A 72,089-nucleotide genomic window follows, 5' to 3' on the forward strand; every position below is an offset into this window, starting at 1 on the left:
CTCGCTAGGGTTGGTTTTTTGTTTTTTGTTTTTTTTTTTTGCAGAAGTCCATACATCAAATGCAGTACTAATAATTAATTAATGCTGCAGCTACAAATAAATTATATAAAAGTAATTTTATAAATTGACGTAATTTATTAAATTTATTTTAAAATAAAAATAACTTTACAAACTGAGAAATATATCAAGTTACGTCAATTATCAGATTATTTTTATATAATCCCTTTGTATCCGCTAGAGTATTTCTTGATAAGGAATTTAAACTAATCAACTGTAAAACAAGCAAGTTGATGCTCTTTTTCCTAATTAGTCACACACACACACACACATATATATATATATATAATAAATATCTTACGTGCATGTGGATTTCGATGTGTACGCACAGCATGTAATGCCAATGCAAGTCCAGCTACAACAATTCCAAACATTGGTGCAGCAAGGTCAGATCGATACAACTTTGATCCAAAACTCTCTCTTCCTATTTGAGTCCGGTTCCAACGACATATTCGGCTACTTCTTCGCCGCCGGCTCTGGTGCCGTCCAAGAACTACCACGGCCACATGACTTCGTAAAAGCCATGCTTGACCAAGTGGAAAGTTTTGTGGATGAGATTTACAATCTGGGTGCCCGTCGTATAGCTTTGTTTTCACTTGGCCCCGTTGGCTGTGTTCCGGCTAGGGCTCTGCTGAAGGATGCACCTCTTGATAGATGCTATGGAAAGCTTAACTTCATGGTCGAGAGATACAACCATGGCTTACTTAAGATGGTTAGACATGCGCGCTGGAAGTATCCCGATGCAGTCATTGCTTATGGGGATGTCTACGGCATGGTTCGGCATTTTCGTTCACATCCATATCGCAATGGTAATAATTAAGTCTCTCTCATGATTACCTCTGGTTTGTTTTCCTCATGATTAGTAATATTAGAAGAAAACAAATTGTTCTTAATAAAACTTGAAAATAGAATATTTAGCAACTAGCTTGACCCGTAATTATGTATTAATGTTGATCAGATGCTAGTATATATGCATGGTTACCGATTCTTAGAAATTGATTATGTTGCATTATAATTAATATCACCTATTTCGTTGGTATATATTATATGATGTCTAGGTTTCTTGGACGTAACAAATGCATGCTGTGGCGCTGGGCAACTTGGAGGAGAGATGCAATGTGGGATAGGGCCCTACAAGGTTTGTCAAAATCCAGATGAGTTCATGTTCTGGGATCTTTTCCATCCAACAGAGCACACTTACCAGCTCATTGCAGAGTCCTTATGGGACGGAGACAGGCTTCAGATTAAGCCAGTGAATCTGAGGACTTTAGCCGATAAAGACCTTTTTAATCATTAGGCTAGCTATAAGCTGAAGATCATGATATATATATATATATATATATATATATATATCTATCTATCTAGGTTAATGTTTTGATTTTGTATATGTTAGGATCGAAACTCATGTACGTGATATTCGATCTAACTCATGTACGTGAGCCGAACTTGTATTTTCTTTGAAGGGCCTGATCTTGTCTTGGAAATAAATCATTGGGAGTACCAGTCGATATTGACCCATCGCATGCAAATTATATATATCTAAAATATCTTATGCTTTTTTCATTGAAAATTAACTAAAGCGATCATGTTTTCAATTTAATTATATTGATACTTGCATTCTAAGTGATCATATGGACGATGCAACGTCAACAGTCAAATGATTCAAATTTATAGAAATTTAATTGTCGATCGTAGTAGTTTATACTTAATAATAATTTTGAATTCTAGTACTATGAATGATTAATTTGAATAATTACTGTACGTCGATCGATACATACATCTAACCACCCACATAGGTCATAATTTGGCTAATAATTAAGTTTACAATTGACTTGAATCAGAAGACTTGCCTATAGCTAGTTATATCCAACAAATTATGTTTTATTTGAATTACATCGAAGTTGCAGTTGAAATAATCATTGGTTTATTATTTGAAGTAATATATTTATTGATTGTATTAGAAAACACGAGATGTCACTTTCAAGGTATAATCATTTTTTTCTCTTTAATTTTAATTAATTGATAGCAGATGTTGTTGTGTCGACATTAGATAACTTAATTTTTTTTTAACTCATTAATACAATTATAAAGAAAAAAGTTGAAATATAAAGGCCTAATTAAAAAAGTTGAAAATTCATTTTTTTAAAAATATTAATTAATTTTTTATTTTATTGAAAAAGGTCTTATAGATAATGCTATCTTTTTTTTTTTTGAATAATTAAAAATGTTTGAATTAAAAATATTATACCAAACCTAAAACCTTATCCCACGCTGATGATGAAAAGTAAGACGGCAAGTCACACCCCTTACACTGTCCATCCCGAAAGTTACCAAGAAAATACCATGAAAACAAGGATGGTTGAAAATTCAAACCCCATCTATAAAAACCAACCAATAATTAAAAGCTATATATAATATGGGTACTTCGTTTACTTCAGCAGGACCCACACACGCATTCACACGGCGAGAAATGAGCATTCTAGAGACAAAAGCGATACCAAACCTGCAACTTCGATACCTTTTCCTCTCCGCCTTTTCATGCTCCAAACGCGTCTTCATCAGCATTTGCTAGTTTCTACCAACAAAGCCAACCACAACTATGCTTTTACCAGTTTCTTAAATCTTACGCACTGTATTATAATATTTCACTGATTAAGTTTTTCTTCATTTTTCAGGCTGCCATTGACTTACTTTTATCTCATTCTCTATATATTTAAACCCCCTTCAACATTCTCTCCAACCAAACAGAATACCAGTTTCCCACGAGAACTGGCGGCCTCTTATGATCTCTTGGTTTCTCTGTAAAACTTTTTCCTGTTTTCAGATTATGGGGAACTATATTTCATGCACTCTAGCTGCCCCTTTGATCAAGAACAATAAGGCTGCAGCGAGGGTGATCTTTCCGGGTGGTGAAGTCCGACAGTGCCGTGAACCCGTCAATGCCGCCGAGCTGATGTTTGAGTGCCCCAACTTTTTCCTCGTCAACTCCAGGTCCCTTCACATTGGCAGGAGATTCTCCGCCCTCAGCGCCGACGAGGAGTTAGAGTTTGGCCACGTGTACATCATGTTTCCTATGAAGAGAGTGAATTCTATGGTCACGGCAGCGGATATGACTGTTTTTTTCATGGCAGCCAACTCGGCGGCTAAACGGATATCCGGTGGAAAGATCGGGATATTGCCCGATTCGCGTTTCGCACAAGATGGCGCAGCTTTGGCGGCGGCGGCCACTGCAGAGGACGGTGAGATTGGAGGTTCAAGATTGAGTTTGGATGCAGGAATTGACGAGCTTTCAATGCCAGAGTTCAAGTATAGGATATCTGTGTGCAGGTCAAGGAAGCCCTTGTTAGAGACCATCAAGGAAGAGCCATGCAATTTGTTTGAGATAAGATAATCATATTATCAATGTATAGAATATATGATCTAATAGTTAAATGTGGTCTCTAAATTTTTGCATATATAGGGCAGAATTTTCCCTTTTTCTTTTAAGAAAATACGCAAATTTTATTAATGCCTTCACATATGGTGAAAGAATACTTAGATTAATTTGGATTACGAGTTGGTTAGTTATAAATCACTAATTAATTATTATATTGATACTTGTCAAAATCTGAAGTAAGGTTACGGGAACAATAATGATATGTTTGTTTGGTGGGAAACTATTTGGAGGTTTAGTAATTTAAGGGAAAGAGACGTTGATCATATTTATATAGTTATTACAAATTAGTATATATCAAGCATGACTCTAGAATGAATAAAATCTAGACATTGATGTCACTATCGAATAATATCATTCACAAAGCGAGCGTATCTTGTAAGTAAATAAGCTATTTCATTTCTTCGTCTACCAACATTATCAATTACATCATATATTGCAAACTGCGAAAGGAGACTTTGAATTTCATAAGTCAAATTTCCTTGCATTGAAAAATTAGGTTCTTTAGAACCAATACCTTCAATAACTGACAATGAATCTTCTTCCGAAAGCAAACTTGCGAAACCTAAATTCAAAATCATTTGAAGGTCCCTCAAAACAGAACTTTCAAGTTTCAATTAAAGTAATAAACAGCCCGTAGGCTTTTTATTTTATCTATCATCATTTGGAAAATATCCGATTTTCTTCTATTGATGAATCATGACTTCTGATCAGAATTATTACACGTAAAAATATTTCCGTGGCACTATTAATATATGTTTGAGTTATTTTATTTTTAAACTGGTATGTAAAGCACGTCATACATATGCATCACTTAAATAATAAGATTTAATTTTTTTAAAATTTATTTTTTAAATCAAATTAAGTCGTATAATTAAACACTTTACTAAATATGCTTTACACCATAACTTGAGAATATAATTTTTTTATATATAATATTCATTCATAGCGTATAACTCTCACATGACATGACCTCACCAACTAGCATGATTAATGACAAAAACATATTATTATTATTAAGAAAAATATTTTAATCACAAATAGATTATATAAAAGTAATCCCACAAACTGATGTGGCTTCATGTGGTTTATCAGATTGTAAAGTTATTTTTATTATTAAGTAGATCTAACGGATCACATGAAATCATATCAATTTGTGATATTACTTTTATATAATTTCTTTATGGTTATAGTAGTTTATTATTATTATTATTATTATTATTATTTTGAGAAAGACAAAATTAGTTACATGCCCACACTTATATACCCAAAGTCAATCAATTAAAGTCCTCTACCCTAAAAATTGGAGTTCTAATCAACCAAACTATCCAGATCGGTTGGTGGGCTGATTAATTAGCCCTTTTCAACACTTACGTAAGATCCAAAACTAGGTGTTAATCCGCCAACCTGTCCACGTCATTGCTGCCCCGAAGCACATAAAGAATAATAAAAATAAATAAATAAAAACAGCCTAAACAGGTTAAGATGGTTTGGATAATAAAAATATTTTATCTTATTTAATTTTATTATTATAAATTTTTTAAATTTTTATACAAAATATAATAAATAATTAAAATTTTTAAATAATAATAATATTAAAAAATATTATTTTAATACTATTTTATTGTAATAATATTCTCACTATCCAAACCGTGGCACATAATACTTATATGTACCTATAATAATATTGCTCGATGGATTAATTCCTTCTTTAAATAATATGAGAATTTCCTTAATTTCTTGGATATAATGTGATCTTTTAGATTAAGTTAGAAGAAAATTTTAACAGAAATATATTAAAAAGTTGCCTTTTTTGAACTTGCATACAAGTATCACGCCTTGTTAAATAGAAAATTTCTATATATTTACCATCTATACGCATTATATGCTATATTTTTTTTTCCTAACCCAATATGTGGTATGTGAATGATGAGTAGAAGAAATTAATTAATTTAAGAAGAATAAAATCAAAAAAAGGATTAAAAAAATTTAAAATAATTAATAAAATAAAATTGTGGTATGTGGTGGGCCGGATGAGGATGATGAGTATATAGCAAAGATTTTAAATACAACATTTAATAGTATTTTTCATTCTTAAATTTTTTTTTTCCTTTATTAAAAAAAAAATCTGTTTCTCTCAATTAATCTAATTAATATAACACTGTTAATACTATTAAGAATATTTATCTATTAATTTAAAAAGAATTGCCTTCAAAATATTCTATATTCTTTATTTTCACGCCATGTAATTCGAAAGAGTAGTTTTATATTGCCGTAAAAATTGTATTTTTTTATCTTAATTTTATTATTTAAAATTAAAAATAGGTGTTACTTAATAATTATTATTTTAAAATAATTGAGTTATATTTAAAATCACGTACGTACTTGCCATTTCGGTGCAAGTTTAAATATAATAAAATAGAGGACGAACTATGAAGGTGTGGCTAGCTGTGTGCCTCATGTAGAAATTAAAGTCCCATTAATAGACGACGTTCGCCCTGACGGCCAGAAAGTCATTTTCAGATCAGGTCGAGTCGTCGTCGTAGATCTTATAATTCGCTGATCGGCTTTATGACACGATAAATAGAATGCGACTCTTGAATGAGCCCTAGCTAGCATAACTTTTTGATTGCTGCGTCCACGAACAAAAGCTATTAATTAATTGATAAGATAGATTGGAACACCAAATTATTTTAGTTTTTTCACATAATCTACCAATAATCTCGAGATAAAAATACATATATCCAGTAATATATGAGTCGCGCTCGACCTCTGCGCGCGTTTTTCCATGCAGGCCAGCATTCATGCATTGCCATGTTCACGATGACGTTTAGAATCCAGTATAAATTGCACACGAGTTTACGTATAAAGTGCACATCATTCTTCAACTCGACATATTCATCACATTGTACTAATTATGGGTGGCAAAGGCGGTGGCGGAGGTGGTGGCAGAAATGGTGGTGGCCGAGGTGGTGGCGGGCAGGCAGCAAAGGTGGTGGAGGCTGTGGCGCCAAATTAAAGGTTGTGGTGGAGGTGGTTCCTCAAAGGGCGGTGGCAAGCTGGTAGCAAGACGGTTATTATTATTATATATATATATATACGATGATCATCTATTAATAAATTAAACTATGAATCCTGCTTAATTAGCTTCTGCTCGATCTTTTTACTTTTCCGTCTCCCATGCACGCCACCTTGCTAAATTTTCTGCCGTTAAAATTTATGAATTTTCTTGTTTAATATTATGGCATACAAACTATATAGCAATGTCGAAACTGATCATTTATTTGCACGTACTGAGGGGTGGCAAATCGTGTTAACAGATCGTTTTCGTGTCGTATATGTTATATGATATCGGTCAATCCGAACGCGACCGATTTAATTTAACGTGTCAGATTTTTAAACCCTAATACAATTCATTAAAATAACAAATTGACACGACAAGACACGGCTGTTTTTGACCCGTTATAAATTAATAAAAAATATATTGACACGGCATGTCCCATTTTGACTTGTGTTAACCCGTTTATATAAATGGGTTGAATTAATCCAAATAATCCATTTGATCTGATCAATATAGTTTCACATCAAAATTTAAAATCACAATATTTCTTAAAAATATAAAACTAACTACTAAGGCCCGGATTGGTTACACAAAATCAAAAAACTCATCTCATCTCATCTCAACTCATTTTTACAACTTTTTCAAATTCACATATAAAATATAATAAACAATTTTACTTTTTCAAATCTCAATATAAAATTAATATTATAAAATTATATTATAACAATATTTTATTCATTAGTATTTAAAACATCTCATCTCATCTCATCTCATCTGTGTAACCAAACGGAGCCTAAGTCTAAAATTATAATTTAAACATTAAAAACACTAAAATTAGAATTTATAGGAAGTGTGAGAAGTGGTCGTGACTCGTGAGAACTGGATCAACTGATAACTAAGAGAGAGACTCAATATATCTGAAGATGAACGTGAGATTATGAAGGAGTTTGAGTTAAAGTGCGGGGGGACAATACAAGAAAATATGCTTTTTCCAGCGTTTTTTTAATTGCTGCAAAAAAATTCGCTGCACATGGGTATTATATCCAACGACTGGTCCATTTCCATGAGCACCTCCTGACCTGCTGGCCTTTTAATTGGTGTTTATTGAGAGCACGATATGGAGATAATTTTGATTGTATTTTGTGTTAGAGACATGCTGCTCTGATTTTATAGTACATTAAATTCCCTTCCATTAATGCACCAAACCAATGTATTGATTACTAACAGATCAATCAAACAGTGTTGTATTGGATGATTGATTTTATATTATATTGAAAATGGTATGGTTGTTAAATGGGCAGTATAGTGGATAAATGGAATGTTTGTTTAGAATTTCGGTTATATCTGTTGTGGTCTGAGTTGGAATTGTATTAGGTACTCAAACAGATCTGTTTGAGTAGCTAATACATCTCTAGAGATATAACATTTACGTGCTAGATAAGAACCAAAAAAGGCTATTATCGGCGTTGGTTTAATCACTGGGACTAAAAATCAAATAGTTGAAAACTTATTCCCAGTGATAAATACAACGCTGGAAATAATTTCAGGGTTACGTATCAGATCTAAATGCAGCGCTTAGTACCACTGCTTAAAGGAAAAACAATTGTTCTGAATTATTTCCAGCGCCCAAAAATGCTGGAAATAAAGGTTCCAACCGCTGCAACTGGTGACATATTTGCAGCGCCATATTAATAAGCTGCCTATTAATATTTGTTGCAGCGGTATGCAACGCTGTAAATAAAATTATTTGCAACCTATTAGTAAAACGCTGCAAATAATGTTGTTATATATCCAACGCCTTATAATGCGCTGAAAATTGTAGCTTTTTGGCAGCGATTTTTTATAATTTTGCGACAAATAATTACGCTGCAAATGTTTTTCGCAACGACTTCTTGAAAACATTGGAACGTTAATGGTAGCGATTTTTTAATTATCTACAGTGTTAACTTTCGCTGGAAATATTTCAATATTTTCAGTGATTTTCACCTTTCGCTATATGAAGTTAAAAATAAGTAGACAATTGTGACTAACACCCAGCGCAAAAAAGTTTGCTGAGAAAATTTATTTCCAACGATTATGTGGGGTTTTTGCGACTATTTTTGGCGCTGTAAAAGGTGTATTTTCTTGTAGTGGGAGTAGAGTGTTATAGTTTTTAGGTATAAGAATACAAATGTAAATTTAACTTTCGTCACGAATCATAACGGGTTGACCCGTTAGACGGGTTGAACCGTTAGTGACCCGTTTAGTAATCGTGTTTTAACAGGTTAGTTCATTTTTTATCTTAACCTGTTAAAACTAAACTCAAACCAGCTTTTATTGTATCTTGTTCATATTGAATTAACAGATCGTGTCACATATTACCACCCCTGTTAAGAGTGACGTATGTACGATATAATTTGACATCACGTGATTCGTGAATCTAAGAGGCTGACCATCTCAACCATATCATTATGGATCAGTACAAGAACTACTGCAAATCTAAGATGCTAACTCTTTGAGATCGGATCTGCAAGAAGCATGCAGAATAATGTATGTAGTTGTTTTTGAAATTCTTGTACCTATCTATAGCTACGTACATGGTTAATTTATTCGGTGGTTGCAGCAAAAATTATCTAGCTAGCTAGTCGTGTACCTATCCTCAACATTTTCTCCCGAAATATAAAGTTACAAATTTAAGTGTAGTTCATACATTCCATGCATTTTTTTGTTCTTTCTACAATTGAATTTGTTCTTTAAAATGAAGTTATAAAATGAAGGAAAATTATTTGTACATTCGTAAAGTGGGCAAGCTCCCGTACACACTCTCTTTGAAAAGGTAAAAAATTTGAGATCGATTCATATGGGGAAAAAAAAAAAAAAAATCTATTTTTTAATAGTGAGATGTCCCACTTATTTAAAAAAAAAAAAAAATGCGTGCGGCTTGTACACTGCAATTTTAATTATCTAGCATTTCTCAAATATAGTATGTTTTAGATAATTTTTACTATAGGTAGCTACTTGATAAGGGAACAGATTAAAATATCTCATTTTTATACTAAATCGACACTATTTAATTCCTTTAAATCGATAAAATTGTTGTTGGAAAAACCGCACTCAGTTTGCCGGACAATGGAGCTGCCATATTCGATCGGGGTTAGAAATTAAAAGCTTGGACTAACATTAATTGGGTTGGCAGACTACCCACTTCTCCTGCGGCCATAAAGGTTATATATATGGAGATGGACTGTTAGTACGCATATGGACTCGATCATGAGACTGAATAGATGTATGATTAATTAAAAAGATGAGATATACATGATGATATACTTCGTGACCGTATTTAATGCACAGTATTTAAACATTATTATTAATAGCTTGAGGAGATTAAAATAATCAACATTTACCCATCATGACCATTAGAACTTTAAACCTTCAAGCTAGAGGAGATTGATTATATATAGTTGATTATTTGATATTCTTGATCTCTTCAGCGTTATATCCACGAAGCACCTTATAATTGCTTTCAATGGATGCATATACAAGATTTAATTATAAATATTTAATTTGAGACCAAAAAACTTAATTCCTGCATGCATAATATGGTTGGCTTGATAGATCATCAATAAGCATATGTAATAGATCGATCACGTCATGTATGTGTCAGTGATGATCATGATCTGCATGTGTGTGTGTGTGTGTGTGAGAGAGAGAGAGAGAGAGAGAGAGAGCACTAGCTAGTTAGCTAGTGCTGAAATAAATGAAGAAGAAGAGAAACAAGGCAGATGGAAAAAGAACCGGTGAGAAACACAAGGCCACAAGCACCAGAAGCTAAAGCCATAAGCTCTATAGACTGTGAGAACATGGCATCACGCTTATGTCTATGATCATAACCAGCCCCATAGCACCACTCTCTTTTCAAGAGCTGCTGAGTAGCAGTAGTACTAGTACTACTGCATGTGAGCTGTCTCGTCTCCTTTCTCTTCAATTCTTCTATTCTGTCTCTGAGAATATTCAGGTTGCCATCCACAATGTTTGCTGCATGCATATATATAATCAAATTATAACAATTATATATTGATCAAAGATCGATGATCTATAATCGATCGATTAGCTAGTACTAGTACTATTTGTAGTACTTTAGATAGAACTTAATTAATTCTCTTAATTCCATTTGGGAAAGAGTACTAATATTATTGCTTTGATCATCTTCTTTCTTTGCGAAAGACATGCAATTAATCTTGTATAATATGGCCGGATCGATCAAGTTCACATGCGTGCATGGCATGCTATGTAAAAATCAAATACCTCTGTCCTTGAAGCTTTGAGATCTCACTTGGGGGTAGTACTGGAATAACTTATGATTGCAAACAGCTTGGCTTGAGCTGCAAAACGATAATTGGAAGGTGGAAGGCATCATCTGAGTGAGTTGATGGCCGAGAAGCTTGCACGCTACCTGCATGCTCCGGTTTTAATATCTTTCGTGTATTTATACCGAACAATAATTCTGATCTGAAGCATATCATCACGCAACCTCTAGCTAGCTCCTGAGTGAGATGGCATTTGGATCCTTGGATGGATCACTAAAGCTAGCTTTTTAATTAGTTTAATTAATTTATTTATTACATTAATTTGTAAAATATATATAATTAATATGCATAATATATTTTTTTTTCTTCTAAATAATATAATATAAAAAAATAGATAAATAGAAGTTCCTAACCGCTAATTTAATTAGGATCTATTTAATTCATATACATACATGAGTTTGAACGTACAAGAAGTTGTAAATAAATTGTCTCTTTTCCAATTCGCGACCACTATAAAAACGAAGTAAATTTTATTTTTTTGCGTCGATTCTTAAAAAGATTGAAAATATTTTAGATTCAAAAATCCATTTTTCTTTGTGGTGTATTGATGTTTTATTTCAGATCGATTTCACATCATACCATAGCCTACCTAACCGCGCGGCCAATTAGATTTGTAGAAAACAATTAACTAATTACCAGAGCCTTCCTATATATGTATATGTATGTATGTATGCATATATGTATGTATATATAAAAAGTAATATTAATGTTGGTATACCATCATTTTGGTAAAGAAAGAACCGCCAATTAAATTAGGATGCATGCCATTCACAACTTAATTGGGGCCTTTGAAGCCACGCCCGCTGGCGCTCTGATCACGAGGACTTAAAACAAATTAATGAAAATAAATTTAAGTATATGAGTCTTGGGTATAAGTCCATGCATGGAAGAATTATGATGACATGCATGGATCAGAATAATAAGGTGGGATACCATGAAGATTTGATTACGATAATATAAAAGAGAAAAGTCATGACAACTGGCCTTGGCAGAAACATTTAATTTGATACAGATCATACAATAGGACATGATCATTGAACAGATGGCACATAATGTAGGGTTTTTGTCCTTAAAATACTCATCCAAATTATACAGTCCCACCACGTAGCCCTTTACAAGGAATCCCTGTGATCTTATTGGGATGTGTGTCTCGCATATGTTCGGTAGCGTCAGATTTGTGATTGCAATAAATAGGTTCTGATAATCCTAAAATAATCAAACTTTGTTACGTGTCATAAATATTTTTATCAATCATATTGAATAAAAACATATATTAATACGCAAAATTATTTACAACTAAATTTTTCTATATCTTATAGCCAGGAAGTTTGATAAAACGGGAGAAAATGATTGAAAAGCAATGGGAGTACAGGTGTTGAATGATTAAAAAAAGGCGAAAAAGTGCAATCCAACAAGTTACAACCCTAAGCTAACTTTAGTTGCATTTTGATGTAGTTAGGTAAGGCAGATAATATCCGTAGGATTCCGATGATCATCAAGATATCTGAAAAAGCCCGAAACCTAAACCCCAGTATGGCTGGATGCTGATTGATTGAAGGAATCAAAATTCTAAAAAATCCAGATGGTTTGTGCAAAGAAATGTGGAATTTGAACAGATATCTAAGCTTTTACAAGTGTAATGATCATACCGGATGAAGAAATCCAAGTGCTCTAGCATTCAAGATCTATTAAAGATAGTGGTAATAATTCCATAACTTTAAAATCATTAGTTTAAAAAAAGTGCATATAATTCAACGATAGAGCACTAAAAGCAAAAGATGCTACAAAAAATAATTGACCGATCCTCGTCACTAAAAACTCTGAACCCACTTCCCCCTTCCATGTCATGTCTATTCTACTCTCTCAATATCAAGCTCGAAGTCTGGATTCCATAACAGTGGTTTTTGCATGTTCATTTCCCAATACTCAGCCCACTGTTACTCCTTCGTCGTTATGGTATCGAGGCATTTATATACACATGGATGTAAAAGTACATAGGCGTGCATCAGTTTCCAAAAAGGACAGGAATGACTCGGAGAAACTTGACTTGTTCATATAAGTTCCCGACTAACATATAACATCATCGTTCCTAACTACATGTCACCCGCTAAAATACGCATATAGGAAAGAGGAATGTCAAGAGAATTTGAGACGTCCCATGTGCTTGCAAGCCTCGATTATATTCAACATGCATTCATACAGACAGCGTTGTTCCTAACTACATGACACTAGCTACAATTTACATACAGGAAATAAGAAAATCTAGTTCTCTTACCACACAAGCCTCAAGAGTTCAGCCCTTGTGATTACACAACAACAGATATGTCAAGACCCATTGACATATAGACATCATATTGACAGCACATCATATTCACATGTCCATGTCATCAAAAATCTCCCTATCTTCATCATAAGGTAAATCAACCATAAGAAATTCATCTGCCACCAAGTTACTGCCAAAAATGACAACACTTAAGCCAAAAACTACGCACAACAATTAATGGAAAAAGTTGCAATGTTAAGAAACATTTTAACCTACCTTAAACAGCAAAGACGAAAACTGACAATGCGTTTTAGTTTTCTGTTATAGAAGAAGAAACTGAAAGACCATCTGAAGAGAAAATAAGTAACCAAGTCATAATTGCAGCTATGCAGACTAACACCAATCATCGAACAATCAAAACTTACACGGCTCCTCTCTCTAGAAACGGATCAGCATCAGAGTCTGGATTGTAACTGTAAATTTCACATTCTGCTAGTTTTACAACCTGTATCACAAGTTATCATAAGTTTGACTCCAAGTATGTGTTGCATGTACAATTATCTAAATTAAACTCACCTCGTCTAAAGCCTTGTACAAGGCCTCCAGCAGAGAAGTGCCTCCATTAGTCTCAATCCATTCCTGTGATTAAATGGTCAAACAAACCAACGCATAAGGCTCAAAGAGGTATTGTTCATCATAAAGCTCATCATGAGCACTATCTCATTTTCTCATTATGCATCCTCAGAACTAGAAACATAAAAGCAAAAGAAATAAGCAAGCATTTGGTTCCCATTCATGCAATAAGGAATCAGAATACTACACCAACTTATTTGAGAAAAGGACAACAGTATCTAGAAGTATATCAGCAGTTCTACACTGTTTCTAATTCAGACATTGACCTATCAGACAACCATACTTCATAAATAATAAACCGTCCATATGACAGAATGGAAAAATCCCGTAGTATGATAACCGGTGTTCAATAACAGGTAAAGTGATGCTTCAACAGAGGAAGAACATTATTAACAGTGTGAAAAAGATTAGTTGTAGAGGCTTGAGGTCTACCCCAAACTGACATTAATTTTGGACCACGGCCTGGCAGGTTCATGGGTCATGAAAGAAAATGTAATCTTTTCTGCTTTGTGAAAATCAAATGCCATCAATTATTTCCCCCACCTAATGTAACTCTTTGCAGAACAAGGAGGGGCATATGCAGGTGACTTTTAAAAGGTTCAATAAGCTTAGAACGTAATATTGCACTAACTGGACAAAAATAAATTTCAGATAAACAAAACAAACATTATTATGGCAAATACCTTTGAGGCTTCAAACATGTAGGTATCAACGATTTGCTTAAAACTGTCCCAGCTTTCCTCTGTGAAGAACTGGTGAGCTTTCACCACACTAGAAAACCGCAAGGATGTAGGCAACATCGTAACATGAGGAAACCACATAAATCCCCACAGAAAAAACATCTATAGCAGGCACTTGATAGGACCAACATGAGTAAATAAACCAACTGTATGAACAACCGCATTAGACTTGGGAAATGGAGAGATTTGAACTCTCAGCTCCTTCTAGAGCAACAGTCCTCTGAACTGTCTGTCAAACCCTTTGACAACACTCCCGTAACAAGCAAAGAAGGATTATTTAGTGGGTTGCCAGGTCGCCCAATAAGCTGACAATGACATTACCCATAATCCTCCTTTAGCCATATGTGAAATGAATATGCCTTGTACAACATAACAACAGAGATACCTGAAGTCATAATCCGGATACATGTGACTGAGGGTAAGCACCAGGTAGATCACTGTCTTCCGGCTGAAATGAACATAAAGGAAAACCATCTAAGATAACATAAGAAATAACCGACACTTTCCAAGACCAATCTAGCTAACATCCACCACCTGTTTCTGCTCAACAATAAATCAGCAGGTGAGGAAGAGTCCATGTCCGAAGATTTCCCCAGATAGTCAAGGATCTGAAGTAAAAGTAAGAATCATACACATACAGACTACTAAAAACATAAACAAAGATACCAATCTGTTGTTAATTATAAAGTATGTGTGAGACAAAATAGTTAAGAAATTTATTAACTCTTTACTTAAACATAGAGAGAGAGAGAGAGAGAGAAAGAGAGAGAGAGAGAGAGAACTCTTTTTTTTTGGCTTTTCTGGCCATCCGCTTAGTAGAAATTAATATTAAGAGAAAAAATACTTAGCTTAGATGATGAATCAAATAAAACAAAAAATACCAACAAGTGAGAAAAGGGTGGGAAAAACTAAAGGGAAATGAAAAGTAGCCAATATTTGTTTAAGAAAACTTTGCATCATAACTATATTGCAAGGAAAAAAACTAAATAACTATCTTGCAATGAATTAAAATCATAAAAATTGAACATATTTTATGCCCCCAATTCACCTCATTCTCCAAGCTAAGAGACAGTTTCTTATCCGTTCCAGTGTGTTTGCCTAGAAGAAACAAGAGAGAACTAAGTTGACCATGAACAAAAACCAAATAGTTCTAAAAGTTGTAAACTTTTTCTTACAGGAGTAAGCTTCAAGGCATCCTTCAATGGTTCGGTCTCCAAGATTTAAATGAGTTAAAAAATCATTTAATCTGGAAAAATGGAACAGAGAAATTAATAGTAATGCTCAAATTTATCAAGAATAGTCTACAAATATGAAATATGAAAATAAAAAGTTGACCTCATTAGTGAATGAATCATAATTTAATTACTTTTCTTAATTGTTTAAAAATTACCGATCCAGAGGAGTGTATTCTAAGAACTTCATAATGATTAACGTTCAAATGACTTTGATGTGGCAGGTACCGTACTAGCACTAGAAATCTCCCAGGGATCCTGTTTGACAAACAAGATTATTAAAATTTAAGGCTTGCGGAAAGCTTTTAGATTGAGAAATGTTGTCCTCAGTATCATGCGTATCAAACAACAAGGTTATGACAGCCAAATTTCTAGTTTTGCCACTAATGTTAGATACAATCAGGGGTAATGCATCGTTGCGCACTCCTTTTGAAGAAGAGTGAAATTCACCATTGTAAAATTAATTTTTTTATATGAGTCTCATTTTTACTTACTTTTTTCAAAAATAGTGGCACTATATGACTACAAATATCATTTATCTAAACAAAAATACAAAGATAATAATCCAGATAATAACAAATGATGTAATAAACGAAAAGAACTTAAAAGAATAAGCATACCTTAATAAGTATTACTAGACATACTACACGTTTTACAACATGACCTTTACAAATCGCCGTGTCACAAATCAAATCAAAAGTTATAATCAAAAGTCAAACCAAAGTTATTTAGCATTGCTCAAGCGGTGGTCGCAAGAATTTCGTCGTGAAACCTGTAGTTTATTTAGCATTTTCCAATCTTAACATGTTTCTCTTCTGCTTGAACAGAAACTTTATCCATCATCAACAAAACCCTTATTATACAGGGAAGCCCTACATCTAACCCAATCTAATATAAGACCCGTAACCTGGAAATACAAATGTTACAGTAAAGCAGTAAACCAATGATTTTTCCACAAAATTGATGAAAAATACGACACAAAACAAACAGGAATGGAAATACGAAAGCGAAGACGTGATACAGACCGGAAAAATCGAAGCGAAAAGCAGACGGACCGATCGAAGTACCTGTTGGAGAAGATTTGCCCAAATTACGGGAAAAATTTGAGCGGGAGTGCAGTAATTCGGTGGATTTGGGTTGTTGTGGGGTTCGGTGGGTGAGCCAAGAGGTTTGAAAGAGCCCCTCAAATTCGAATATTCTATTTTGATTTGGAATGATAAAAGAAAAATGATAAAACATGGTTCGTTGAAATAGTCACCACTGGTGAGGACGGGAAGTGGACAGGGAAAGCCTGGCCCAGATCAGCCTAGAAGCCCAAATGGGCCCAAGTAAAGCTATATTTTTGTCATTACATACAATAGGATTGAAGGAGAGGCGCTTTGCAAGGGTTCTGTTTCTCTTGGGTAAAAAACAGTCTACTAAGCTTGCTCCGCGTAAGATAAAGATGTCTAAAGAGAGTAGAATGGAAAGCAGTTATTAATACTTCTAATAGCACAATTCATCACTGCACCCTTCCCCTTCGAATCTGGAAAAAATCCACTACTGAAAAATCTATTATTTTCTTTTGAATTTGCTTTTTCGTCTCAAATCTTGTTGAGATCTTGCTGTCGCCGCCACAAATGGTTTGATTGTTGAACTTTATTTATCTCTTTTGCTTGGTCAATAGGTCTTCTTATTACTTGTCAAGATCTTCCTATTACTTATCGGAGATTGAAACAATGGATTAGTTGTGGAGTTTGTAAAAATTGATGTCTATTTACGTTTTTAATATCAGAGTATTGATGTCCAGCTCCATAAGACTAAGCATTTTGATCACTAGGTTTTCTCTTTAAGTGAAAAACATCCCACTGGGAAATTTACTTGCCTTGACCATGTGAAATTCACTTCGAAAAGTATTGATGTCACACGCGCAATGTCCAGGATGTGCTCCGTCGTCGGTCTGTGTGAACTCCATCGTAATACTCTTGTTATATTGTCGTAGCCCTCGGGAATGAGTTTGTGGGGGGGGGGGGGGGGGGGGGGGGGGGGGGGTGCGTTTGGGTAGCAGAATGAAAACTTGATGCACATATGAATGAGCCTATGAGGAGAGTTTGTGTAAGGGATAAAATCTGGTATAGGGAGTGCATAAACAACCCACTAATATATTAACATGGTGGAATGGGATTAGATGGCTGGTTATGACTTGAGACCACACCAACTGGTCATCAGGTTTTCTCATTGAGAAAAGTTATATTTCCAAATATATAGCCTGAATTGAGTTTTAAAATAAATTTAAAAAGTTGAATGTTTGAAATGCATTTTTTATTATACGATTGCTATATCTTTCCTACTTTCATAAATAGAATAACATTAATATATAAGTAAAAAGAGAAAATCTATTTGAAAATTTTATTTTTTACATGCTTAACGCATCATTGATATAAAAACTTTCCATATCAACATTGCTAAAAAATAACAACTCGACTCCATATGGTTGAATTTGCGAATGAAATCGCACACTTTGCTGAACATACTGAGAGAGAGAGAGAGAGAGAGAGAGAGAGAGAGAGAGAGAACAAGAAGAAGACAAAGGAAGGAAAGCTGTACTCAGATCCCATTTTTCCCATTCATCCCCCCAAATCCCATTTTCGCACTCTCCAAATAATTACATACTTTTCATTGAAAATAAAACATATACAGAAAATCTTTCATCCACAAACTGAACTTGAGGTACTGAGCTGACACTCATATGATTGGATTCTTATAGCAAGTGACTTCTCCAATCGCTTCGGGAATCAAAATTTTGATTACCGTTCCATTTTGTTTCAACAAGAATGGATGGAATTTTCCGTGCCGATTAATACCAGGTGCTCTGTTACAGGTCAAATACCAGTCATTTCAGTGTATTTTGGTTAATTCAAACCGATTTTCGGTATACTGGGAAGAAATTCATATGTTGGTCCGTAAAGTAAAAGGCAAAGATATGGCTGTGGTATTTTTGTAATTAATATGAAACTCTTGGATTTTTCGTAATTTTCGTGTGAAAACCAGGGGCATGGTTATAGCATTTTTGTAATTAATGAGAAAACTCTTGGTTTTTTTTGTAATTTTTGCTCCAATTCTCCGTTTGAAATCTGAAGACTATTTTTCATAATTTTTTTAATCCCCTTTTCTTGAAAACTCGAACAGAAAATAAAATCTCTTCTACCAAGTGCCGACACTACATGTTGTATAGTATGGGATTGCAACAGCTAGTAAATTGATTTTGTTAACAATTTTGTAATGCTTCCTAAAGTTTCTCAACCAAAAATATATTAAAAAAAATTAATAATAATAAAAAATAAAAAAATTCACGGTTGAATATTTGGTAGGGGTCAATGAATAAGTACTGTCTAATTTAAGAAAATGAGTGATTATTTTTTTAATAGTTGGATTGAAAACTTAAAAGTATTATGGAGTTTTACAAATATATGTGATTTTAAGACTTGTATTGAGAAGTATTATTGAGTTTCTCATGTATGTATATTTTTAAAACTTGCATTGATATTATTTTAGAATATAGTTTATATATAATTAATTTATCTATATATAAACCATCCAAAACGATATCGGTATTGAAATATTTCATTCTAGTATTTTAACTGAAACGATCACTAAAACGAAATTCAAAACTTTGCTTTCGATTCTCGTTAAGCACAACTCATGGCCAAGAGGCAATACGGAATTCAAAACTTTCCTCTTCTATCTAGCACGCCAAAACGCTCCTTTTCTTTTCACCAAAACGCCCTATTTCATTTTCTCCTTGGCATGCCAGGTAGATTTGTGTGCAAGGAGTAATAGAGTTTTCTAAAAAATGATTGGTTTTTAGCTTTTTTAAAAGGTATAATGGGTCTACCATAAGTTGTGTGTTGCCGCACCAACTCATGTCTAGCAAAACTAAAATAAAAATAAACAAATCATTTAGCTTTACAGTGGAGATTGAATAAATGCCAAATAGCTATAAATAATCTTATTTGTAAAATTTTGTTGATAAAATTGTAAAATTAAGATAAATAATTTGTTGTTTTCAAAATGAAGCAAATAATGAACAAACTCGAATACAAAATGGAAAGTATAAATTAGGGATAAGATGGAACTCGATTTATGTTGGAATAAAAAATAAATCCATAGAGTTTGACCACCAACTGCGGGCTAAAATTCAATATATTTATAAACAATCATGACTCATTCTAAATTGTTTTACTGTTCCATTTTATTGAGAGGATTCAATTGTCTTTTTTCTAGAATTTTGTGGAAATAATCTAGATGGCATTTAAATATAACAAAATTTGCAAGATAGTCTATCTCAAGCTGGATTTCAATCATTCTTAATTAATCCTTTAATTTAAAAGTACTTGAAGAAGATATCCATTCATTTCAACTCTTTGTTGTATTAACTATGGATAATCTCTGGCTCCTAAGAAATCAGGTAATTCACAATGCTCCCTATACCCCTCCAAACTAGTTTGTGTCAAAAGTTTCTCAAATTTTCAATGAACGCAGCAAAGCATAAAGCATAAAATTTAGTCAATAAGAAGTTAGATGGCAACCCCCACCAGAAGGTTTATGTGAGGGGGGCTATCCGTGAAGCAGGATGTGGCAAAATGGGCTAGAGCTCAGGAAGACTCAGGGCCTAAAAGCAAGGAACAGGCCAGACCAGGTTGGCCCTGGAAGCCCAGCAGTTAAGGTAGCTGGACAGCACGTGCTGAATATGAATCACTTGACACCACTACTGGCCAATAGATCTCTATAAGTAAGGACAAGAACAATCCCTAGCCCAAAGCCCCGGCGGCTGAGCACGTCTAGGAGTAGGTGCGCCTAACTGAGACGGGCGCACCAGATTCAGGGAACCACGCCGCATTCAATACTCCCTGGGGGCAAGCACTCCAAGACATTCTTTCTAAGGTGTCAGTGGTCACAACAACCATGCCCTGCCAAACTGTTGCTTGACCGGGGGCTAACAGTGGGACCTGGCTCGAGTATAAATTGACACCCCACAATCTCCCTAGCAAGAGGGAGCCTAAACCAAATATAAATATCTCATCCCTCACTGAGGGGAGCTTCTTCTTTATACTTACACTTATTCTCCATAGCTCACACAAAAAAATCAAACATTGACTTTAACATCAGAGGTATCCCTTACTACCTCAGAGCTCTCATTTATTCTTAGTTGCAAGTCATCGAGTTAGGCTTCCATAGAGTTACTCGGGCTGCAAAACACAATATCAACAATTTCTATTCACTCTCATTTGATGTGGTAGTAAAAAACATTGAAAGCATACTAGCTACCATATGCAGAATTGATAGGGGAACCTTAATCTTTGTTCAAATAGACTTCATTTATAATACTAATCTAGATGTTGGAGAAGCATTAGTTGCATTACTAGCAGTTCAAGAGGCAGCAAGTAGAAGTCTAAAAAAGATCATCATTGATGGAGATTCCAAATAGGCAGTACAAGCTATTACCAAATCAAAGTCAACAACAGACTGGACAATGCACTCAATTACAGGAGACATATGCAATACTTGCTATGCTACTTTGAAGAATGAAGAGTGAAAAAAATTCATCAATCTCAAAATCGACATGTGCATAACTTAACACAATGGGCATTTTCCAATCAGGCATAAGGAAGCATTCCCCTAATATGAATCCCCCAATGTATTTTAGATTTTTATAGTGGCAAGGACTCTCTTTCTAGTGCTGTATAATTAAGGATACTTTTGAACTTTATGTAGGGTTTTAATATTACGAATGAAACTTGCTTAAAATAAAAAAACACAAGAGTTGAAAGTAGTGGAAGAAAATTGGAGTTGATGTCAAATTATAAACGAGGAAAGTGGAGTAGTGGCTCCATCGACAAAGTGAGGGACATGGTTGGATATTTTACATATTCAAAATGAATGATGAATAACTTTTTTTCATTTTTATTTCGTGAACATAGATGTTGTGTTCCTAGCATTCCTCTTTTTTTCTTTTTTTTTTTTTTTTAAATTTATTTTGTAGTCAAATCCCAGAGCTTCTAACATCCATGTCAACTTACAAATATAATTTTCTCCGTCACAAAATATATATACTTTTAAGCTTACTCTAAAGGTACATTATAATCATCCCAAACAAAAATGATAACATTAGGTTTTTGGTTAGATGATGGATTTGGTGGATCTGCTGTTAAAATCATTGAAAAGAAAAATAAATAAATTAGGGAAGCTATTTAATTTAATCATGATAACGTAATACCCACCCAATGTACTCATAAAGCAATTGAATTCTAGTAGAGGAAAAATGTATTTTAAAGAAGTTGTTTGGACGGTAAAGATTTGCTTAACAAATATTTGAGAAAATCTTGAGAAACTATGAGATCTTGTGATGTGATCCATTAAAAATATGTTTGTATGGATTTTCTTTTTGTATTTATTAGAGTTTGAAAAAAATGATGGAGCCCATTGAAAATAATCTATTTACTATTTAGGATGATTAAATATTATAATCTTTTAGGATCGTGCTGTTTGGATAATGAGATGAGATGAGATGATTTTATATATAAAAGTAAAATAAAATATTATTATAATATTATTTTTTAATATAATTATTATTTATAGATTTAAAAATATTGAATTGTTTATTATATTTGATGTAAGAATTAATAAAAATTGTAATAATGAGATGAAATAAAATGAAATGCTTTTATTATCTAAACGGAGCCTAAACTTAATGATTTATTTAATTAGATACGATCTTCTAAGATTTTTGCCATTATATTTACTCATTTGTAAATAATCAAAATTATTGATTCATTCTCCACTAATCATTCTTTAATTTTCTTTTATGAGTTATCTCAAAACATATGAATTTATTTAAAAAAAAATTGAAAATTGCATATTTTAATGAAATAAAATTATAATGAAAAAAATATGTTTTTATTTATTTTGTATTATATGAACATTTTTTTTTTTTACTTGTATTAATAAGTAAATAACCACAGCGTCGCAGACTCGAATGAAGCAAAACGGCAACTTTTTGAAACCCAGTTTCATTTCCCTGGCCCCTGGTATTCTTATCGGCGATTCAAAGCCCATAACAGTAGCGCAAAAACAGTAATAGATCTCTCATTCCGAAGTTTCCGTTAAAGAGAAACCTCCGAAGTTCGACAAGCACGCGTCTCGACCTCTTGCAGCAAACCCTGCTGGTGGAAGGAAAAAGATTTGGCGCATCGAACGGATTGGCTCTCTTTCCAGCTCGGTCAGGGTCAGATTCCATGTCTCAGACGCTTTTGGTTCTGAATCTTCTCAGCCTGCTTTCGTTGAGCTCCGGAGCTACGTCGTTCTCTCAAGGATCGCGCTCGATCCTTCGGGCCATCGACAACGAGAAAGGTGGTCCTCATGATTACGCCGTCGATTTGAACGCCACGAATTTCGATGCGGTCCTCAGGGACACCCCTGCTACCTATGCAGTCGTCGAGTTCTTCGCCCACTGGTCAGTACCAAAAGAAAAAAAAAGGGTGATCGAATTTCATGTAGTAAAAAACAACGTTTGAGATCTACAACCCGAATATAGTTTGGGTCTGTTGGCGTTAAGATACGAAGCTTGTGGAAATTTTGCTTGTGCTAAGTAATTTTTTACGTATTGCGCATACTTCTGTGTACTTGATCTTTGCCTATTTTTATGAATAAAACTTCTTGATTACCGGTCAATTCTTTTTTTTTTTTTTAACGTATTGCTACATACATGTTTGAATATTTGAAACCTACATGTTTAAATATTTGAAACCTCCGAAATGAAACAGGCAATAAAAATACGAAGTTGAATAATTTGAAATGCGTTTTTTTCAAGATATGGTTTACAAACTTTGCAACTCAACTGGATTGATTGGCATCTTAGTGATTACCTTTTTTCTTATCAAATATGACCTTGCCTTTTTTTTTTCCCGTCTTTCTGTGTGTTTATCGAGGATATTGAAATTGTGAGATTTTACATTTTTATGTCATGTTGAGCTTGATTTTAAAATTTGACATAATTTAATCGGTCTGTCAGGTGCCCTGCTTGCAGAAATTATAAGGTATGCTGTGCTAAAATCTGCGAAGATTAGTTCCTAAGGAGTATTATATTTATCAGTTGAAATTTATTTGAAAGTAAATTTTGCAGCCCCAATATGAAAAAGTTGCTAGGCTATTTAATGGACCTGACGCAGTGCATCCAGGAATCATATTGATGACAAGGGTAGATTGTGCATCGAAGGTATTTATTCCGTGCTCTCTTTATTAATTTCTTCACAGTGTTGATACTTTTAATGCCTGGATTTTGTTTCTTCCATTGTATTTCTGTGAAAAATATTATTTCTCTTGTTCTAAGAAATGACCTTGGGTGTTAGCTTTACTTGTGAATTTTGGCTCGTAATACCACAAGGAACGAGAAAACGGGTAAAGGTAGGGGCTAAGGTTGTAAATTAGTCCCTTTTTAAAGCCCAGAGGATACTATTGATGAAGATTGGCAAGGAAATACTTATAAATTAAGCCTGATATTCTTTACATTCAAACTCCTGCAGAAATAGTGCAACAAAATGATAGAAAGCATCCGTTGCTAACTAAGCCCCTGATATTTTCTTTTGTTCATATCCATGCATGATTAACAAATTTAGAGCACCCCTGATATTTTCTTTTGTTTTTGGATCCTTGCACGACTAACAAATTTAGAGCACCCCAGATATTTTCTTTTGTTATTGTATCCATGGATGATTAACAAATTTAGAGCCAATGTAGTGACATTTTCTACATTAGCTCTCCATCTCTGCACGTGTGGGCGTGTTTTTAAGGGAGAAATTAATTAATTCATTCAATGGAGACCCAATGTAGTGACCACACAACTAAAGATTTCTTCTGATAATTATTCCACGATTAACCTCAGTGATAGATTATGTCATGTGCTTGATTTTGGCATCCTTGTTCTTTATTTTAACCATGGCTTGGTGATTAGTCCTCCTCTTTTCACTTGTTTGGCAGCACAGATAAACACTAAACTTTGTGATAAGTTCTCTATTGGTCAATATCCTATGCTATTTTGGGGCGCTCCTTCTAAATTTGTATCGGGTGGTTGGGAACCTAAGCAAGAGAAAAGTGAAATACGTGTCATTGATGATGGTCGGACAGCCGACCGATTGCTTAATTGGATAAACAAGCAAACAGGCAGGTATGAATTATAATTACTTCTATTTATTGTTGAAGGCAATATATTTTACCATATGTTTTACTCAAAGCAGGTATCATGTTGGAATATGCTTGTTCAATGTTGGGACATGTGATTTATATATGTAAATTTGAATGGTTTTCATATCCTGTGTTTTTGGGAGATCTCATATATAGATATAAATGTATATATTCATAAATCCAATTCATGGTGAATTGGTCCTCAAATGAAGAGTTCAAAGTTCAAAAATATACTTATAAAAGAAAAGTTCAAAAATAAATAAAACTTAAAAGAGATGGAGATGTACAGATATTTTCAACGCACTTGATTATCCTTTCCTTTGCTTCTTGATATAATTTTAGATGCTTTACAAGAAGAGTAAAAAGCATCAATTCTGTACTTGTAAATAAATAAATATAATGTCCATGTATCAATTAGTTAGGGTACATTTGGTACATAGAATGGGCATACCTGTTCTTTTGTTTGGTGGCAACACATGATATATTGATTGGAATTAGGTTAAAATTTCTAAAATACCCCAGACTTATATTTTTTTTAGAAAAACACCAAATATAGATTTGTTAAAACCTAAAAAGAAAAAAAAATGGTGGCTGGCCACCATAAAAAGTCACGGTGGACTGCCCCATTTGGCCATGGGGGTGGCAAAGCAATCCCCAAAAATTACGTTTTGGGATGGTTCTAGGATGGTGCAACCACCCCCATGGCCAGTCGCTACATTAGTTCTCCATTGAATGGGTTAAAGCATCTGGGATTTGGTGATGAAGATGATTGCTCCATCACCACCCCCATGGCCTTTGGCACAACCACCCCGCCGTGGCCTTTGGTGATGGAGAGGATTGCTTGGTGCAATCAAAAGGGTTACTCCAATTTATTTGAAGAATATGCTTTTTTATTGTTTGAACCTACATGTTGCCAGTCAACCATTCAAGTGGGATTGGCTGAAGTTATTTATACCGCTTTTTGGAACTTCCCTTTCATAGTATGGGTATGATACCTTGTATTTTTGTGTTCAGTTGATGCTTTGCTCTCATCATGAGGATGGTGGTCTTGGCCAGTAAATGTGTTTTTTTAGCCAGAATAACCTTTCCACTTTTGGATATTCATCTTGGGAAAAATATTCATTGTAAATAAAGTGGGTCATGATTGCAAATTATGACATTATTTTCTAGAATTAACAGAATCAGTTGTTGCCTATTCCATCATTGTTGGTTTTGCAACCATGAAAAGCTCAATAAGTATTTATCTTAGGCCTTATTTGGTTACACAGATGAGATGAGAAACATGTGAATAGTATTGAAATAGTTTGAGTTAATATATTTTATGAGGTTTTGGGAAATGAGAGAAAAAGTTGAATAAAAATATTATAAAGTTAAAATATCGTTAAAATATAATTTTTTAATAATATTTTTGTTTTGGGATTTGAAAAAGTTGTATTATTTTTTATATTTTGTTTGGAAGTTTGGAAAAATTGTAATGATTAGGTAATGATTAGATGAAAAAGTTGAAAAGTTTGAAAATTTGAAATTGAAAAGTGTTTTTATTAGAGGAGAGATTCGGCTGGTCCGGATCGGCCATTTTTGGACCGGACCGGACTATACCGAATGAAAAATAAAAATAAAATATAATTTATGTATATTATTTATATAAATAATTTTATACTTATAAAAAAAATTTATATAAATAATTTTATAAATTAATTATAAAATTATTAACTAATACTAATATATATATACTAATACTAATAGTCTAATATTATAATATAGACTATAGTTATACTTATACTAATATAGTTATATTAAATCACTATAAGTAATACTAATATATAGCTATACTAATAGTCTACTATTAACACTAATAACTATAATTAATACTAATATATATCTATACAATATACTTATACAGTTGTACTAATACTATTAGTCTATTTTATAGTCTAAATTCTAATATAGGCTATATAACTATAACTAATACTTAATAAGAGTATTACTATTATTTAATATAGTATTATCAATTTATCACTAACATATAGTATTTTAGTAATACTACCAGTAGTCTAGTATAGTTATTAGTTAATATAGTTATAGTATTAGTACTAGTGTAAAAGTGTATTATTAGTTATGGTAAATAAGTTAATATATATTAAATTATTTAATATATCACAATATAATTATATAAGTATTAAAAAAAAATCCTCATTATGCATTAACTAATAACTATCATGATACATTGATATACTCTATATACTAATTTAGATTAGATGCTAACAACCAACAATTATATTAGATATAAAGTATATATATTACTATCATAGTACATTTTTTTGATACCATATACTAATTTACTATATACTAATAGACTAATAGCATTAGTGTATTACTAATATATATAATAGTATACTATATGTGTGTATATATATATAATATCACAATATAATTACATAAGTATTAAACAAAATGCCATTGGATGAAAAAAAAAAAAAAAGGAGTTGAGAAGGTGGACTGAATGGACTGACTGGACCGGACCAGTCCTTAGGGAGTTCGGTCCGGTCCAGGGTGGGAAAACCCTGGACCAAATAGGTCCGGTCCGGTCCGGTCCACAAAACCTCCTGGGACCAGACCGAAATCCCTCCTAGTTTGTATTTGAATTGTGTTTGGATGTTGAAATAAGATGGGTTGAGATCATCTGTGAAACCTAATGGGGCCTTAGGGTGGAGATCTAGTACATGCGAGTTTATACCAATTACCAGAGAAGCCATTTAAAAAAAAAAAGAAAGTAAAACAGTGAAGTAGGAATAATAATGTGAAAGGAACCAGATCATAAATCTAGATCTAAAACTATTGAAGGAGCCAATAAAACTCGAGAAGTAGCTTGCGTTGGCATATAGCGTGGTGATCTAGCCTTTAAAACAAAGCCCAGAGAAATACTGTCTTGAGCTTTCCAGTGGACATCTCTTGGCCTTTAAAATCCCATGTCATGCATTTACAATTTCTCAGTTTATTATGCTACAATGATTGGTTTCTTCTTTCTGAGCTTTTATGCTAAAATACTTACTACTGCAAAATGAAGCAATATATAAAAATCGATTCACCTTCTATGTATAACAGGACTGTACATGTAATTTGGAGGAGCACACTAATACGTGTCAGGATTAAGTTAAACATACTCTGTACATATACTTGTGATAACTATGATAGTTCTGCCTTGCTATTATCTCAAGCAATTAAATATTAATTCTTGTGACCAAGTTTGTCTACGTGCTAGTATATATGAGAAGTTGCTTGATTATTGTATCAAACCCAGGGAGATGATAATAGGCACATAAAATTTTGTTTCATAACTTACAATGTGTTTAACTTCAATTTTGTGCTTGTTACTACATTCTAATGTGCTTTTAAGGTTGCAGCTCTTTTGGCTTGGATGATGAGAAATTTGAAAATGAGCATCTTTCATCAAATGTGTCAGACCCTGCACAGGTCCTTGATAGAACATTAGATATCAGTTCTCTAGATCTATTACAAATTAAAGCTTTTCTTTAAACACAAGATATTGACTCTTACAACACTGACTTTTGTAAGATTGCACGAGCTGTGTATGATGTTGAGGAGGCAATGTCAACAGCCTTTGACATCATCTTAGAACACAAGGTATAATTTTATGTTTTTTTTTTCTGATGAGTTTTCAAATACAAAAAGGAGTGCAATAATAGGACTTCTTAGGAAGTCACCCATCGTTGTACTCCTCTCACCTAAGCATACTTAACTGTAGAGTTCAAATTTAAATTTTTGTTTTCTGGTCTGGCTTTATTAATTTGGGCCGGCCAATTATTGCTAATGAACTCTACCCATATATCTTATTCATGTGTTGCAGATGATCAAATCAGAAACCCGGGCTTCACTAATACAATTTCTTCAACTTTTGGTGGCTCATCATCCTTCTATGAGGCATGGTCTAAACTTTCTAATATTCTACTTTTCTATGCCAAAAATGATACTTCCCCAGTTATCTCAAACTAGATATATATATATATATATAAATTTATGGCAGGTGCCGGAAGGGAAGTGCAGAGGTACTTGTAAACTTTGATGAAATGTTCCCATCAGACTTGTTGTCAAATAGCGAGCAGGAAGATAATGGCGGGAAGGGCACGCGGGGGAATTTTCAGATATGTGGAAAAGATGTTCCTCGGGGATATTGGGTAGATACTCGGGCTCTGTTTTACCTTTTTAACTTTGCTATCATGCTATTCTCTGCATAGATATAAAAGCACAAGCATAAGGCACCCTAAATTAGCTTTTTATACCTAAGTTTAAGCTAAAGCTCATGAAAGCACCCTACATCAAGCTCCATAAAGAAGTAGGGAGAACTTTTAGGTTTTACAATTTCTCGCTAAATGTGAAGAGTAACTGTAGCAGAGTTAAATCTTCATTTTATATTCAATATACTTCCTGAATTTTATATTCAGCCCCCCCTCTCTCTCTCTCTCTCTCTCTCTCTCTCTCTCTCTCTCTCTCTCACTGATTTTCTCCTTCATTGCTGCCAATGCACCCAACTCCTCTGCTGCCAGTTGCTAACACCCATAAATGTTTGCAATATGACTGTTGGAAGAATACGATTGTTGAAAAAATATGGTCGTTGGAAAAATATGACCGTTGGAATAAAGAAAGATCCAACCAAGCATAAAGAACAGAGAATAATATTTAAACGTAGTACTAATCATAAAAAAAATATTTAAATGTAGTAGAAAAAGTTTTGGAGACTGAGATGTTTGTTGTTTTTGAAAAGTGGGTAGCTAAAGTAGAAATAATGCGTGTTTGGCTATAATCTAGGAAGCAGGATGGTAGTGCCATAATGCATAAGCATCATCTTTTGTACACGTGGCAGTTAAGAAATAAGTGTTACCTAGATTTGGTGGTGGCTCATAAATCTTGCTTTTAAGGCTATTTTGAAGTTAATTAGGTTTAGGCCCAAGGGATATGCTTAGGGACCATAAAATTCATGATGGAAGTATAAGCATCATCTTTTCTCCTGTTGTTATATTGTATTAGTGGAAGCAATTTCCTAACTTTGTTGATGATCTTTATGCACCCCTTTGCAGATGTTCTGCCGTGGCAGCAAGAATGATACAAGGGGCTTCAGGTGGTGGTTTGTCTTTTTAATACTCCATATTTTGAATAATAGTTCAGTTTGTTGGTCATCATATCATAAAGCTAGTGTTAAACTTTTGGATGTTTGTACCCGACTGCCTTCAAATAAGTTATATGTTTTAAAGTACGTTCTTGTTTACCGATAAAAAAATAAATGTTTTAAAGTACATCCTTAAAATTACAAGAAGCAGTTATACTTGCTACATGCACAATGATGATGTTCCAAGAGGAGTACTTAATTGCAATTATAATTGCCTCTTGGTGTTCATTTGTCTTCTTTTGACAAGTAGCTTTCTTCTCGTTCTACAGTTGTGGGTTGTGGGTTCTGCTGCATTCACTATCTGTGAGAATTGAGGATGGAGAAAGCCAGTTTGCGTTCACAGCTATATGTGAATTTGTACACAACTTCTTCATCTGTGAGGAATGTCGCCAACATTTTTATGAAATGTGTTCAAGGTTTGTGCTGCTGAAAATAGTGCATATTTCAAATTCTTTTCTGCTTCTTTCAGTGAAGTTGAGCTAAAACTGAGTAATTTTGATTTTCAGCGTTGCTAGTCCTTTCAAAAAAACGCATGAATTTGCCCTTTGGTTGTGGAGTGCACACAATAAAGTCAACGAAAGATTAGTAAAAGATGAAGCACTTCTAGGAACTGGGGATCCTAAATTCCCGAAGATGATATGGCCTCCAAAGCAGCTTTGCCCTTCGTGTCATCTCTCTAATAACCATGGAAATAATGGATTTGATTGGGACCGGGAAGAGGTGTTCAGATTTTTGGCTAAATATTATGGGAAAATGCTTGTATCTCTGCACGAGGAAAAGAATAATCATGGGAATGATAGGCCTGATGGGGCTCTTGAAGATTTGGTGGTCTCAACGAATGCGGTTGTGGTGCCTCTGGGGGCTGCATTGGCGATTGCTGTTGCTAGCTGTGCATTTGGGGCACTTGCTTGCTACTGGCGTTCGCAGCAAAAGAGTCGGAAGTATTTTCACCAACTACACTCTTTAAAGAACATATGATAAGTAGGAGAATAATGGGTTCTTTAAAAAAGGTGTAAAGGAGAACAATTAGAACAAAGAGAGAAAAAAAGAAGAGAGAGAAAGAGTTGGTTGTTGGGAGGTTTTCAATTTTCTTATTTTTGTTTATTTGTCACAACATTTCAGGCCAAGGAGAAACTGGAACTAAAAATGTTTTGGGGACAACCCGAAAGACAATAAAGTGCGCAGTTGGTGGGTGAAATCAGGGTCTGAGTGTGGGAATCCAGATCAAAGCCTTGTACCAAATGCCCTGCTTGAGGTCCTCTTTCGTGTCCTCTTTGAAGTTTTATTTTTTGACATTTAGAACAGACTGTACAGATTTTTACCCTGATCTTAATTTTGGGAGAGAATCATCCTAGGTCTGTGCATTTTCCCCCCCCACCCAAAGAGGAATATTTATTTTTGTTAATTGTACTGATCTGGAAAAGAAAGTTGAAAAAAGTAATGTTTTGAGAGAATGTATCATTGTTATCCAATGCCTTTTTCATGTACTTGAGCATTATTCCCACGGAAATGGGGAAGTTGTTCAGGATCTTGGATGCTCTATTACTTATCTTTCTAAATTCCTTTGCAATTAATAAGTTTTAAGCATCTTGAAGAAACAATGATTGCCTCAAATTTTCTTGGCTCACTACTTTTCCTATCAAACACGGATAATAGATTATGATCCTTATGCACAGCTACAACTTTTAACCGAGGGTATAAATTGTTAAAATATTTAGTTTAGGATGTCAATTGATAGTCATGACGGAGTGGGATGTATGTCGGGATAAGTTTGGATAGTAAGATGAATTTTTTTGTTGTAGAAGAAAGTTTAAAATATTAATTTTTAATAATATTATTATTTGGGGATTTGAAAAAGGTGAATAGAGATTTGAAAAAATTAAATTTTTTATTATATTTTATCTAAAATTTTGAAAAAAATTATAATAATTAGATGATGTGAAAATTTTCTATTTCATCTCACTTGTCAAACCTGTTATCGTCTTTGTATACAAAGAGTCGTTGCTACTTACAATCCAATGCCTACTTGTTATAAGACCTAATATAGCTACAAAAATGTCAAATATTAATACATTGGGTAAGTTAATAAGTGAGCTTACAAATAGACTTTTTCTATTGTTAACACAATAAGGAAAACAATTTTGCTATAGGTACTCGGCGTTGGGGACCATTGGAGGAATCGGCTGACGTGTTGATTAAAAAAAAAAAAAATACAATACAAATCAAACCTAGCCGAAAAAGAAAAAGTTTCTTTACAGAAAGTGCCGTCACTCGAGGGTGGGTTATCAAATTCCCAACAAGACTTGCATTGAGAGGAGGAGGCTAAGGATAGAGAAGGCTTATGGGTTCAGTTTTGCAGAGGAAGAACCATTGGGGCTTTTATTTGAGCTTTGAAAAAGAACGCTTGGAGGAATTTTTTATTTTAAATCGAAGTAAAAGCTTTAATTTCTCTTGTCACCATAAGAACTGGGTAATGCTCATCGGGATACCACATTCAAACTCAAAGTTATCTTGTAAACTTTTTCAATTGCCCTCTTGAGTGCATTCACATGGTTTGCGAGAATACGATTTTGGATCAATCGATTTAGTTAGTGGGTGCTCTGGCCATGGTATTGAAATATTCTACAGTATTGAAAGAGCAACAATTATTACTCAATTGAAAGACCCTCTGAATGCTCCTCAATCAAGCTGATCAACGTGTACATTTCTCTAACCAAGAAAACTTGCCGGAGCTCCACAACAGGGGTTTGAATCCCAATATCGTGCTGGGTAATAAGAAGCAGAAAAAGAAGAAGAAGAACGAGAAGGTTAGGATCCAGGACAAGCTGAAGGACCTGTTTGTTTCCTTGCCTCTGCTTGAAGATAGAGTTTCGGACAAGAGATTCCAAAACGAAGAACAAGAAGAAGAACAAGAGATTTCAACTTAACCAAATTTGAAACGCACCGTTTCATTATTGTACACGTGGAAGGGATGGTACGCAGGGGTTCCCCAACCGCGGGTGCAAGTAGACTTTTTGTAAAGAAAATGCTGAGTATAAAGATGGTGGTTAGTTTCCTATTTTTATTTTTTATGTTTTATTAATCCCCCCCCCCACAAAGCAAGCTTAATATCATTATATTACAAAGATGATACATGAGGAAGGGACGAGGTTCCCCAATAAACACCACAAAGCAATAAATAACAGTGTATAGTGGTGAAAAAAGTGGGTTTATTTAGGACCAATTTCTTGGTCCCTACCTATGTCCTACAAGAGGATGTCGTCTTATAAAAAGACGGATAAAAAGTGTTCGCATAAAAGCAAACAATGGAACCACTGCCTGAGGAGGTGGGACCTTAGCTAGAAGCAGTGGAGATGGCTGGTGCACTGTCATTTGTTGTCTTGAGATAATTTTTAGAGAGGTTCTCGATCCCTCTTACAAGATTACGATTTAAGGAAAGCGGTAACATAGAGTAGCAGTCGGAATCTAAGCCAAGTCACTAGCGAGGGGACAACACCTTCGGTGGTGGCGCGTGCAATACACGCACCACCGTAAGAGAAGAGTAGATGAGCTGATCCAAAGGATCAAGGGCCGATAAAGCTGAAGAGGCCGCACATGGTCACAGAAGCCACTCCTGGATGTAGTTGCAAGTTGAAAATGCACACGGTAGTGGCCGCGCGTGCATCTAATGAGCCAAGTGGAAACTCAGTTTTCTACTGCGAGCATGAAGATTGGCGACGGTAGAGGCGGCGCGTGCAGGAAGGAGGATGCCGAGAAGCAGCAGATCAGCGAGAGTCGGTGCTACGGAGAGAAAACAAAATGATAAACAATGGAAATGAAACAAACGGAAGAACATATGAACAGAAGAGCCACTAGGGCTGGCTAGGGGAGGAGGTGGTAGGAGCTAAAGCTCTAAACCCCCTCCGCCCAGTGATGGATGGAATATCCTAGAAATGGTTGAGGTTCGGCAACTGTACAGAGAGAAAAGGAAAACGAAAGAGAGATGTCTTAGGTGTGGCTATTAACCATAATGGAATTGCTAGTGACAAATAATTGTTTTTTTTATTAATTTTACTTAATAGTTAAGTAAATATTTTGTAATAAATTTCTAATTTTTATTTATTTTTTTAAATATTTTATTAAATTAAAAAAACATATTTGAAAAAAAAAAGGTAAAAAAGCATTTGCTTTCTCGGTAGACGTTTCGGTGGACACCCTTTGTGGGAGTAGCACTGTGCATTATTGCTATTTTTTCGAGCTTTGTACAAGTACTCTATGGAAGGACACTAGGGCATTTGGACAATTGAAGTAGAGGTGATAAAATGTGATATGAATCATGAATTTAACACGAACACAATATGAAATTAGTGGGTTTGGATTTGATGTTAATGAGTTTAGGTCAAAACAGGTTAACTAATTAAGACACGATTTATAAAGGGGGTCAACTTGCTTAATCCAAAATCACCCTGTTTTGACCAGTTTAAAATTTATTTCAAAATAAAATTATTATTATTATTAAGTTGTAATATTGATATTTTTTAGCATGCTTGTATTTTTATTATTTTTATTATTGGAATTATAATTTTAGACCTATGTTTATAATTGTTATTGTATGGTTTGTAATATTGATTTTATTATATGTTAAAATTTGAAAAATATTTATATATTTTTTAAGATATTGTTGTTATTAATAAATATAGTTTTTTAACTTTTATGTGAAATTATGTTAATTAGGTCAAATGAGTTATATGTTTTAGTTCAACCCATTTACATGAAACAAATAGATTTAATTAAGTTGTGTCAAGTTAATATATTTTTAATTAATTATTAAACAAGTCAAAACGGGTAATGTGACACGACCCGTTATCTAAATTGGTTGGATTAGAGCTTAAAAGTTTGACACGTTTAATTTAACAGATTGGGTTTGAGTTAACCTATGTAGACGAATGTTCATAACTTGACATGACACGAACATGACTCTAAAACACGAGTTGCCACCCCTAATTTGAAGTACTTCAAAATTTTATGAATAGTAGTGAAATGATTTTACTTAAAGGTGTAACCGGTCCGGTTCGGTCTGGTTTTGAACAAAATTTAGGACCAAACTGGCATGCACCGATTTTGCATTTTTCAAAACCGATTACGCACCGATTACACTCTTAAACTGGTACTCTGGTTATACAGGTTTCCGGTCTGGTTCGGTTCGATTTTTCGGTTTTAATGTACTATATTATATATTATATAATATAATATATTATAGTATATAATACTATAGTAATAATATATTGTAGTATATTATAATATATTATAATATATATTATAATATATTATAATATATATTATAATATATTATAATATATAATGATATAATATTAGTATAACTATTAATACAATAAACAAAATGATATAAGATTTTAAAATTTAATATTATAATAATTAGTAATTTATCATATAATACAAAACTATTTTATATATAGTTATATATTATATATAAATATTATATACAATAGAAAAAATTAAAAAATATATATATAAACCTGTTTGGTCCGGTCCTATTTTAGAAAAAGAAAAATTGGAACCGGACAGATTTTGACCGGTTTTAAGAAAAATAAAACCGGTACCGGACCAATCCCACCGGTTTGGTTTACCGGTTTTTTTTTTACACCCCTAATTATACTGAAAATGTTTTATTTGATTTTGAAAAATTAGAGAAAAAGTTGAATAAAAATATTATAAAATGAAAAAACCGTTTAAATATTATTTTTTAATATTATTTCCGCTTTATGTTTGTAAAAATTGTACTAATTTTTGTATTTAAATAATGATTAGGTAATAATTAGATTAAAAAGTTGAACATTTGAAATTGAAAAATATTTTATATTTGAGTGATTGTTTGAGAATGAAATTATGAAAAATTTTGAGAATTATCATTGTCTAAGCATGCGTAAGATCAAGTTGCTGATTCAAATTTCTTTAGGAATGTAGTGTCCATGAGCAAAGAAAATTCCTAAATGTAGTGTCCATGAGCAAAGAAAATTCCTAAAGAAATAATGCAACTGAAATAATTTCTTTCAAGGAAAAACGATAGTGAAGCATCTCTAATCTAGGCTCGTATTTTCTTGCAATGGTGTCTTTGATCCACGTTTTTTATGTGGATTGTGGGATTACATCAACAATCATCTCACTTAACCCGATGAAAGGATTGAATTCAAATTGCCATTTTTTTTTTTCCGAGATCAAACTTGAAACAAGAACAATAAAAAAGATTGGCAGATACTGCTACTCGCAAGCCTACTCCAAGTTTTTTTGTTGTTGTGAAGCTTTTTCTTCAATTTGCGGGCTATACATGAATACGAATGATATGAGGCTGAGGCTGAGGCTGCAGTGTTGAAAGCTCGATTACTTCATCCGATGAAGTGGAAGGCTATGGTAAACCAAGCAAAACAAGGAAATACATATGGTGAACTTCAATGAGCATTGTGTCGATATATGTGGTTCATGGTGGCAATAAAAAACTTCTAACAAAGGAAAAAACATCAATCTGTGTACGCTTAAGGGGTGGCTGACTGGGGGTGGTCCAGCCACAAAGTTTGGGGCGCAAGACCAACCAATTTGGCATCTTGCGGGATGATTGAAAACTCGGCCAGTCTCTCCCTCCTACATGGTGGCCAAAGAACCATCATGCACGGGGTGGACCTCCAGCCACCCCGTGCAGGATGGCAAAGAACCATCCTAGCCACTCTTCTTTAGATTTTCTTTCTTTTTTCTCAATTCTTTTATTTTTGAGTGATTTTCTATTTGAATAGATTTGATGGGAAATGATTCTGTCTCATTAAAAATATAAAAGAATCAACAGATGGTATAGGAACTAACTTGATGAAGTCGGCGGCGCTGAAGAGAAGTACTTACTGCTCTCACCATAATGTAGATGGGAAGAACAAGCCCAGCAGTTCGAAAAAGTAACAACTGTAAAGAAGGAACATAATTATATCATTTTTCTGCACGAAAACGATTAAATTATATCATATGCCAAACACCTACCATAGACAGTGAGAAAGAGTACTCATTGTTTCCACTTATAATGATGGGAAGAGTATGCCGTAAAATCAGAAGAACCATAAACTGCACCACAGTAAGCTAATTAATGAGCTTGGAAAAGGCCTCTCTCAAGATTACAGCAATAATTAGTGCTTCTGCCGTTCTGCGGATGATTTATTACATACTTATTTTCGGTTTTAGAGGCTTTTTTGAAAGTGAAAATCGAGAGAGAGAGAGAGAGAGAGAGAGAGAGAGAGAGAGAGAGAGAGAGAGAGTTGTTTACAGTCAAAGCAACAAAACGGCAACATATCAAACTTCTTGCAGTAGGAGATGAATGCTCATCGTAGTCTGGATTGATGAAGTTACGGTTTGACGAAACCATTGCTATAATGTGGGGATTATGCAAGTCTCTTCTCGGTATCTCCCAATTTCCCCTGGTAAAGCCACCATGGGAGCACATTGGTGAAGTTTTGAAAGATAAAAACATGATGCATTCCAGATCAGAGGCATTTTAAAAATAGGGTGGTTTATTCAAGTATTACCTGAAGTTCATTGGAACACGTCCAAATTGAAATAGTGGGGGAGGAGCAGTGTAGTCAGGCTTAAATTGCTGAAATTCAAAAATTCAATCTTAATAAATAGCTAAATACTTAATGGATGGCACAAAGCATGCACGCATGGGTGATATCAAGATTTGAGAGAACAATTCAACAAGCCAAACTAAAAGTGATGTAAAAGATCATAAATCACCTGGTGGCATATCTCACAGATAGTATCCCCCTTCTCATTACACCACCTCTGTATACATCTGCGGTGGGCATACTGCAAAAATCAGGAAACAAATATGACCAAGGTTCTCTTTAAACATGGGGATTTAGAAGAATGTCAGAAGGATATTTTGCGCTAAACCAATTATACCAGTTGCAGATGATATTATCTGTAAAACATCTGTAGCACCAATTTCAGAAGAAAAGTTACCAAAAAGACCAGATTGAAAATCAGAGCATCATGGCCGAGTCACCAATATAAGGTCTTTCAGTGCCGTGCCAAATTATGCACCATGAGTGAAAGATTTATGCACAAATTTACAGCAAACAAGTTATCTCAAGGCAGAACACCCAGTTTATACCTTTCAGTAATCCCCAATCAAAACACCCAAATTAGACCTTTCTGTTTGATGATCTACATCCAGGTAATGCATGTGTATAGAATAAACATCAACATCTTGCTCAGGCAAATCCAAGAATAGTGTTCCTTGAATACTTAAATGAATCCAGAAATTCAGATTAAGCCATCAACTCAAGATGGGAGTTTCAAAATGTAAATGGTGAATAATATCTTGACATATGTCAAACACTTCTAATGAACCTGACAGACATTGTAAAACTCGCTCTACTCTTTCTTTCGGTCATGGGAGGTTCAGGGGTGGGGGTTTGACTTTGACAAGCATCAAGATCATGATGGTCCTCATCTTTCTTCACAAACCAGTAAGCTGGAACTCAGACACAATAATCAATAAAGAAACTGAACGCCAAGTTTTTCCAATGACACTCAGATTACAAATCATCCAAAAATGAAACATGATTAGGATTATAGGATTGTACAAACAAATAAAAGGTCGGAATTAGAGTAGAGCCCAACTGACCTTCAAGCTGCCACAGCAAGAGCAGGGCGTCTCCATATTTGAATCTTCATCCTCATCCTGACATATCCTGCACTCCACCAATTTGCTTGAAGATGACATATTTCTATTATCCACCTTCTGGGCAGCGTTATCATCGGTTTTCTTGTCGTCAATTGCGGAAGATGTGGCTTGCATGGACCGTTTACTGCTCTGAATTGTAGCCTCTAAAGTGGACTCGGTAAGCAATCGATCCACCAGCAATACAAAGTGATCTCCCATCCTCAAATTCTAATCAAGCACCAAACAACTTCAAAAAATTCCAAGAAATTAAACTTAAATCCAAGCCTTCAAAGACTCCTTGAACAAGCTCTTCTCTTTTAGCATAACTTCTGAAAATCAGGACGGGTCATAGTTAGAAACAAAGCGAGCTATCAGCCCAAAAAATCCTTTTTCTTTTCATTGAGAACCTCTCATCATCCTGCAAACAGAACAGGAAATAGTAGACCCCGAACCTTTGGTCACCCTGCAATCAGAACAGGGACAGCTAGACCCCGCAAACAGTTTGTAGCGAAGGAGATGGCAGTAAACACAAACTGAGATAATAAAAAAGGAGAAAGAGAATAAGAATTAACCAAACCAGAAACCAACAGAAAAACAAGTTTCAATGAAACAGCATAAAGAACATATAAAGCTCAACAGAATTGGCGAAGAGAAAAAAAAAAATAATCCAATAAACGTGCGAAGTTATTAAAGAAAGGAGTTTAAAATTTAAGGAGGGAATAAAGGGGAAAGCCTAATAAAGTGAGGTGTTAAAGTATTATTTATGAACGCCAAACAATCTCTGAAGAACAAGCCCAATAAAGAAAGCACCTCCAAAAACATTCCAAGGCATAAAAGGAGAGGAGAAAGTACCCAGGAATTAGGGGAAAGAAAAAGAAAGAAAAAATGAGAAAGACACTGCAGGATAATGGACATAAAAGCGACCAACCTTTATCAACAAAGAGCTTAAAGGCAGAGATATCGGCGCAAGGCAAGGAATTTATAAAACAAAAAAAGATGCAGAGGAAACGAGCAAGAAGAGAGTTATGTGATGGGCAGGAATCGTATTTTCCTGAAGCAAAGAAAACTCTCTCTCTCTCTCTCTCTCTCTCTCTCTCTCTCTCTCTCTCTCTCTCTCTCCGTGTTGTTTGTAGGAGGAAATCTCTGTTTTGGAATGAAGCAACAAATTTAGCGTTATCCTTGTCGATCGGAACCCGATTTATAAGCCGAAATACTACATTCGCGGATAAGTATAGTTAGCGATAGAGATTCGAAGCTCCAACGGCAAGTCCGCGAGTGACACGATCATCTTTTCACTTCACCGTTATTGCCGTTTAGACCGCTAGGTTCCACGTTGTTTCTGTCTCTCAGAAACTTACTTAGGAGTTGGGCCGGATAACTGCATCTCTCTCTCTCTCTCTCTCTCTCTCTCTCTCTCTCTCTCTATATATATACATATATTTGTTTTCTATTTTCCTTTTTCTTTTCATAAGCTATTTATTTTATCTAATTATCTTTGAATTTTATTTCATATTTGCACAATTTTTTCCAATTTAATTAAAACTTATATATAAACATTTTACTTATTGGAAGGTTCATTATAGTTATATTTACACGCAAAAAGTTAAAATATATATTATCTTTATTTATAAGTATGTATAAATATAATTATAGCTATACATGGAAAAAGTGAAAATATAGATTTTTTTTTTTATTTACTTATCACGTGATAATTAAGCTTCCACATTGTTAACAACTTAACACGTTTAATTATGAATTAATATATGGGTTTGCAAACTTGTTTTTTCAAACTCTTTTATAAGCGTTGCAAACTGGTTTTCCTTGCTATACAAATCTATGAAATATTGAGTATGCCCTTTTTCAATCCGAACTTATTCATTATCATTAGAAGTGTAATGGGTCCAGTTTAGTTTGGTTTTAAACCTTTTTTAGAACCGAATCAGTATATACCGATTTTAAAAATTTAAAAACCAATACCACACTGATTCATCATCGAAACCAAAACTTTCAATTTTTCTAGTTTCGATCTAGTTTGGTTTTCTTGGTATTTTTACTAATAAATAAAATCATACTTCAACAAAATTTTAGCAAGTGATTGACTCATATCCCCCATTTTACATTATATTAATGTTATATTAAAAAGCATAAGATTAATTTATGTTGTATTATAATCAAATGTTACACTAAGATTTATAAGATTAATTTGATGTTATAAGATTAATTGACATGAATAATAAGATTTTAAAATTTCATGTAATATTAATTAATAATTTAGCATATAATATATAATATAGAAAAGTATATAAAAAGTATTGTATATATAATATAAAAATATTAAAAATAATACATATGTACCAGTCGGATTCAATTCAAACCAATGGTTTAAAAACCAAAACTAGAACTGGCCCAATTTTCAACTGGTTTTACTAAATAAGAACGGGTATTAGACCGAACCAATTCACAACTTTCCCTTTTTCTTGTTTTTGTTAAACGACCCTAATCATCATGTAAGATGACTAGTTTTGCTAACTGATGAAGAGCTACTGTATTTGCCTCTATATATGTATGTAAGTAAACTCATGAACCCTCCAATTTGGCATCCCTTTTAATCTCACTTTGGTATCATCTATATATCATTTAATTTGCCCATACCATGACGATCAGTTCTCTTCTTCATTAATTGTAAATGGTCTTTATAACTGCTTGAGAATCTTCTTCAAAGACCATCTTAATTTGTAATTAAAATCGAGCGCTGTACAAAATTCCATTGCCTTCCATATTAATGCACTTGCTTCAGCTAGGTTAGTATATAAATTTATGCTTCAACTTGTTGATATATATGTGTGTGTGTGTGTGTGTGTGTGTGTGTGTGTGTGATTATAAATAAGAGAGAATATAGATTAATTGCATCATGAAATTAATACGAGTGTATATATGATCATGTATATATGTGGATTCGATCGTCAGATACATAATAATTGCTGTTTTTCATAAACAATCGGTATATATGCACTTTTAAATTGATCATGCGGTGCATGTGTAGCCCTATCACTACAACAAATTTCGGTTTTTGCCACAAGGCAATTTGGTGGCCATATCTGGGGGTTATGTGAGAAAAACAGCTTTTCCCACCAATTCCGTTCGTGACTCGTTGGTGGCATATAATTCATGAGCACTAACCTTTTCGCATGAATTCATTAGGTGGTGGCAAAAAATCACTTTTTGTCACGACATCACGGGGTGGAGAAACCTGTTTCCCTTCGTGGCAAATTGGCTTGCTACCTAGTCCTTGGTGGTGAGAGGAACATTACTTGTCACCACAGCCGCAGTCCGAAAAACCTCTAAAGCCATGAATTTCACCGTCACTCGTCTACTCGTATAAAAGTTTTAGCCACCCACTTCATCGTGAGTATAAGTTGTTTCGGATTAGGCGATATAGTGATAAATAATATTTACTTACCAGCGTCCTTGCCAAAAGAAGGAATTCTTCTTAAAACCTTCCATTGCAAATAAGTAGTTGTCATGCAATCTATCATTGCTAATAAGTGTTCCCCTCCATTCAAGATGCTGGGTAAAGTTCTATAATCCATGAACTTGTGCCGTGACAAAAGTATAGTGCATCAGTGCATTTGTGGTGGCTTATCTTGTTATTTCCATGAGTAACATTAGTGGGAAAAACATGGTAGTTACGTGGGAATTAAGAAATTTCCACCAATTGATGCCGTGAGAGTGTGGTGGCATATAATTCATGAACAATAACAGTTTATCACGTACACTGCATTTGGTGGGTAAAAGTTATGTTTTTACCACGAAGAATATGATCGGAAATACAAATTGGAATCCATTTGTTACTCCATTTAGCACCAATCATTTATGGTGACAATAGGCTATATGGTCATAATTTTCCATGGTGGCTATTAGTGAATTCGGAAGGTTTCACTCGTGGATACAATTTTAATAGCCATCAGTCCAATAATTACGGTTGTTGCAGAAAATGGAATTTTGCCATGACATCCTTCGTGCTGTCTATCTTAATTGGGAGTCCATATAGCTCCTCTAATTTTTTCCCCACCATTCCATTTCCTGGGCAGTAGATTTTGTACCACGAATCTAACCATGCAAATTAAATATATATTGGCACAACAAGTGTTTCCTTTATACACTGCCACCTTACCTCACATTTTTGTTTCTTCACAATGATCATTGCAAAATAGAATAGAATTCACAGTCATTCTTACAAAGAATTATCATTTGACACTGGGTAAATCAGTGTAAAATCCATTCCAACAGCTACCCTACAAATATCTGCTCAATCTCAAACCCAATCACTATAAACCCCACCAATGTGGACAACCCTAATTATAATTAATAACCTGTTAAGCAAAAATCATATCCATACCATAAACAAGCAATAGTCTGCCAACATCCGTAGAAATAGCATTTAATAACCAAATCTGCCAACATATATATTAAACTGCTAATTACATTCCATGTAACGTACAACAAGAGGAAAGACAGAATTCATGTTACATATAGCAGGTGATAACACAACTCTCTCCAGCAGCATCTATTGTGAACATGAAGAATGTCCATCTAGACAGCTTGTGTAGTGTGGGTATGATGATGTTGCTGACATCTTTCTCCACAACAATCTGAAATCCTGATGAACACAAAAACAGGTTGCTAAATGTTACCTTAACATTTAGCAAAAAGTTAAGTGTAAAACTAAGAGAATACTTCTTAATGAAATTCATGGCATGGGGCTTATCATTGTACTATACTAATCGTTGAGAATACCCTTGGGTTTATTCTTAAATAATTATACTCAAGCCCTTATAGCATATCCAGATTTATTAAGATGATTAGCTGTATGAATGCAATTCGTGCGTGTATGGAAAATTAAATATTGGAGACTCAATTGGCACATACAAAAGACCATCATTCAATGAGCATGTACACCTACCATTAGAACTAAGCTATTGTGTTCCTGCATGCATATTCTACAAGTTGTCATAGCTATAGCAGGTCTGCCATTCACATGCTTGCAATACATTAATTCATGCTTAAATATATCCGTTATTTAAGAACAGCCCAATTGCTATTCGGAATTGTTGTAGTGTTGCAAGAAAACAACCGACCCATATTTATACTGGAAACATCATCTTCCATAGCAATGGTAGGTTACAGATCATACATATGAGAGTATGGTTAGATACACATCATCACATGACCCACAATCTGTTGTAACAATTTACCCCTTCAACCAATATACATATGTCAAATATCCCCTCCTCTAATTTATGAGAGAGACCCATTTAAATGCACAATCCAATATTTAACTTAAAAAATTCATATGCTCAAAACTACGAAAACAAAATCATTTAAAGCTACATTATGTTCGCACTATCCATCAAGTGTTGGTCAATCAGCAATACCAGATATACATGCCACTTTATTATGGACGTACATAGATGATTACGGTAGTCCATTTTAAGTGGGTTTCCTTATATATCCGACATAGTTAGATAAGAGAGGGTTTCCTTATCTTATCTAACTACTTAGGTGTGAATATTTAACTATAGCATCTAAACTAACCACATAAGCTGAATTCAAACCTCAAACAGATTACTACATGCTTTCGATGGATATTAGTGAGAAAGTTTCCACTAAGTGTGGAAATATAGAGTCCTGATATGATACCCAAATTTAATCCCAGCTAATTACCTCCCGTTCTGAAAATGTATATCATCAGATGAGCAAACCCTGCATCTACTTTCCACGATGGTGCCCTTATGACTGAAAGCTGGACAGTACTCTTCTAACCTGCAATTTTGAAAACACTTAAATCAGCCTTCTGATTTGGAGTTTTCCTGTCAATTTAATCAAATCTGACCCAAGCATAAGATCATATCTTTACTATATGAGAGAGAGAGAGAGAACTTACCCTCTCATAACAACAACATAGCTACAACTCAAAAAGTAATACCCTCCAGCTTTACATTTCCTGCACTATTAATAGATATGCACCCTAACTATAATACTAAAGTACCAAAATACATATAATTAACTATAGTCTTTGGCCATTGGATTGTTACAAATGTTATAAACAACCCACAAAAAATCCACCAGTCCCACAAAATATTTCCAATGGCCAAAAATCCTGGAATATCAAGTGAGATGCCTAAGCATCTCGCTGAGTCTCTCCATGAGACTCACTACCATAAAGTTGCTGATCAGTGCTCCTATAGCTCATTAAGACCTTCTCATGCTCAGAAAAATTCCTCCTCAACTCCGCAATATCGCCCATCATTGCATCGAGTTTGCTCTTATACATTTCCGCTTCACTTTTGTTCCGTTTATTCTCCTCCGATAGCCGGATAAATGCCCTACTGTTCTTCATTGAAGGAGAGGGGTCTGGAATCACCATGTGCCCTAAGCCTACTGCATAGCCAGGTCTGTTTCCCAAAACTTCTTTGAAGACCGTGTCAGCAGCTTCTTCTACATCGTCTTCAGTATCCTTTTCAGCTAACCTTTCAATCATCAGATTCTGAAAATGTTATCAAAGGAAAATCAGGGGGTTGTTAAAGTTACTTTGATTCCAGTTAAAAGATATAAAATTAACCAATCAGCCTTACGTAATTGTGTTCGGTCGCTGCATTGATCCATTTACCCTTCCGTGTTGACCAATGTGTTTCCTTGTAGAATTCTACCATATTAGAAGCTTTCTCCCGCTGAAACACACAAATAAGAGTAACTTTATTGTCTGATATACCCATAATCTGGAAGGTTTTATATGCATATGACAAACCTTTTCCTCAAGTATCCGTATGAAGGATTTTCGGCCACCGGTGTGTTTGACCTTTAGTTTCTGCCTGTTTGAACTATTCCTTCTGGATTTCTCCTGCATCCGTTTCCAATTTATTAATGCCCCTTTATAAACGACATTATGTCTATATTATTTAACATGTGCGAGAAAAACAGGAATACGAAACCTAATTAAATGGGAGGTGCCTTCAGCTATGTTGCTACAATACTGAACAGAATTTTGCAGAATGAAGGAATAAAGGTCTGCAAAATAGAGCAGAAACTTAATGTCCATAAGAAATACCTTGAAAGCTGCACTTGCCCACCGTTCACAGAGCTTTTCCCATACAGCTTTCTCCACCTTGTCCGTCCCACCACGTAGGGCCTCTTCATGTGAAGCATATTTTAAATACACTTTGTGTAATGCATAATGATATGTATTATACTTGTCGGCCAAATGTGTCTCAACCATCTCACGATGGTTGTCTCTATTCCAATCTAGAACAAAATCTGCCTGCAATATCAAAGAAGCAAAGCTGTTACATAAAGTAATGCCAAACAAATGATCCAGCTTGTGGGTTGGATATGTACGAATGCAGCTTATGATGTTTATCATTAAAAACCAGAGTCCTACCCTAACACGGTCAATCAATTCTTGCTTTTCATCATCAGGTACACAACTCCAACTGGCATGCCTCATGTCGGCATGTACTTTAATGATATCCGTTAGTCGCCCAGTGAATATTGCTGCATTCTCGCAAGATGGCCCTCTATGTCCATCTTGTATAACAAGTGGTATTTTCCCCACTTTTCTCATCCTTTCAAATAGAGTGCCCTTCGCTGGCCCTCTTCCCCTTTTCTTAGGGTTTGGATCTACATCAATACAGAAAATCATTATAACTATTGTCTCATTTATATATATAGCTACCATTAGTATAGATTGCATTAGGCTACTAATTGATTGTGTATCAATTGAGAAATACTTAGTATTGCAATAGCTTGGACTATTGCACCGAATGACATACCTGTATTAGTGATTGAATCTCCAACCTGGTGTCCACCCAAAACCTCTATTGCACCCGCTGCTCCTACATCCTGAGTTGAATCATTTGAGTCCGGCTCATCCCGCAACACGGTGCTCGGAGGCAACGTCTCCCGTACTTGACTACTACATAGCTGAACTCTACCATGTCGGACTCGACCCCCCCGAAACTTTATACTTCTCACCATCCTTGGCTTTGCTATTGGGTGGATATCAATTCTGTTTTTGCTGCATCCAACCAGGAACATATTTACAACATTAAGTACATATTCCACGGTCAAAACAGTATCGACATTGTGAAATAATGATAAATATGTTCATTATTGTTATGTTTGCCACATTATAGTATTGATTTCCTATCATACTAATTTGCTATAGCCAGGGGTTAAATATTTGGTTAGTTTTTGCATCCAACTTTGACCCCATACGACAAAGTTTGCCCTCTGATTTTTATGTAAAACAGACTAAGTAGCAGGCCAGCTGGTTTCACAAAACAAGGCATGTAAGGCTCTTCTAAGTTAATAACAAAACCTATTTCACCTGTTCTGTAAATTGTTCCCAGGTGATACTCAATTGAGGGAACTAAACATGTCCATGTCTATAAAAATATATAACTCAATAGCGCTTACTTCAAGAAGAGAGTTCAATGCATGCTATGTAATGCATGATGTATTATGGATGATCACTTTGGGTATCTGGTTTACCACAGCTACTACCTCCATTGCACAAAACACCCATTGTGTAGCACTGTTCGAAGTATGAAGCTGGTGTAAAAAACAGCATGGTTTTTAGACAAATATAACATGCTTGTGCTGTATAGTGCATGAACTTTTTTGATGCAAACCCATATGTAATCAGCAAGTACAACTAAATTTAACCTACCACAATTTCTATGTTGCCTAAGTCAGAAGAAAAATCCATGCTTTACATGAACAGGTTTTTGTAAAGTGATATTACACGCGAAAAAACAGAGAACTTAGTAGAATGTATAACCTTTTCATCATTCAGAAGGAGTTGCACAAATAGAATTGTGTAGAGTAGCAATGTGTACCTGATTTTTCCTTCCACTTTGGCTTGCCTGGCAGATGTGAAGAGGATAGAGAAGCTGTGGGGTTGTGAATGGATATAGAGGAAGTGGCCAGTAGCTCAGAAGGGAGTCTAGGTGAACCCGTGCAGTGATGGAAGAGGTTGAGAAAAACTCTCAATTTTTTCTCAACTGGAAGTGTTGCAATTCGTGAACTGAGGAACCCAATATGTTATGTATGACTCTACTTCAAACCTCTCAGCTTGCTGTACGATGCCACCAACTCCCCTGCTGTCAATTCCTCATCAATCCACCCTGCAGTTCAGCTTTGCTGTGGACCCCATCACTGGCGCCATTTCCCAGCCAAAAGGCATCATCACAATTAAAATATCCCGCCCTGAATTATACAATTTTCCCGCTCTGTATTTTGACTTAATATCATCTATGTCCACCACTTTTCTAATTTTCACCCATTGGGTTATTAATCTGTGTTGTATGCCTTGTAGAATGCTATTTACGTGCAGTTGCAAATATCCCTTACTTAAATTGCTATACAGATATTTCAATCTGTATTTTCTACATTTTGCACTTGTATATGCGCTGGACGCGAGATATGCATGTTAGTGGAAACTATAAATTATTCCCTATAGGTAGGTTGGTGATCAATAAGCAACATTCACCGTTTATTCACCAATTCTAGGTAGGTTTGTTATAATTTATTCTGCAACTTTTTAATTAATTTTGCTTGCATTCTGATTTTATACTCACTGGAATTTGGTGGTTATTAATTAGGCATAAAAGCCTCTTCTAGAAATAAATTGGATCTGGAAATACACCCTCGTTCCCCTCCACAATATATATGCTGACATTGCTATACATATAAATCAATTTCTATATCCTTACATACCATTAAATGAACTACTATTGATTGGGCCGCTAAATATTGCTTGTTAAAGGATATTTAGTGTTATAAAAAATATCTATGGGATCAATAACTACTTAGCTCTTTACACCACTGCCCTGTTATAGTTATATATTGCGGATGTACTTTGGGTTTAAATTGACATACATATTCCAATCGGAACCATGCCTGCTAGTCATGAATCTTTCTTGTGCCAGCATAATTGGTAGACATTTCTTTTCTTTCTTGGCCACATTAATGATGCATACTTTGGGCAGAGTATCATAGTTAATAATCATCCACAAGCTAAGCTAGCTTGTGGATGATTATCTGAACCATGCTAATGCATTATTATACTTAATTAATTCATTAATTGTCAATTTGCACCTAGTCAGGAACATAAGCTAGCTGGACTCTGTTTTAGACAATTCAATCATATAGAAACACTTTGCTTCTTCACTTAATGCAAATGTACTTTACTCCTTCATCTACATATAACTTGCACAACCACAGAAGAAATATTCTCGAAGGGAGACCCCTCATAAAAAGCAGACACACAATTGTTATCAATTTTGTATTCTATTTTCTGCATTGTGATAACTTAATGATCATGGCATCTCCATCACAAATTGAGGGCATGCCTGCGAAAGGAATATAAAATAGCTTTGCTCTTCGTGAATTTGTGTCAGTCATGCAATGGGGGCATGCCATCTTGCCCTTTGTACTCCACCCAGAAAGATTGGCATATGCGGGGAAGTCATTGATTGTCCAGAGTAGCGCTGCATGCAACATAAAGTGTTGTTTGCTGTATGCATCATACGTACGAATACCCTCTTCCCATAACTCCTTCAACTCATCGAGTAGAGGACGCAGAAAGACATCAATATCATTACCTGGTGACTTAGGGCCAGGTATTAGCAACGAGAGCATAGTGTATGGTTCTTTCATGCATAGCCAGGGGGGCAAGTTGTACGGCACAAGCAGTACTGGCCAAATGCTATACGGTCTACTCATGTTGTTGAATGGGTTAAACCCATCACTGGCCAAACCAAGTCTAACATTGCGAGGATCTGTGGAAAATGGCATATGTTTCTTATCAAAGTCCTTCCAAGCCTTCGAATCTGATGGGTGTCGCATGCACGTCGGATCATCAACATGTCCATCTACATGCCATCTCATGTCTTGGGCTGTCTTCTTTGACATATATAGCCTCTGCAAGCGCGGCTTAAGGGGAAAATGTCGGAGTACTTTTTGTGGTATCCTTCGGCCCTGAATTGTGCTCTGCTCCCACCTAGATGCTCCACATTTAGGGCAATCATTGTACGATGCATTTTCCTTCCAAAACAAGGTACAATCATTTGGGCAGACATGAATCTTTTCGTAACTAAAGCCCAATCCCCGCTCCAAGCGACGGGCATCATTATATGAATCAGGGAATAGAGCATCAGGAAATGCCTCTTGCAAGAGCTTTAGGACCATATCAAAAGACTTCACGGTCCACCCACCTATGCTCTTGATGTGAAGCAGCTTAACGATGAATGATAGCTTTGAGAACTTAGTACATGAAGGATAAAGTGGACGTCGGGCATCAGCTACCAAGTCCTCGAAATTAGAGTTCACAGGAGGATTAGAGGTGGAGGGTTGATCGCCACCATAAGATTCACCGTCAGCTCTGATATGATGATCCATATACGACCCATGATGGATGTCATCTAAAAGCTCATCGAGATCATCAATATAATCACTATGAGCACATGGATCATCTTCTTCTTCGTCCGAAAAAGTTGAATTCCGGAATGGATCATCTTCTCCATGGAATATCCATGGAGTATAAGTTGGATCAATCCCTCTAAAGAACAAATGATCTTCAACTGTACGAATGGAGTGGAAAGCTCTATTCCGACATCTTCTACATGGACACCTAATCTGATCTGCATTTGCAGTGTGGGAAATCGCCATAGCGACGAATTGTCTAACCCCTTCAGCATACTCACTGGAATGCAATCTATCTTCAATATGCATCCAAGACTTATCCATAGTATGAAGCTGACCAAATGGAAGCAAACAACATATTAGGATATGGGCAATTGTTACTTAGTATTTCAGAATGATTTATAGCTATGAAACTGTCAATAGCTGTTAAAAATCTTGGAGACCTACAAGTATTTTCACCTTGGGGACTTCAAACTAAATATCCAACAATTAAACCTCAAAATCATCCAATACTGTGATTAATAAGGTCAAAGATCACATACATGAAAGTATATTGTGCTCCTATGGTTGTTGCGTGTAGTTAATTAATGGGAACAAGCGGCATCCTCAATATTTAAGTCAGAAGACACTAATGTGCACACATTAGTGTGGTGTGTGGCCATCATGAAGAGATTGACAATGTAATGATCATGCCAATTACAAGCTGGACCCACAAGATTGTTGTTTAGGGCGAGGTTGCGGATACAGAGATAGTTATTTCAACTAAATCCAAACATATTAACTATATGCTTGGGACCAAATGCAGCATGGTTATAGCATGTGTAGTCCACATGCTATTAATCTGAGTTGGGGATGTTTTCCCAAAGGATTAGAAGCTAGCATCAGTGTTGGAGTGTCCTGCCCTCTAACTTAGTAATGATTTTGGTTACACCTTAAATTAAATTTAAGGTGAGATGACATGCAAACTAGGTGGATCCATATGGAAGGTTTACATATGGATAACTGGCAAATATATTTTTTTAGCTGAACAAAATATGGATTATCTGTGCTGCAGTTTTTTTTCCCCGGATATAGTCTCCAATGATCACTGTGAAAGTTTTACATATGGAAGGTTTACATATGGGAAAATAGTATATGATGAATAAGAAATATTACAAAGTCATAATATTACAAAACAATATAGTCGCATGAATTAATAAGATGATGTATAAGTCAAGGGTAAAAGTCAGTATGTGGGAAAAAAAAAACGACAAAAAAACTACGGAAAAAAACTAATTCCTTCGGCTTCGGGTGATGTATAAAAACAGGATAGGATAGAGAAACTGAAAATGGGCCGCACCAATCATGAATCCATTAAAGATTAACCAGTTTATCCGCAGAGTGAATATCAATATGAGTGATGAACCACATAATAAACTGTGAAATAAGGGATTGAATTCACCGTCCGGAAAAATCATTGGTATTGAAATTTAAACACACTACATTTACATCCTTACGTCTATGTTGAGAATTAAAATCATTTGAAGTCAAGAGAATCAGAAATCTGAATTAAGGAAAGAAAACAAGAAGGGGAAGTCAGTTGAGAAGTCGGTTGCAGAATGAAGGAATGAAAACAAGAAGGGGAATCTTCCATATCAACCACATTCTTTACTAAACCCTTATTGAAGAGTTCATACCCTAGTGTATGAGCAGCCCCATTAGAATATATATTCTTAGCTGACTTAACATACCAACATACAAAAGAATCCATTTGTTGTTTCACCTAAAAGGAATCAACCCTGCACTATTAAGCTAACCAATTATAGTGACCAACAATAATATTTAACTTGTGAGGGACTGCTAGTATCAGAAAAATTGTCTCATACCAAGTTGAGAAAAACATGAAAATACCATTTAAAGCAAACCCCACTACAAGATGTTAAAGTGGATCATTGCCGCAAATCCCACTATAATTGTGATTATAGTGGAGATGTGAGTCTAGAAAAGCAAAGCACATCAACTCAATGTGAATTACGGCACATTGAGCTACTTACAATAAGGGCTATCTTTGCTCCAAAGAACCAGCCTTAGGAGATTGCCCATCTCCTAAATTCTAAGGTCTCAGCTAATGATTCATAGAATTTAGGAGTTAAAGAAGCCAACCATAATAATGGTAAAGTGAAAATTGACCATTAGCAGTGGACCTTCATGACAACAATCTGGTGCATTGGGAATACTAGTTGGGATATTTATGCATGAACTGATTTCAGCTTTACTACATCATGAGAACAAACACACAAAAACAATTCCACCTTCCAATCAATAGAGTATGGGTTAAAGGAAATTTAACCACGAGTCTGGACAACCCTAATTACCATTATAACAGCATGGACAACATTTCTGTTAAGGGTATGATGCAACCATAGGCAATATAGGCCCCTAGCCAGAATACCCAAAATCTGCATTCCCACGTACACCCAGCTATTGTGAGTAGCTGGGCATGTATGCAAGCATGTCTGATAGACAAAAAAATCATGTGTGGATTCAGACAATAAGTGTGCGAAGAACCAAATAGTACTAGCTTATCATGAACCAGCTGGTTAGATACAATCACAAGTGAGTATGTGACACCCTAACAAACCTTTATGTTTTCAGACCATAGGTACTTATTGCCAAAAAAATTTACCCAAGGAGATTGTGTATAATTGAGAAACAAGAGCAATAAAGATCTCAAGGGCAATATAAAGGTTTGGGGCTGCTCACGAAACGTCAACATCTAACCTAATAATATTCTCCACAACAAGCATGTTCTCTGTTCATATGCTTTTTCATTACAAAGAATGTCCAAAAAAACATAAAAACTTTCGGTTATTCATTTATAAACCCAAATGATGATGGGTTATCATTTTACAAAACTGTTTACAAATTCCATACAAACTAATTAGAGTGCTTAGTTGCTGGCATTTTAAGCAACTAATTTCATTTATTATAAATCTAAATGACAACTCTAATACAGGGGTATTTTCAGAACAGAGGTCAATTCCCTTCCATTTCGTTATAACTAAAAAACAACCAAAATATGATTGTTATCCTTCAGCTTTTTTTCCTGTCTAAATAGCGGGCATATGCAGATAATATAACTCCAGAAATCTAGATTCAGTCAAGCAATTACCCCTCAAATCTGTTGTGACAATCATATCCATAATATTTTCCCTCAAATCGTATACAATCATACAAAAGTTTCTATAATGGTACACAATCATACAACCGATAGATAGAGAACACGGAGGGAGAAGAGAGAGAGGCTTACTGTGTATATCAATTGAGAGAGAGGGGACGCACCCACTGATTTCCGGCTGAAGAGAGGGTTCTGGAGTCTAGGGCATGAACACGGATTTAATAGGCACCAATCGGTGAGGTTGCGTTGGTGGGGCGGATCCTATGCTCCCTGCGAATTCGCCGCCGTCTATAGGGAGAGGGCCATGGTGATTATCGCGAGGTAGGGCATGGGGGGATGGTTGGGGAAGAAAGGAAAGGGCGTGCGGGGAAAACAAAGAAAGGGGAAAGGGAAGATGGGTCTCGCGGGGTAACGCGGGGATTATGCCTGGTTTCTATTATTTTTCTATCAATACCGGCCACAACCAGTCGTCGCAAAAAGCATACATCATCGTGGCAAATAAACAACTACCGACGGATACAATAATGTGAGACCTCATAACCTTTTGCGATTAAGTCCTTATCATGGCAAAAGAAAAAATTTCTACGTTAAAGGCTATAACCCATGAGGACCAAGTTTTTATTTCAGTTTTTTTCCCTACTAATGCAAGTGGTGGCAAAAAATATATTTGTTAGTGGGAAAAATTCCTTTTCCCACTAAATTATTCTCACCGAACTAAACTCATGGTAAAAAGTATGTTTCCTTTCCACGACTAGTTTTGGAGAGAATTAGTGGATGTTTGCCACCCTCTTGTGTCATGGAGAAAGAATTGGTGGCAAAAACCACAATTTGTTGTAGTGTATGCAAGCTCTTAATTTATAAATTTATATATTATAGTGCATGTAAAGTAATGGAACTCTTTAAATGCAAGCTAGTCTACTTCATGAGCAAGTATTATCCAGTGCAAGGAATACTTTACTGTTAGCAACCTTCAGCGTATATTGGGAGGTTGCAGTAAGTAATTCATGTATATAAGATGCCTTTTTCCATATTTCTTTGCCCTTATTTTTCAGGCAGTTGTGACCTACATTTATACAATATATTAAGCCATGCATGGAGCTGGTAATGGGTCACAGCTAGAGTAGGGAAAAATTTCCTGGGCAGTGATTGGGGCGCTTCGTTCGATGTTGATGGATGGAACCTCGTTTTCATTTTTCATTCCATTTTTTGTCCTGCGTGAGAGGAGAAATACTTTTTGCAGTCGGCAGATATAGTCGGTATGCAGTTGGCTGTAAAAAAGTGAATTAATACGGAACCTACATGAAAAAAAAAATTATTTTTATAACTTTTTTTATTCATGTAGGTCCTCCTGAATATAAAAAAAAGAAAAAATTATAATTTTTTTTATTCATTCCGTATAGCCGACTGCACGCCGATTGCATTTGCCGATTGTATGTAGCAAAGCCCGCGTGAGAGAACACTTCCTTTTTCTTTGACAAAAAGCTTTATATCGGAACCGGTGCAAATTTAATAATTACATTAGCCCATAAACAATAGACACGTAAGAAACTTACTTAAAATATTATAGATGCGCGTTAAGAGTATTTTTTCTTATTTTGCAAAGGAAGCTTCCTTTCAGACGTTTCAGTCTTGTCTCTCTCGCACACTCTCTCTCTATCCAAACAGATCCAAGCAGCAGTAAACTTCTCTCGTGAAATATCTAATACAGACTTTTCTCGCACTCTGTCAATTTCGTCGATTTGAGAAGTTATGTCTATTATGTCAATTAGGTAGTTTGGGTTGTGATTTCATCGATTGGGGTGCAAACCAAAGAAGAAGGAATTTGTACAAACCAAAAAATTGTTGGTTATCTTTTGTTTGATTTTGCATCTGAATTCTCAATCTCATGCTCTATTTCCTATATTAGTTGCGAGGTCTAGAAGAAAAAGTCAGTCTCATGGTGTCTGTTTCACGACTCTTGTTGGTGATGTTTATTTGGAGTTGTTTTTCTTTATTGTGTCTGCTTCTTGTACTTTTATTGCAATATGGCAGAATTATAAACTTGCTAAGTTTCTTGTACTTTGCAATATGTAGAAGAAGCTTAGGGGAAAAAAAAAAAAAAAAAACTTGTGAGCACGTCAAAATACTTCACTTTGGCTTGAGGAGAGCGACAGAATGTGATAGTGCCAGAGAGAGGAAGGTTGAGGTCCAATTTATCTGAAGGAGAGAGAGAGAGAGAGAGAGAGAGAGAGAGAGAGAGGCAAATGGGTATAAAGGGAAAAGTTTGAGAGAGAGGTATCGGTCCAAAGCATGTGAAAAGCTGTGAAAAGCCTATAGATTCACTACATTCAGATTTATTTCACTTTTAAAACAACTTTAATGTGTCATCTCTTGATTGGTTGGTGTAAAATTTACATATACACCAAGACCGACTGCCTTTTCTTTTCCATCCCATCCCACTTTTTGTCCCGTAAGAGAACTTCTATTTTTTTTTTAATTTTTTAATTTTTTTTTTTTAAAAACTGTCATTTATAGGGAGGGAACCTTCATGCCTTTTATAAACTGAGAATATTAATTTGTCGTTCATTAATATTCTCGACCGTAAATTGTCTTTCAGAATACACGATCAATGATCATATTAATTATTATTGGTTCCTGTTTAGTACTCTGAGATTATATACAAATACATGTCCCAGCTTTGTGTACGTTTAGACTCATCATGTGGATTAAGTAACTTAAAAACATTTTCCTATAAATTAAGAAATTAAGAAGCTTTCATGATCTCTACTTGGGCATGATGAACATTCGAGCATATATATATATTAATCATAGTAATTAGATACATGCATGGAGATCATAGCTATATATCATATTGACATGAAAGTCTTTGAGACGTGAATTCAGGGACTTTGTGGTAAATTAAATCAATCTTGTTTTCATATATAGGCCGCCAGGCCGGTATAGGAGATGAGTACTTTACGATCAAAGTATGAGAGGGCTCACTATTATGTACGTATGTAGCTGTGAATATCTGTTGATGACTTCCACAAATTAGGGACCAAAAGATTTTACACGGAAAATAAATAAAGATACCAATTCTATTTAACACCTTGTGATATCTATAAAATATATATATATATATATATATATATCCACACACGTCATATTATATTGTCAAAGATATGATTCAAAGTTCATGTGTTTTATGTGATCATCGTGCAGGTCGTTAATTTCGTCGACATTGTGTGCATGATCTATCACGTCTGTCCTCTCTGATCTTATCACATTTATCCGTCCAGTCCTCTGTGTGAGAGAGAGAGAGAGAGAGAGAGATCAAAAGACACTTATCTACTGTTTTTTGGGAAATTAGGTCTCCAAATTGGACTTGGACCTAATTTGACATATATCTTACTTGGACTTGTCAGAAGTTTATCTGCTTGCCAAGTGTAAATGATTAGGTGGAGGCATTAATTAGGTGAGAGGAAGTAGTGCCCCAATATTTTGACGTTTTCGTTTAATAGAACAAGTATGTGTGTGTGTGTGTCAATTTCTATAAACTCTTTGATTGGTTTGGTTGGCAACCGTGACAAAGAATCATATCATGATATCTCATGCACCAAGTCAAGATCTTAACCCCCACCTTTTCCTCCCAATATATCATGTGTATTTGAAACCAATTCGATCTTTTCTTTCTGCATTTATATCCCTATCTCACAAAATTTAAAAGAAAACCCTAATATAGTAGTACTACAGAATCCAGATTGGTCATCTGATGATCATCAGTTAGCTAGCTAGGTGATCTTGTCTTTCATGTTTGAGAAGCCAGTAGCATTGCATGCATGGTGTGTTTGAACAAGAACAACCACTATAAAGTTTGCATCATGCGTATGTGGGAGCATCAAAGATGGTTTTCGTCGCTTCATGCATGATTATAAAATGATCGAGAACGTCTAGGCCAGTTTTGAACTTGGGATCGATCATGTAAAAGATCATCTAAATATAATATATATGTCGATGATGATAGCTAGCTAGCAGCCTTAGCTAACTGCATGCAAGGTGCAATAAAATGACAAGGTACTCATGTGGTCCTCGAACCACTACTCCCTTTATACATGTTTGCTGCATGCAGCATGAGATCGATCGAGCACTAAATTAAGATGGTTCTGTTGATTGCAAAGCATTTGGAATTTGGTCGTCATGAATGGCCAAAAATATTGTTATTTATTTTTCTGCCATTACCACTTTCATCATTTGTCTTCTTCATATCTTCTTATATTTTATGAAATTCTTTGGATTTTATTTAACATCTCATAGAAGCAGTCCAGATTTCTCTAGCAATCATTATTGTTGACAAGGTTGAGGATAAAATAGTAGATCAGACCCACTTTCCTTAGCCCAAGCTTGTAGCCCAGTCCAAGAGAGCAATGAACTGGCTTCAAGCCTGCCACCAAACAAAGGTGAGCGTGGCTAAAGCCTTATAGAAAACTATGAAGACAGCAAGAACAGAGGCGTTCAAGAAAAGCCTGCCCAGAGGCAAGCTCAAGGACAACGCCTCGAGGAAGCGGCTGAACATGACAATACCGATCCGTAAACAGAAAAACCAGCTGAACGATGCAGACCGCGACTGCTACAGCCATAGCCCAAAAGTCGATGCAAAAATAAATAAACAAAAAGATATCCATAATCCAAGCAACCAACAGATTGGGTCCTTGCATTTTTATTCCTCTGAATCCAAGAGTCATTTATGCATTTAAGATTACTTCGCGACAAAACAGAGAAATATTCAAGTACGATATTTCTGCAGGGGAAGCATTACAAGTTCAAAATATAATACACTTTGGCTATAACTATAATGCCTTGAAACTAAAGTTTCATCCCAGAGCTCATCAAGTAAAATCGCATGACTGGCCACCAAATATTCGAATGAGGTCAATTCCAAAATATGTGTCCATCAACAATTATAATTATGTGGGCAATTCATTATAATTAACCTAAAAGAAAATTAACAAGCATTTTGGAGTCCTTGAAGAAAATAAAGTGAAAAGAAGGTGCCTGGTTTTAGTGCTTGGTGTGATTTGATTGGCGTAGTTTCTTTGCTCCAAGTAGCATATCATCTGCATCTGAAACTCTAATGCCCCAAGCTTGAAGAATGCCTCTTTTTTTCTGGGTACTCGTTGGATTCCAAGTTGCCATTATCATCAGATTCATCACGACATCTCTTGGGAGGATGAACACCATCCATGAAATCTATTGCTTTCTCTTCGTACCTATGCACCAGATGGAATCCACAACTTTTAAAGAACGGATTTGAAGGATTTCCAAATACATTCTTGCACTCAAATTTAACCTTTAGATCTCCCTTCAACTCAAAAGATTCTGGAACATGGAAGTGAAACCACACTAAGTTTGAGTGGGCTGAACTTGTCATATCTTGGTGACTATAGGTTGTCACACCATCAACAATGACCCCGAAAACAATTTCAAACGCACCTTCATCTTGTTCATCCTCTGTTCCAATAACAGCAGAGAAAGCAAATCTTGAGATCTCCCCATCCAAATGTGTAGGCTCAATATTGATATCCATTTCACATGTATAACTTTTTGAAACTTGTTTACGATGGCTAAACCAATCTGGAATCTTATCTCCCGGAAACAAACAGTTGAATCGATGATTTTTAGGATGTCCCTGTTACCCAAATATGACAGATTTTCAGTGATACCACCTACAAATGGCGTGCACACACACACACACACACATAGAGAGAGAGAGAGAGAGAGAGAGAGAGAGAGAGAGAGAGAGAGAGACCTCACTTAGTAATCGAATTTGCATATCATCCCCTATATTTTGATGTAGTTCGAGGCAATCAGACAAATCAATCCATCGAAGTGTTAAATCGAATACATTACTAAATTGAAGTCTCTTCAATGAAGTGCAACCACGTGCATATACGTCTTCTATATTTGGTGGAAGTTCTGGAATTTCTTGAAGTTGCTTGCAATCACTCAAATCAAGGTACTTCAATCCAACAAATCTCTTGAACCATGCAGGGAGGCTAACAATGGCGGTACTTGATAGAATTAGAGATTCCAGACTAATGGGACATTCAAGCTGAGTCGTGAAATCTGATTCCTCTAAAAATATTGCCAATGACACGCTCATCCAAACAGACACTTCTCTTAGATTTGGTGGGAGTCCTAGGATTTCTCGAAGTTGCTTGCAATCTGTCATTTTAAGATTCTCCAATCCAACAAATCTTTTGATGCATCGAGGAAGGGTAACAATATCGCTCCCTGATAGATCAACTCTTTCAATGCAGAGCAACATTCGAAGGTCCTAAAGAAGCTTGATTCTGATAGGGAACATTCACTAAGATTCAGCATTTGAGGTTGCAATGCCGAGAAACATTCATAATCAGAGCTGCTTGTATTTGTCGAAGATTGCAGCTTAAGTAGTTCTGTGGATACAAAAGAGTGCATGGGTTGTCTGTCATCTTTCATCTTCTTCAAAAACTTCACAAGTTCTGAACAACCTTTGAGATCAAGACGCTCTAGCTTTTGCAATTGATAGATGTTGCCTGGTAGATTCATAATGTTTTTGCAACCACCAAGAAACAATCTTTTGAGCCCAACAAGAAACCCAATGGATGAAGGTAATTCTTTTATAGCAGTACAATCATCCAGAGCAAGAACATCCAAGTGCTGCAACTGATGAATGCTACTTGGGAGATCTACAAGGTTTATGCAGCCGCCTAAAGACAATATTTCAAGCCCGACAAGGTACCCAATGGATGAAGGCAGTGTGTCTATGCCGATGTTTTTCACGGAAATGCATTTTAAACTTTCCATTCCACACTCAATTTCAGGAAAGTTCTTAAGGTTTGAGCATTCATCAAGGCTAAAATATTCGAGAGATCTCAATATGAGGCTTTTCGGAAAACTTGTAAGGTTAGGGCATCTTGTAACACTCAAATAAATGAGCTTATCAAGGTATCCAACTGAAGAATGAATCTCAACTAAACCTGCACAATCATCAAGAACCAACTTCTCTAACTTTGGGATCCTTGAAACATCAGGGAATTTTTTAAGGAATTTACAATTACTGAGATCCATAACTGCCATGTTCTGAAAATTCTGTCAAGAAGAAAATGAAATGAATTAGTTTGAATGAAGTTCACGACAGAAAGTAAAGGAAGAAATATAAAAAACAAGTGTTGAATGCAAAATTAGTACCTGAGTCTTGTCAATCCTCAGATCATAACTTAGGTTTTACAATTAATGACCTTTGACACTTGTGGCTATCCTGTTGATTAATTTTAGTACCTCTGTCATCCGTTCATCTATCCACTAATAGAAAATTCACATGATCAACATTTACTAGAGCTCTGCATGTGTCCTAAAATGCAAAATTAGTTTTCCTAATCATCATCATAAAATTATATACACACTCCCATATTTGTTCTCTTTCTAGTTTTTTTATTAGTTTTAATGACACTTTAGGACACATGTCAGACTCTAATAGGTTCTTGTATGCATGTTTTTGGTAGGAAATGGACGACAGACAGATAGAAGTACTAAAATTGATAACATATAACCATAGGTGCCAAAAAGTGCCAAATTTAAAACATGGGTGGTGATTTGATAATCTCCCAAATAACATTAGGTATCAATTGCATCTAACACAATAAAAAATAGTTGTACCTCCACTCCCTTTAGTCTCTTGAGGTGGCTATCGCGCATTCTTAAAACAACAAGGTTCTTTCCCCGAAAATTTGATGGCAAAGATTTTCCAGGATATCCAGGCCAATCAATTACTCTTAACTTGTTAGAGAGAAAATTAGGCTCTTCAGAAAAGCGTGCCTTGCGGTTTATAAACAGCCTAAGCCTTTTCATCTTCATGAAAGCTTCAGAACTCAAATCTATCAAGTCTCGTTCAGGCAAATCTATCAATATGCCCTCAACTTTGTTTTTTCCCTAGCAAGACAATGTAGAGTTAAGTTTACTAGCAAAATCATAGTATACTCTATATTTTAACACTGCAAGCTATAATTTAAAGAGCAATTCTACATATAACAGTAAAGTACGTAAACACCACGTAATTACTTTGAAAAGGAGTGGGGTTCACGATTAAAAAATTAATTTTTTTCAATTGGGTTTCATATTTTATTCACTTTTTTCAAAGCGATTACACGACAATTGTACAATTCACGGTTGTAAATATCTTTTCTCTTTAACATAACTCTTACCGTATTTTCTTCTAGGACATAACAAACATCTTTATGAAACCACAACCTACTGCGTTCACCAGGTTCTTTGGGTGATTCTGGTCGAACAATTTCTCTACCCATTTCTTGCAACAAGTCATGCATCCCAAGTGTTCCATACTCAGTTTGAGTTATGAGACACTTGTCCTTCAGCTCTTCAATACCACTGTATGAGTGAAAACCACAACTATCTAGTATTTTTCGGACGTAGTCTACATGATCTTCTTTGAAGAAACATGCAATGTCAAGAAAAATATTTTGTGCATTTTCCTCCAATCCATCATAACTTATTTTAAGTTTTCTTTGAATGTCTTTGTTGGGAATCCTTTTATACTCATCCAATTTACTTTTCCAATAAGGTATATCTTTACCTTTAAGAGTTGAGCCTAGCACAGTTAAAGCTAGTGGCAATCCCCCAGCATACCTTGCTGCATCTTTTGCGAGTTCTGCATAATCAGGATGATCGGGTCTATCTCTGTTGAAAGCATGCCAAGTAAAGAGCTGAAGAGCTTCAGGGTCATCCAATGCCTTAGCCTCGTACGTTACAACTTGGTGCTTAGTTAGTAAATGCTTGTCTCTTGTTGTTATGATGATTTTACTTCCAGAACCAAACCAATTACCATCTCCAACTAACTTTTCTAGTTGGTCTGATTGTTCCACATCATCAAGAACTAGTAGTATTCGTTTAAAGAAAAGCCTATGCTTTATCAAAATAACTCCTTGATCAACATGGTCAACCATTTGAGTAGTACTTGAGCCTCCCAAGATCTTGGAAAGAAGTTTATTTTGCAAATGAATCAGACCGTCCCTTTGGGAAGAAACTTCTCTTATGTTTTCAAGAAAACAACTTCCTTCAAATTGTGAAGCAATGGAGTTATAGATCGCTTTGGCCATAGTTGTCTTCCCAATTCCACCAGTTCCAAAGATCCCTACCATGCACGTGTTCTTGCCATTCCTCTGATCAATATCTAAGAGCGACTTCAATTCTTTTACAGGGGACTCTATTCTAATCGGATATTGTGCAACTTCAAAGGGTATCTTTTTTACTAATGTCGAATTCACCCATTCAATGATTTCCTGGATACATTCAGGTTCATTCCTACATATTAAAAATGAGTTACTTTCACATTAAAAGAATAGGAATACCATTTAATTAGTTGCATTAATCATTTTACTTTCTTTTTTCTTTTTCCCATGACCGATTACAATGCTAGGTGATGAGGTAAGGGCCAATCTTCCCGTTGTAAACTTTCGTACTATTTTGGTTTTATTCCCAATTAATGCTGAGACTTATCAGGAGTATCCTGAAACCAATTTTAAAATTAAACAATAAGGTTCTGCAGATAAGAACGATTTAATATGGTGAGAACACTGATACTGCGAAAGCTAACCTCTTTTCCGTCAAATGCCACCCCGACAAATTGGCCGCTTCTGTTAAGGCTGTCTTCCACCTCTGTAACTTGGCATCATCTTTGATCTTTTCTTCAAGTTTAGCTAATGCTTCTCCAACACTCTTTCTTCGTTGTCGTACATCCGAAGGATCTATCTTATAAAACACTGGTAGAACCACTTGTCCCTTCGTTTCCTTACATTCAAGGATTTTTATCAGTTCCTCTAAACACCACGTTGATGATGCATAGTTTTGAGAGAATATAATTATGGAAATTCTCGACTCCTCAATGGCTTTGAGGAGCCCAGGTGAAATTTCCTCTCCTCCTATGAGGTCATCATCTATGTAGCTGTTAATTCCCTTTTGACGCAAAGCATTGGAGAGATGGGCAGTAAAATTGTTGCGAGTATCCGCACCTCTAAAACTCAAGAACACGTCGTGAATCCATTGGTGGCTGATAAAAGAAGAAGGGGGAGTGGAAGAAGACGCTCCTTGGGAGGCCATGGAAGACGTACGTACGAGTTCTGCCTCCTTGAGGAAACTGAGAGAGAGAGAGAGATTTCAGTTTCTATGATTTTTTTCCTTTTCTTTTCTTGTATCACTAGATTTTAAATTAATGATCTTCGTTCTTCAAGCATCTTTGGTGGTCCCCCGACAGCTGTGAGGATCATGTTCTAGATTCACTTAAAATAATATTATAAAAATAATAATAATAATAATATTAATTAAAATTATAGCGTGTACATCATTGAATTAATGAATTGAACGTTTGAAATTAAAGGAATTAAGAAAAAATATAGGCCATCGTTCCCATGCACAATGATAATCAATCACTTTCCTTCTCACAAATATGTATATTAAGGGGAGCCCAACCTTTTGGGTTCTTTATTACAATATTTATGTATTGGTCTAAAAGCAGAGAATAAACTTTATTGTAGCTAGCACCATTAAGCTACCGGCTAAGTCAGGATCATTCCTTCGTGTTCACGCTTCCCACCCCAAGGGAATCTGTGTATGGAAGTACCCACGAATAATATTATTCCAGACTTGTATTTAATTACGAATAAGTACTACGTACACGTCTCATGCATGATGGGTTTATGCTCCTTTGTTGCCTAGGCCTTAATGATTTTTTCTTTTCTAGACAGAAGTTTGAAATATTCAGATATATAAGCAGAATGCATGCATATTGTGAATCTGGTCATATACTGTTAAAAGTTAAGAAAAGCCTAAACATGCAAAAACTTCATGCTCTGCAATTGGCATCCACCCCAGTTTTGCAAATGCCATGTCATGTTCATATCATCTTATTTTGGATAAATTCATGCGTATAAGTTATATTCTCAGCTAAAACGAAAATGTCTGCCTGTTACGAAATCTTTGATGGAATCCGCGCGGAATAAGAAAAGAAAAATAACTAGTAGTCTTTTTAAGTGTGCGAGCTTCGTGCACTTGTACACGAGTAACCACAAGAAAGTCATGAATTTCCTGATTTCATTACATAATGAAAGTTGCAGTACCAGTAGTCACAAGATAGAATAGAGGGAGGACTTTTTATTTAGTAAACAGATTAAAATAGAAAGGCCTGAAAATTAAACATGTGGTAATTTCCTGGCCTGTGGTAATTGCCTGCCCCTGTTAACCATATCACCAAAGATGCCAAGGACAGCTCAGCCTCTTTACCAACACAGCTTACAAGAGTAGAATAGTCTAGAATATATTGTATATTGTGTATTGTCATATATGACCCTTACGGTTACAACAATACTCAGCCTCTTATGTGTATAAATACCACTACTGTACAAGCAGATTTTTGCATGAATAATATACACACAACTTTCATATTTCCTCTTTTATCTTGTTTTTATTACCCCTAGGGGCAGAATCAGAAAATCTGGTTTGGGGGGCAAGTAAAAAAAATAATTTTAGGGGTTAAATACTAATTTTTATATAATTTACTTTATAAAATCACCTTTAAAATTATAATTTTCACATGATTTTAAAAATTTTGGGGGACTGAATCCCCCCCCCCCCCCACCCAAAGGCCCTTAGTAGTTCCGCCCCTACTGCCCCCATCCATCAATCATTTTCAACTGATCATTCTAACGTTGACACGAAGACAAATACCAGAATATCAACGATACCCACGACAAAAGCCAGAATGCCGATGCAACTGCTAAAGAGCCCGAAGTAGTACTTGAACATTGTAGTACTGACGATTATCAGATTTATGTAGCGTCTTACCAAACGAAAGGTTAGCTTTACCAATTACCAGGCTTTTTATAGCCAAAATATAATGACCTTCAAAATTCACGTGAAATTGTTGAATAAACCCCCCGAGTAAGAAATGGGTTTGAGTTTGTAGCCACCAACTCCATACTCACCCACCACCACCTACCACCACCAACCATTGTTAGCCACCCACTCTCTCCCAAGTCAGAAGAAGCTGCAAATGGTGGGCTGCTCTCTTCTATAAATAGGAGAGAGCTCAGATCCAGAGAAAGCAGTGGGTGAAGAGAGAAAGATGGACGTAAGAGAGAGAAATAGAATTTTGTAGAGTGTTTTGTAAATCTGGTACAAATTCTATAAAAGAGGCTCCAGTGGACGTAAACAATTTGCTGAACCACTTTAAAATTGTCTTGTGTGATTTTTGGACAGGACGGAGGCACAACAATTGGTATCAGAGCTCTGGTTCGGACTGTCCAAAAATTCAAGTTGCTCAAAATCAATTTTTGACAACTCCAGGGTGTTCCTCGCGTCGAGATGAATCCGTTGCCCCAAACGGAATCGAAAACGGAGGTCGGAGTAGCCCACACGCGCCCCTAGAAGGTCAACACGTGCATCTGCTGTCATCCACGCGCCCCTAGAAGGTCAGCGCGTGCATCTGCTGTCATCCATGCGCCCCCACACGCACCGGAGGAGGAAGAAGACTGAGCCCCACGCGCCCCCACCCGCTCCAGAGGTTGAAGACGCGTGACGGACACGCGCCCCCACGCGCCCTACAGAGGTTCAACACGTGTAATACACGCGCCTCACGCTCCCCCACGCGCACACAGTGTTGTAGCGCATGTAATCCATGCTCCCACTAGCACTGTGCAGCGCGTGCGTCCCACGCGCCAGACAGATCAGAACCGTCCGTTTTTCAGATCCATTTTTGGCTTGATCTAAGCCATTCAGAGTCCGATTTCAGCAATCAAATAGTGCTTTCCTACTATTTGGATCATTCTGGACTCATCCGTACGGTTAGAATTTTGAAATTTTGAGTCTAATTTTTTTAAATTCAAATGAAAGGATCTGGAAGAGACAGGAGCTCTGAACATGCTAGTAGCTCAGGACGTCGGTTTACTGTGTCAAATGCCAAGTTTGAAGTTGAAAAGTTCGATGGAACAAGCAACTTTGGCATGTGGCAGTGTGAAGTCATGGACGTGTTGATCCAACAAGAGTTGGATATTGCGTTGGGAGGAAAGGCAGATGATATGAATGATCAGGGTTGGAAGAAGCTTAATACTCAAGTTTGTAGTACAATCTGATTATGCCTTACCAAAGAACAAAAGTATTTTGTCATGAGAGAGACAGATGCTAGGGTACTTTGGTAGAAATTGGAAGATAAGTTCATGAAGAAGAGCATATAGAGCCGTTTGCACTTGAAGAAGAAGCTTTTCAGATTCCAATTTCGTGAAGGTATTTCTATGTCTGAACATCTGAATAATTATAACCAAATTCTCGCTGATTTGTTAAACTTGGATGTTAAAATCGAAGATGAAGATAAGGCTTTACTACTGTTGAATTCCTTGCCTAATACATATGAGCATTTAATTATTACTCTATTGTATGGGAAGGAAAAGATTAGTTTTGAAGATGTATCTAGCTCTTTAATTAGCAATGAGTACCGGAGAAAAGATAAACAGGTACACCAAAATACAACAAGTGAAGCGCTAACAGCAAGAGGGAGACCACAGTCAAGGTATCCCAGAAAGAAGAACGGTTTTCATTCGAAAACCCGAGCCACATCACGTGGTTCATCAGTCGGCAGAAAACTCGCCAGAGACGAGTGTTCCTTTTGTCACAACAAAGGACACTGGAGGAAGGATTGTCCAAACCGGAAGGGACAACAGCAGAATCAACCCACCACAGCCAATGTCATGGAAAAAGATGACGAGTCAGATTTTGCCTTGGCAAGTTCATCATCCATTTGTCATTCCGATGAATGGATTATGGATTCCGGATGTACCTATCATATGTGTCCCAATCAGGACTGGTTTACTGACTTCACAAAGATTGATGGTGGAGCAGTGCTTATGGGCAATGATAGTGTCTATAAGACTCAAGGAATAGGTAGCATTTGGTTAAAGCTGCACGATGGCAGCGTCAAGACTCTGACAGAAGTTCGGTATGTTCCGGACTTGCAGAAGAATCTCATCTCACTGGGATCTCTGGATTCAAAGGGATTCAGAATCGCCATTGAAGACGGAACTCTCAAAGTACTAATGGGAGTTCAGGTGGCAATGAAGGGTTTGAGGCGAGGAAACTTGTACTTCTTGCAAGGAAGTACTGTTGATGGAAGAGCTTCCACAGGCTGTGAGAAGCTAGATGAGACTGATGTCGACACCACCAGTCTTTGGCATATGCGTATGGGACACGCAGGAGAAAAAGCTTTGCAAACACTGGTGAAGCAAGACTTACTCAAAGGTGCCAAGACAGGTAAACTGTCTTTCTGTGAGCACTGTGTATTGGGGAAGCAGAGGCGGATCAAGTTTGGAACCGCAGTACACAATACACAGGGAATTCTTGACTATGTGCATTCCGATGTTTGGGGACCTACCCAAAACGCATCTTTGGGAGGTAAACATTGGTTTGTAACTTTTGTTGATGATTATTCTCGTCGTGTGTGGGTGTATACGATGAAGAATAAAGATGAAGTGCTGAAAATCTTCCTTGATTAGAAGAAAATGGTTGAGACTCAGACCGACAGGAAGATTAAGCGGCTCACATCTGATAATGGAGGTGAGTACACTTCAGACCCCTTCATGGAAGTATGCCGGAGAGAGGGAATTGTCAGACACTTCACGGTACGAGGTACACCGCAGCAGAACGAATGAATCGTACTTTATTAGAGAAAGTGCGATGTATGTTACTAAATGCTGGATTCAGTAAACAATTTTGGGCTGAAGTTGTGACCTATGCCTGTCACCTCATCAACCGACTATCCGCAGTTGCCAATGACGGAAAGACACCCATTGAAATGTGGAGAGGTAAACATGCTACTGATTATATTTTTTACACTTTTTCGGATGTCCTGCTTACTATCATGCTAAAGAAAGTAAGCTTGATCCTAGAACCAAGAAAGAAAAATTCTTGGGCTTTAGTACGGGTGTAAAAGGGTATAGACTCTGGTGTATAGAAACCAAAAAGGTAATCATCAGTAGAGATATTACATTCAACGAATCTGAGATGCTTAAATCACATAAGCATAAAAATTCAAGTGAAGGCAGCAGTGATGGCGAAACATCAGATGATTCGCAGAGTGTGGAGTTTATTACTTCAAAGAAGTTGGGAAAGCATGGACAAGATGAGGTTGATAATCCAGTCACAGTACCTCCAAGTCAACCTGAGTCAATAGCAACCAACAGACCGAGACGAGAGAAACGTGTACCGACACATTATGCAGACTATGTGACATATGCATTACCAGCTGAAGGGCGTGAGATCCCAACCACTTACAGAGAAGACGTACAGTCCAGTGAACAAGTTGAATGGACAAAGGCGATGAATGAAGAGATGCAGTCTCTTCACCAGAACCAGACTTGGGAGCTTGTGCCGCTTCCAAAAGGACAGAAAACAATTGGTTGTAAGTGGATCTTCAATCAAAAAGATGATCAAGCTGCTAAAAATGGAGTGCGATACAAAGCTAGGTTGATAGCCAAAGGCTACGCTCAGACAGAGGGAATTGACTACAGTGAAGTATTCTCTCCTGTTGTGAAGCATTCATCCATTCGGATATTGTTAGCTTTGGTTGCACAATATGATCTTGAGTTAGCACAGCTTGATGTAAAGACAGCTTTCTTACATGGTGATCTGGAAGAGGAGATTTATCTGTCTCAACCAGAAGGATTCAAAGAAGCTGGCAAAGAGAATTGGGCATGCAGTCTGAAGAAGTCTCTCTATGACTTGAAGCAGTCACATCGGCAATGGTACAAGCGTTTCGACCGCTTTATGTTGGATCTGAAATACACTCGTTGCCAATACGATCATTGTGTATATTTCAGAAAACTTGCAGATGGATCTTTTATTTATTTGCTTTTATATGTAGATGATATGTTAATTGCATGTAAAAGTAAGGGGGAGATAGATAGTTTAAAAACTCAGTTAAGTAATGAGTTTGAAATGAAAGATCTAGGAGAAGCACGAAGAATACTGGGGATGGAAATCAGCAGAGATAGGGTGAAAGGTACAGTTCACCTTACTCAGAAGCAGTATCTGAAGAGAATACTGGAACGATTCAACATCGACTCGAAGACGAAGCCGGTGAGTACTCCTATAGCCCCATATTTCAAGCTCAGTGCATTGCAGTCTCCTAAAACCGATGAAGAGCGGGACTACATGAAAAATGTCCCATATGCAAGTGTTGTTGGAAGCTTAATGTATGACATGGTGTGTACACGACCTGATATCTCCCAGGCCGTTAGCTTAGTAAGTCGCTATATGCATAATCCTGGAAAGGTTCATTGGCATGCGGCTAAGTGGATTCTACGGTATATTTCAAAGACCGTAGATGTTGGTTTGAGGTTTGAGAAGAGTGAAGATAGTCTAGTAACTGGATATGTTGACTCAGACTATACAGGTGATCTTGATAAACGCCGATCGACAACTGGTTATGTGTTCACTATGGCTGGAGGACCAGTTAGTTGGCGATCAACTTTGCAGTCAACAATTGCACTATCATCAACTGAGGTTGAATACATAGCTGTAACAGAAGCCGTGAAAGAAGCTATTTGGTTACAGGGATTGGTAACAGATTTGCGCTTTGAGCAGCAAGAGGTTACCGTTTACTGTGACAGTCAGAGTGTAATTTATTTAGCTAAGAATCAAGTATATCACTCTCAAACAAAACATATAGATGTCCGATTTCACTTTGTACGTGAAATATTAGAAGAAAATGACATCAAACTTCAGAAGATTGGCACTGAAGATAATCCAGCAGATATGTTGACGAAGGTCGTCACAGGGATCAAGTTCCAATACTATTTGGACTTGATCAGTATTGAACACTACTGAACACCCTCGGGTGCATTGGAGCGCATTCAACAACGGAAGTCTCTCATGTTAAAGAATGGGGTGCATTCATTTGAAGAATGAATCAGTTTGTAAGTATCCTGGTATGTCACACTTGGGTGGAGGGGGTGATTGTTGAATAAACCCCTAAGTGTGAAATGGGTTTGGGTTTGCAGCCACCAACTCCATACTCACCCACCACCACCCACCACCACCGACCATTGTTAGGCCACCCACTCTCTCCCAAGTCAGAAGAAGCTGCAAATGGTGGGCTGCTCTCTTCTATAAATAGGAGAGAGCTCAGATGCAGAGAGAGCAGTGGGTGAAGAGAGAAAGAGAGACGTAAGAGAGAGAAATAGAATTTTGTAGAGTGTTTTGTAAATCTCGTACAAATTCTATAAAAGAGGTTCCAGTAGACGTAAACAATTTGCTGAACTACTTTAAAATTATCTTGTGTGATTTTTGGATAGGTCGGAGTCACAACAAAAATAACTTTGAGCGAAATCCAAAATGCATGGGATGCATGGGCTCAGATTTCTCACAACGATCGAGGAAATTATTATTTAAGGACTCGTATTCGTGTTTGGGTGTTGAAGTATCTTCAACACTTCTCAACACTTCTCACTACTATTCATTACTTTATTATTACTTTTCACTTTTTTTTTTACTATTCATTACTTTTTATTTACTTTTTATTACTATTCATTACTTTATTATTACTTTTCACCTACTTTTTATTATTATTCACAATTCTCCTCAACATTTCTTAACACCCAAATCCAAACGAAGCCATTTGTCTCGTACGTTATAAAATAGTCTTGGCTCTAAGCGAATTATTATTCAATATAGTCATGTTTCCAAAGCATGATTAATGCATTTAATTGATGTTATGGTGTTGGGAGCAGTAGGAATCATAAACTTTTGCTAATTAATGAATTCGTCGTATGATCATGCATGGAGAATTTCAAAAGTCAAGAATTATTATAAAAACAGGTGTAAACCTTGTCTTGGCTTGTGTTCTACGTACCCGGCCATGTTTTGCAGTTTACTGACAGAGCTATTAATTTCCTAGAAAAAATAATCACAAAATGGAGTTTTTTTTTTTTTTTTTGTGATTATTTTTTGCCCTTTTAAGTGGTTATTACTTATTTGGGTTCGTGAGGGCAGCCACACAGGGAGTAATCGACATCATGAATACACTACTTCATAAGAACTGCTCCACCACTGTTAGTCTTTTTTTTTTAGTATATATATAGTTCGTAGAAAATAACGTATCTTTATTCAAAATGATCTTCCTTCTTTAAGCATCCCTAAGGAATGATAGTGAGATGATATAAGATAATTTTAGATAAAAGTTGAATAAAATATTTTTAAAATATTATTTTTTAATAATATTATTATTATTTTAATATTTAAAAAAATTAAATTTTTTTTAATATTTTATGTAAAAATTTAAAAAATTTATAATGATAAAATGAGGTGGGATAGATTGAGAATATAATATACTGTATTAAATCATCACTTATTTTGAAATTTTAATATAAGTATATGATTAATTAAAATTATAATGCGCGTGTACATCATTGAATTGAACGTTTGAAAGGAATTAATTAAGAAAAAATAAAGAGTACCATCGATCGTTCCCATACATTTACGAATATTTGATCATCTAAAAG

General features: G+C 35.6%; 5 protein-coding genes and 1 pseudogene across 14 annotated transcripts in view; 3 read left to right on the forward strand and 3 right to left on the reverse strand.

The window, feature by feature from the left end:
- Window positions 1–1,575, forward strand: part of LOC122311626 (GDSL esterase/lipase 6) — a 2,610-nt gene extending 1,035 nt beyond the window's left edge. Inside the window, exons 3-4 of the mRNA XM_043126245.1 lie at window positions 389–866; window positions 1,116–1,575. Of these exons, the coding sequence (XP_042982179.1) occupies window positions 389–866; window positions 1,116–1,354 (717 nt within the window). The 3' untranslated portion in view covers window positions 1,355–1,575. The remainder of the gene's footprint in view (window positions 1–388; window positions 867–1,115) is intronic.
- A 1,309-nt stretch (window positions 1,576–2,884) lies between these two features.
- Window positions 2,885–3,448, forward strand: LOC122310404. The gene has a single exon (XM_043124297.1). The coding sequence runs from the start codon at window positions 2,885–2,887 to the stop codon at window positions 3,446–3,448; it is 564 nt and encodes a 187-aa protein (XP_042980231.1).
- Window positions 3,449–13,058: 9,610 nt separating this feature from the next.
- LOC122308772 (repressor of RNA polymerase III transcription MAF1 homolog) lies at window positions 13,059–16,990 on the reverse strand. Of its 2 annotated transcripts, none has more exons than XM_043121977.1 (11): window positions 16,833–16,990; window positions 15,924–16,023; window positions 15,709–15,779; window positions 15,582–15,631; window positions 15,068–15,141; window positions 14,919–14,981; window positions 14,477–14,564; window positions 13,737–13,799; window positions 13,586–13,665; window positions 13,437–13,508; window positions 13,059–13,350 (listed from the first exon to the last, which is right to left on the reverse strand). In XM_043121977.1, the coding sequence occupies exons 2-11, from the start codon at window positions 15,953–15,955 to the stop codon at window positions 13,269–13,271; spliced, it is 675 nt and encodes a 224-aa protein (XP_042977911.1). In that variant the 5' UTR covers window positions 15,956–16,023; window positions 16,833–16,990; the 3' UTR covers window positions 13,059–13,268. The 2 variants fall into 2 exon arrangements, with proteins under 2 accessions (XP_042977911.1, XP_042977910.1); XM_043121976.1 differs by having other exon boundaries at window positions 16,791–16,989.
- A 5,787-nt stretch (window positions 16,991–22,777) lies between these two features.
- Window positions 22,778–31,641, forward strand: LOC122310594 (sulfhydryl oxidase 2-like). Of its 2 annotated transcripts, XM_043124596.1 has the most exons (12): window positions 22,778–23,257; window positions 23,816–23,840; window positions 23,927–24,019; window positions 24,786–24,967; window positions 28,389–28,458; window positions 28,561–28,629; window positions 28,853–28,926; window positions 29,030–29,180; window positions 30,081–30,121; window positions 30,439–30,585; window positions 30,676–31,110; window positions 31,292–31,641. In XM_043124596.1, the coding sequence occupies exons 1-12, from the start codon at window positions 23,040–23,042 to the stop codon at window positions 31,311–31,313; spliced, it is 1,527 nt and encodes a 508-aa protein (XP_042980530.1). In that variant the 5' UTR covers window positions 22,778–23,039; the 3' UTR covers window positions 31,314–31,641. The 2 variants fall into 2 exon arrangements, with proteins under 2 accessions (XP_042980530.1, XP_042980529.1); XM_043124595.1 differs by having other exon boundaries at window positions 30,676–31,641.
- A 4,595-nt stretch (window positions 31,642–36,236) lies between these two features.
- On the reverse strand, window positions 36,237–40,204 carry LOC122311776. Of its 8 annotated transcripts, none has more exons than XM_043126443.1 (9): window positions 39,799–40,194; window positions 39,323–39,403; window positions 38,832–39,199; window positions 37,937–38,008; window positions 37,729–37,796; window positions 37,470–37,620; window positions 37,190–37,270; window positions 37,022–37,114; window positions 36,237–36,572 (listed from the first exon to the last, which is right to left on the reverse strand). In XM_043126443.1, exons 3-9 carry the CDS (start codon window positions 39,087–39,089, stop codon window positions 36,489–36,491), a joined length of 807 nt encoding a protein of 268 aa, XP_042982377.1. In that variant the 5' UTR covers window positions 39,090–39,199; window positions 39,323–39,403; window positions 39,799–40,194; the 3' UTR covers window positions 36,237–36,488. The 8 variants fall into 8 exon arrangements, with proteins under 8 accessions (XP_042982377.1, XP_042982379.1, XP_042982382.1 ...); XM_043126445.1 differs by having other exon boundaries at window positions 39,723–40,194; XM_043126448.1 differs by having other exon boundaries at window positions 36,237–36,527; window positions 39,323–40,197.
- Window positions 40,205–58,254: 18,050 nt separating this feature from the next.
- On the reverse strand, window positions 58,255–63,738 carry LOC122311893 (annotated as a pseudogene).
- Between the last annotated feature and the right edge of the window lie 8,351 nt (window positions 63,739–72,089).

The sequence above is a fragment of the Carya illinoinensis genome, chromosome 5 (genome assembly GCF_018687715.1).
Source record: "Carya illinoinensis cultivar Pawnee chromosome 5, C.illinoinensisPawnee_v1, whole genome shotgun sequence".
Classification (NCBI taxonomy): Eukaryota; Viridiplantae; Streptophyta; class Magnoliopsida; order Fagales; family Juglandaceae; genus Carya; species Carya illinoinensis.

Bases quoted from the DNA above. Each gene is read 5' to 3' on its own strand.
- LOC122310404 (XM_043124297.1), top strand. From the start codon at position 2,885: ATGGGGAACTATATTTCATGCACTCTAGCTGCCCCTTTGATCAAGAAC.
- LOC122308772 (XM_043121977.1), bottom strand. From the start codon at position 15,955: ATGAAGTTCTTAGAATACACTCCTCTGGATCG. The intron at 14,565-14,918 runs GTATCTCTGTTG...GCGGTTTTCTAG, and splicing joins TATCCGGATTATGACTTCAG to TGTGGTGAAAGCTCACCAGT. The intron at 13,800-14,476 runs GTATTTGCCATA...ATTTAATCACAG, and splicing joins ACATGTTTGAAGCCTCAAAG to GAATGGATTGAGACTAATGG.
- LOC122310594 (XM_043124595.1), top strand. From the start codon at position 23,040: ATGTCTCAGACGCTTTTGGTTCTGAATCTTCTCAGCCTGCTTTCGTTG. The intron at 28,459-28,560 runs GTCCTTGATAGA...GACTTTTGTAAG, and splicing joins ATGTGTCAGACCCTGCACAG to ATTGCACGAGCTGTGTATGA. The intron at 28,927-29,029 runs GCATGGTCTAAA...AATTTATGGCAG, and splicing joins GCTCATCATCCTTCTATGAG to GTGCCGGAAGGGAAGTGCAG.
- LOC122311776 (XM_043126447.1), bottom strand. From the start codon at position 39,089: ATGGGAGATCACTTTGTATTGCTGGTGGATCGATTGCTTACCGAGTCC. The intron at 37,621-37,728 runs GTAATACTTGAA...TGGCTTTACCAG, and splicing joins CGTGTTCCAATGAACTTCAG to GGGAAATTGGGAGATACCGA. The intron at 37,271-37,469 runs GTAAACAACTCT...ACTGTGGTGCAG, and splicing joins GCCGTTTTGTTGCTTTGACT to TTTATGGTTCTTCTGATTTT.